We start from the raw sequence: 66,821 nt of genomic DNA, 5'->3' as shown, positions 1-66,821 counted from the left end.
GGACCCGGAGCGCGCACGCGCGCTCTCCTGCGCGTCCGCTCCGCTGTAGCGACGGACGGGTAGGGGAGCTGCCCCCCGGCGGTTTGCTCCGCTCTGTGGAGGAGAGATGGGGAGGCGTTGGGCGGGGGCTGAGGTAGGAAAGAGCCCGCCCCTGGACGCCTCCCTCGACGCTAGTCCCTGAGCCGTGATGCGAACGTGGGTCCTACTCTCCGCGGTGCTCTGGTACCTCACTGGAGGTGAGGGTCCTCCCGCTCGGTCCTCCCGCCACGGCCACCGTCTCGTCCCCCTTCCCAGTCCTGCCCGCTCCGCTTCTCTCCGCCCTAACCCCACTCTGAGCCCCGGCTCCTCTTCTATCTAAGAAGTCAGTGGTTTCTCTCTTCCACAGTTGGAGGTCAGCGTTCTTCCGAACGCACGAGGAAAGGCTTCATTTATGGCAAGCCCGGACACCCAGGTACTGAGGACTTCTTCACCCGCAGAGTCTATCAGAAGAGCGGGGGCGGGGGGAGCAGTGAACCTGCTTAAGGCTCTTCCAGAGAAGGGAAAGGGGGAGAAAGTTCTTTGAACGTTCACCTGGTACTTGGCACTCGCGTCCTTTCATCCTTAGAGGGACCCTGCTACGCCTTAGTGTATCACCTGGCCTAAAGTCGCACAGCTCATAAGGAGCTAGGATTCAATCCAGATCCTTCTCTGATGCCACCTCTCTTCCAGGCGTCTCTACTGCTTTGCAACATGCAAGACCCACTCAGAGTGATTTCCAGGGCTGCAAGCTCCTCTGTTTGGAGCTCCTACACGTCCTTTAAGGCTCAGCTCAGCTGTCTCCTATCTCTGTGATAACACTTTCCCACACTCCCCAAGGAGAAATTGGTCACACAAGCTAACTTTGGAAAAACTTATGGCATTAGGCATGTCTGGAGCTCTCCATGTTTGGAGCCCCTCCCCTTTTCACCACCTGCCAAACCGTGGGACGGTACCTTCTTTGTATGTTCAGGGCCTGGCATTCAATAGACTATTTTTTATTTCTTTTTAAAGTTATTTATTTATTTATTTTGTGAGAGAGCGAGTGCAAGCAGGGGAGGTGCAAAGGGAGGGAGAGAATCCCAAGCAGGCTCTACCTGCCGGGAGCCAGACCTGGATGGAGCTGGATCCCAGAACTCTGGGATCATGACCTAAGTGGAAACTAAGTAAGCATCTGATGCTCAACGACTGAGTCACCCAAGGGACCCCCTTTTCTGATCTTAAAATCGATTCCACTAACCCTCCAAAAAATTGATTCAAGTGAGTCCTGAATCTGTACATTAAAATGAACTAAATGTGTCATGTACATTTTTATAAACAAAACTATATTACAGAAAAAAGAAAATTGACTATCAGCCTAGAGTTTTAAAAGCCTGTAAGAAGCAAGAAAGAATTTATTTTAGTATTCTAAATGTTATAATGATATGCTCATTTTTCAAATAGGGAAATCCAAAAAGAATTAGTGTGTCCTTGAGACAAAATGGTAGGAAATGTATTTCTTAATTTTGCTAATAATATGGCTATATTTTTATTTTGTCACAGTGAAATTATATGTAAAATTACATCACAATAGCCCAATCCTTGCCTGTATGGATTTTAAGCGTGCTAAAAAAGAAATAGTGGACCCTACCTACATATGGATTGGGCCTAATGAAAAGCCATTAACAGGTAATTTATTTGATCTTAGTATCTTCTTTTTAAATGATATAGACTTTTGGGGGAGATCTATTACAGTATTTTCTTTTCATTCTCATCATTTTCCATTAAAATATCTTTTTTTAGTTTATTTTTTAAATTTACATCCAAGTTAGTTAGCATATCGTGCAACAATTATTTCAGGAGTAGATTCCTTAATGCCCTTTACCCGTTTAGCTCATCCCCCCTCCTACAACGCCTCCAGTAACTCTCTGTTCTCGGTAGTGGAGAGTCTTTTATGTTTTTGTCTCCCTCCCTGTTTTTATATTACTTTTGCTTCCATTTCCTTATGTTCATCTGTTTTGTATCTTAAAGTCCTCATATGAGAGAAATCACATATTTGTATTTCTCTGACTGATTAATTTCACTTAGCATAATACCCTCTAGTTCCATCCATGTAGTTGGAAATGGCCAAGCTTTCATTCTTTTTGATTTCCGAATAATACTCCATTGTGTGTGTGTGTGTGTGTGTGTGTGTGTGTGTTGTGTGTGTACCACATCTTCTTTATCCATTCATCCATTGATGGACATATGGGCTCTTTCCATACTTTGGTTATTGTTGATAGTGTAGACTTTTTTTTTTTTTTGAAGAAAAGCTCTGTCACTTACTGCAATGAACAAATTTAAATTTAAATTTTTAATGTTTATTTTATTTTTTTATGTTTATTTATTTTTGAGAGAGAGGCAGAGTATGAGTGGGGGAAGGGCAGAGAGGGGGAGACACAAATCTGAAGCAGGCTCCAGGCTCTGAGCTGTCAGCACAGAGCCCAATGTGGGGCTTGAACTCACGAACTGTGAGATCATGACCTGAGCTGAAGTTGGATGCTTAACTGACTGAGCTACCCAGGCGCCCCTAATGTTTATTTTTGAGACAGAGAGAGAGAGAGAGCACCCAAGCAAGTGCAAGAGGGGGAAGGGTAGAGAGAGCGAGAGAGAGAATTCCAAGCAGGCTCCATGCTGACAACGGAGAGCCTGACTCAGAGCTCATACTCACAAACCATGCGATCATAACTTGAGCCGAAATTAAGAGTCAGTTGCCCAACTAAGTGTGCCACCCAGGCACCCTGAAATTTATTTATTTTTAAAAAATTTTTAAAGTTTTTATTTATTTATTTTGAGAGAATAGAGACAGCTTGATCAGGGGAGGGAGAGAGGGAGAGGGAAAGAGAATCCCTAGCAGCCTTCGCACTGTCAGTGTAGAGCCTGATGCAAGGCTCGAACTCACAAAACTGTGAGATCATGACCTGAGCCAAAACCGTGAGTTGGATGCCTAAGCCATCCAAGCACCTCTGAAACTTAATTTTAACTGCGGTTTCACTTGCTCCATACTTAGACAAATCATGGTATGTATCTTGCTCTGTGCCTTATCTTCTCTGTATGCAAAAACCAGCATACAAAAACTTTTGTATCCTACTTCCCAGAGTGGTATTAGTTCAAAAGTTTTTATAAGACCTAAAAGTTATCTTTGTAGCATCTGTATTGGAGATGAGTATCCAATATGTACTTTTTCATGATGTTAGAAGAGTGTTTGGGAATATTAGCATTATTAATTTCTGTTTTACATTGTGTAGTACTACAGAGTAGTATAATCTCATTTACTAAGTTACCAGAATAAAGCAATTGAAATCAGAGGCCAAGAATTGAGTTAAAGAAAACCAAAATATATTTCAAAAGTGTACTATCTCCTCTGTCTTTCCATAGAGTAATAACAAAATTAAGATTTTTTTTAATTCTTGAAGTTAAATGTTTAAGTAGTGCGTTAATTTTTAAATTTTTGTATTTATTCGTAACCCCAAGCTTACTAGTGTCTGAATTGTTATATGTTAAACAACCAAATAATTTACTATTTTTGTTTAGGAAATAATCGAATAAATATAACTAAAACAGGAAAGCTAATGGTGAAAGATTTTCTGGAGGCTTTGTCTGGACTTTACACATGTACTCTTTCTTCTAAGACTGTCAAAGCAGAAACCCAGGAAGAAACAATAGTAAAGCAGAGATATGATTTTATGATCTTTGGTAAGAATATGGGCACATTTTTTTTTTAAGAATCTTTTTTTTTAATTTTTTTTTTTAATGTTTTATTTATTTCTAGGAGAGAGAGAGAGACAGCGTGAGCAGGGGAGGGTCAGAGAGAGAGGGACTCACAGACTGAAACAGGCTCCAGGCTCTGAGCTGACAGTCAGCACAGAGGCCGACGCGGGGCTCGAACCCACGAACCGCGAGATCATGACCTAAGCGAAAGTCGGACGCTCAACCGACTAAGCCACCCAGGCGCCCCAATATGGGCACATTTTAATATATATTTAGTTTGGATAAGAATTAAGTGTATGATCTCTTCACTTAGTGAGAATGACCACAAAAATTCTTAAATTGACATCTAGATAGTATGTCCTTAACAATCCTCTTTCAGCCTTCCCCACCCTCTAGGTATTGCAAGTATAATTTACCTTATCACAATTTTGCCAGGTAATTTAAAAACTGATGTTTAATTCCATAAAAGCAAATTGATGATCCTTTTCTGTGCTGAAAGCAGTGACACTTTCTGCATTTTAAGATGTTCCTCCATCTTATTTTTTTATACTGTTAACTTATCTATATATCCAGCCATTTCTTCTCCTGTACTGATTAGATAATATATCAGATGAAAACAATTTTTTTTATTAAAGTTATTTTGTTTATTCTTTTTTTATATATATTTTAAAATATAGTTTACTTATTTTTGAGACGGAGAGAGACAGAGCATGAGTGGGGAGTGGGGGAGGGTCAGAGAGAGAGGGAGACACAGAATTGAAAAACAGGATCCAGACTCTGAGCTGTCAGTACAGAGCCTGGTACGGGGCTCAAACCCATGAACCATGAGATTTGACCTGAGCCAAAGTGGGATGCTTAACCAACTGAGCCACCAGGTGCCCCTCATTAAAGTTATTTTATATATTGTTTGAGGACAAACTGATAGAACATTTTATTAATTAAGTTTCTATGCTGATTTGCAAGATTAACAGGATTTAATATTACATGTTTTTTTTTTAATAGTTTATTGTCAAATTAGTTTCCACATAACACTCAGTGCTCATCCCCACAAGTGTCCTCCTCCATGCCCATCCCCCCTCCCCCCACATCCATCAGTCCTCAGTTTTTGTCAGCATTCAAGAGTCTCTCATGGTTTGCTTCTCTCCCTTTCCCCCACCATTTCCGCCCTTCTTCTCCCCCTTGTTCCTCCGTCAAGTTCCTCCTAATCCTCCTATACGTGCAAACATATGATATTTGTCCTTCTCTGCCTGACTTATTTCGCTCAGCATAACACCCTCAAGGTCCATCCATGTTGCTACACATGGCCAGATTTCATTGTTTCTCATTGCCATGTAGTATTCCATGGTATAGATAAACCACATCTTCTTGATCCATTCATCTGGTGATGGACACTTAGGCTCTTTCCATGTTTTAGCTATTGTGGAGAGTGCTGCTATGAACATTGGGGTACATGTGCTCCTATGCATCAGCATTTCTGTATCCCTTGGGTAAATTCCTAGCAGTGCTATTGCTGGGTCATAGGGGAGTTCTATTGTTAGTTTCCTGAGGAACCTCCACACTGTTTTCCAGATGGGCTGTACCAGTTTACATGCCCACCAACAGTGAGGATTTAATATTACATGTTATTTGCACATTCTTTGGTGGAAGAAATTAATGGTAAACACAATTGTTTTTATTCTCATAATTTTTTAAAGCCTATCGGGAACCTGATTATTCATATCAGATGGCTGTACGTTTTACCACAAAGTCTTGTGAAGGAAAATATAATGACCTGCTTTTTCGAGTGCTGAAGAAAATCTTGGATAATTTAATCTCTGATTTGTCATGCCATGTCATAGAACCATCATATAAATGCCATTTTGTTAAAATTCCAAAACATGGCCTCAAACATGAGCTATTTATAGCCTTTCAAGGTAAAAAATTTTTAAATATTTCTTTAATGTGAGATATCTTACAAATAGTAGGTCCTAAATGTTTGCTAAACACTAAAGTATATTGTTGGTCCTACCAACAATATGGTTTAAAAAATCAATATTTTAATTATTTACCTTAAACAATGATATATCGTTGCTTATCTCTTTTTTAATTTTTTTAAAGTAGGCTCTACACCCAACATGGGGCTTGAACTCACAACCCCAAGATCAAGAGTTGCATGCTCTACTGAAGGAGCCATCCAGGCACCCCAGTCTTGTTGCTTATCTTTTAGAAGTCAATATCATTTTATAAACATGGCCTTTAACTATACAGCTAAATTTAATATATAAATTCTTATAAAATGTTAAATTGTATTTTTGAGGAGAACTTAATAAAAGAGAAGAATCAAACCAAATTTATTTTCATTCATTTTAAAGCCTTGTAGTTACTTTGATTAGCCCCCAGATGGAGTGAAATCATAATGTATAAATTATTCAAATTGTGCATTTTACTTTATCACTAAGATTAGATAGATTAAGCACATGCACACATGCATTCTAAATTCAGCATTGGAAGCATTGTTGAAATCTTTGGCACTTTTTAGAATTCTTTTGTGAAGGTATCATTTTTTTTCTCTCCAGTTAATCCTTTTGCACCAGGGTGGAAAGGTGCATGCAATGATTCTACTGACTGTGAAGATATCACTAATCATAATATCCTCCAGGTAAGAATTTCAGTGTAGGGGGAAAGTATCTGAATAGTTAAAAAAAGCTATGTAAAAAATTTTTGTAAATACTTCATTTTATTAATTTAAAAGTTTCTTCAAAAATCTATTTCTCCATGTTGTGAATATTTATCAATAATAGACATTCTAAGCAAGTATATTTAAAATATTCTTTTTAAAAATATAAAGTATTATTGATTTTTGGCTCTGTTAAAAAATTTATTTAATGTTTACTTATTATTTATGAGAGGAGAGTGCACATGAGCAGGGGAGGGGCAGAGAGAGAAGAAGACACAGAATCAAAAGCGTCTCTAGACCCTGAGCTGTCAGCACAGAACCCAGTGTGGGGCTTGAACTTGCAAAGGGTGAGGTCATGACCTGAGTGGAAGTCAGACACTTAACCGACTGAGCCACCTATGTGCCCACCCCTGGTTTCAATTTTTAAAGCAGAAATTGTGAGAGTCTTGGCTATCTCAAGATGTTTTGTTTTGGAATAATACACCTAGAATAATACATGGCTCTCCAGATTAATATTACATATTTTTTCTGTGATAGAAGAATGGATCCCTGGTTTTTGTTTCCCAAATGGTAACTAAGTAGCAGCTTGAAGAACAACCTCACAATCATGTAGTCCTAGGTTAAACCCAATAGTTCTTCCAAAATTGTATTTATATTGGTCATTATAGTTGCTTTACCCTATGCCATTCTCAGAAGCTAAGGACATAGTCTAACAAAATCCCTTTACTCTCCTGGTTTAGTTCCTGAGCCCGCACCCTTAATATTGTGGATGGCTTATGGAAGGCACTCAGTTAATTATTATTAAATTCTGTGATCAAAAAATAAAATAAAATTTACATTATTAGTTTTAATGTTGATTAGAGAACAGTTTTAGTTTCCAGTTTGCTTGGCTCTTTGGAATTAGAAATTAGAACTTTCAGTTGTTTACACATGGAATAGACATGCTGCAAATAATTTAAAACTCAATTTAATTTTTCTTCACCATTGTACATATGAATTGACAATAATTGATAAGGTCAAGGCTAGACTAATTTTAGTATTTACACACAACTTTTTAGCAATTTATCTGTTGTATAAAGCATGACATGCTTGCACTATGTTTCATTGCCTCTGATACAGGAGGATAAATTTGGTTCACAGTTTAATAACTATACTTCTCTCTGGTATTTTAAAATCTTAGGCAAGAGATCGGATAGAAGAATTTTTCCGGAGCCAAGCATATATTTACTACCATGACTTTAATAAAACTATACCAGCTATGCATTTTGTGGACCACAGTTTTCAAGTAGTACGTATGGATAGCTGTCGTCCAGGCTTTGGAAAAAATGAAGGTCTACACAGTAATTGCGCTAGCTGTTGCGGTAATTATAAAATATAAATATCTAAATATTAGATTATATAGTCAGAAGAATAGATGAATAATTCCCTTAGGATAATTGAATATAGTGATTCTTTCACAAAGCTATATTTGTTAAAGGGAAGTAAAATTCCAAGCCCAAATTTCTAAATATAATTATCTTCATGTATATTAATTCTTCCTACTGCACTCTTTTGTATTGTATTGTAATACATCTCTATAGTATTCTGAGTTAAGCTGCTGTGCTATGAAGGAAAACAACAGAATGGTCCTACCTAGAAAACAGAGCATTAGAAATAGGAACTTGTAAACGGGGCACTGCAGAAGATACTATAAAGTGCTGATATTAAAGGGAAAAAATAGGATTCCAACTTTCTTCTACCTTTAAGATGATCAAATTACAATATTTCAAACTCAATCTTTTACAGCTTAATTGGCTGAACATTACTCAGTATAACATGGGTATAGAAACAGTGTGATATGGAGGGCAGATTTATATTACTGGTATAAAATACCTCTACCTGAAATTATAATAATCTACTCTATGTTTTTTCCTCTACAGTGGCTTGTAGTCCTGGGACTTTTAGTCCTGATGTTGATGTTACTTGTCAAAACTGTGTTTCTGTCCGTATTTATGGAGCTAAATCTTGCACATAAACTTCAAACAAAAAACCGTAATATGAAGACTAGAGGTGAAAGTATTATTATTTGCTTGTGGAGGTGGGGAACATAAGATAATTTGTTCACATCCCAGAGCATCATAGATCCATTAAGTAAGATCACTAAGACCAGAACATTGGAAAACATACATTTTAGAAACTTTAAAAAGATAGTTGGCATGGCATTTCTAAGAAGGAATTTAATATCTCCAGTGTACAAAGGAAAGTGTATTAGTGGATGATTTTCAATGAAATATGTTTCACTGTTTACAAACTGAATTTGTTGCTCTGTACTTAAGGCTATATTAAGATCAAAAAGAGTAGCAAAGTATATATAATAAAAACTTTATACTTTCCATATATTAATTTGTTTGAAATCACTCTGATATGATATAAAGGCATATATATTACCTTTGTAATTAGAACCAAAAAAGTTATTTCTTTTGGTCCCTTTGCTTTTAGTTTGTTTTTAAAATAATTGAGACTTTTTAAAAATTCTGTTTTAGATTTATAGAATAATTGAGATATTACATAGAGTTCCATATACCCACTCCAACTTATGCCATCACCCATTCCTAATTTCTTCTATTATTAACCTCCTGTATTAGTGTGATACATTTATTACAATTAATGAGCCAATGTTGATACATTATTAAATATAGTTTATAGTTTACGTTAAGGTTCATTCTATGTATTATACAGTTCTGTGGGTTTTGATGAATGCATAATGCCTTGTGTTTACCATTACTGTTTCATACAGAATAGTTTCACTATCCTTAAAATCCCTTGTGCCTTACCTATTCATCTCTCCCTCTTGCTCCAGAACCCTTGACACCACTGATTTTTTAATTATCTCTATAGTTTTGCCTTTGCCCAAATGTCGTGTACTTGGAGTTATATAGTATGCAGACTTTTCAGGCTTCTTTCACTTGGTAATATGCATTTAAAGTTCCTCCATGTCTTTTTGTGACTTGATAGATAATTTTTTATTGCTGAATAATATCCCATTGTATGGATTTGTGAAGGACATCTTGGTTGCTTCCAGTTTTTAGTGATTATGAATAAAGCTGCTGTAAACATTTGTGTGCAGGTTTTTGTGTGGACATGTTTTCAGCTCAATTGCATAAATACCTAGAAGCATGATTGCTGGGTTGTATGGTAAGAATATGTTTAGTTTTGTAAGAAACTGCCAAATCATCTTCCAAATTGGTTTACCATTTTTGTGTTTTCACCAGCAATGAATGTGTTCTTGTTGCTTCTCATCTTCACCAGCTTTGGGGTATTTTCAGTTTTTTGGATTTTGAACATTCTGGTATATAGTGGTATTTTTTTGTTTTAGTTTGAAATTTTCTAATGACATCTGAGCATCTTTTCATATAATTATTTGTGTCTTCTATGATTAGGTGCATTTTTTTATTGGATCATTTATTCTCTTATTGTTGAGTTCTAAGAGTTCTTTATATATTTAACCTACAAGTTCCTTATCAGATACATGTTTTGAACATATTTTCTCCTAGTCTTTCTCTTCATTCTTCTAGGTGGCTTTCATTAACCAGAAGTTTTTAATTTTAGTAAAGTCCAGCCTGCCAATTTTCTTTCATGGACATGCTTTTAGCATCATACCCTAAAACTCTTCACCAAACCCAAAGTCATCTAGATTTTCTCCTGGTATATTCTAGAAATTATATAGTTTCATGTTTTACATTTAGGTCTAACATTAATGAATTTTTTGTGAAGAGTATAAGTTGTTTGTCTAAATTAATTAATTAATTAATTTGCATATGGATGTCCAGTTCCAGCATCATTTGTTGAAAAGACTATTCTTTCTCCATTAAATTACCTTTGCTCCTTTGCCAATGATCAGTTGACAACATTTGTGTGGGTCTGTGCCTGGGTTCTCTATTCTGCTCCATTTATCAATTTGTCTATCCATTCATCAATACCATGCTTCTTGATTGCTATATAGTACATCTTAAATTTGGTTGGTTTCAGTCCTCTGACTTTGTTGTTCTTTAGTATTGTGTTATTCTGGATCTTTGGCTTTCCATATAAACTTTAGAATGAGTTTGTTGAAAACCACCAAATAACTTGCCGGGAGTTTGGTTGCAATTGCATTGAATCTATAGGCTGACTAGGGGGAAAATGGACATCTTAAAAATAGTGAGTCTTCTTATCCAGGAACATGTGATAACTCTCTATTTATTTAGGTGTTCTTTGATTCATTTAATGAGAGTTTTGTAGTTCTCCTCACATAGATCCTGTACATATTTTCTTAGATTTATGTCTAAATATTTAAAGTTTTTGGTGCAAATATAGATTACAGTATATTTTTTATTTCAAATTCCAGATGTTCACTGCTGGTATTTAGGAAGGCAATTGGCTTTTGTATATTAACTTTATATCCTGTGATCTTACTCACTTATGAATTCCAATTACTTAAGAATTCCAAGAAGTTTCTTGTTGATTCTTTGGGATTTTCTACATAAACATTCATATTATCTGCGAACAAAGACAGTTTTGTTTCTTCATTCCCAATCAGTGTATCTTTCACTTTCTTGTCTTATTGCATTAACTAGAACTTCCAGTATGATATCGAATAGGAATGGTAATAGGGAACATCCTTGCCTTGTTCCAGATCTTAGAGAGAAAGCATCCAGTTTCTCACCAGTAAGTATGATGTTAGCTATATTTTTTTAAATAGATGTTCTTTATGAAGTTGAGGAATTTCTACTCCATTCCTAGTTTGCTGAGAGTTTTTTTTTTTTTATCATGAATGGGTATTAGATTTTACCAAATGCTTTTTCTACATTTACTGATGTGATCATATGATTTTTCTCCTTTAGCCTGTTAATGAGATGGATTACATTAATTGATTTTCAAATTTTGAACCATCGTAGTATATTTAGAATAAACCCCTTTGGGTTATAGTGTATAATTATTTTTATACATTGTTGGATTTGATTTGCTAATATTGTGTTGTGGATTCTTGCTTTTATCTTTATGAGACATATTAGTCTGTAGTTTTCCTTTCTTGTAATATCATTATCTGGTTTTAATAATAGAATTGTTTGGTATCAGTATTAATATTGTAGGTATGTGAGTCAGTCAGGATCCTCTTAGGAGACAGAAAACACAAAGTAATTTGAACAGGAGAAGTTTAATATAAAGAAGTACTAACTGTAACAGAGGATTAGAATAACAAGGAATTGGCTAGTAAGATACAAAGAGAATGCTAAAGAATAGCAGATATAAAGAAATAGCAGATATAAAGAGCAGCTACTGCCACTAGGACTGAGATAGTGTCCAAGAAAGACCTACCATCTCCCAAAGCAGACATCCAGACCTTATTGAAGAGGACACAACCATGGGTCACTGAATGGCAGAAGTCACTGATACTGGAAATTCACTCTCTGTAACTTTCCAGAGATCCACCCTCTAGAGTACCAAGGAAAAGTTGTTCATGGGGAAATTTCTCACTCTACTACAAAATGACACAAGGACGAGAGGTTGTTGGCAAAGCTGCTGGCCACCATGCGCTGTGGCATGTGGACACAGGAAATATTACACCTGCCACAGGAGCCTGACAAGGTAACAATCCAGAACCAGAAAGAAAGTTCCTTTCCTCCTGTAGTGTTACTCCAGCATCATCTTCTGACAAAATTTAACACTGTGCCACCTGGTGAAGGAAAACATTTACAAGGCCCATATCCATTTTCACAAAGCAGACAAAAAGGATATATTTGGAGCTGAGAGGCAATAAATAATAACCGGTGTAATGCAACCCTTTAGCTATTCAGCTTCTATATGCACCTTTGTATACACATTTGAACTCTTGTACATTAACAAAACAATTTATATTTCTACCCAAGAATACACAGCTATCCATCCTACAAGTATTCACATTTCCTGAAAATATAGAGACACATAGTCCCAATAGTCATTGTTTTTATTCCTGGCTATATTAATTATTCCTCAAATTCATTCACAGCTCCATTCTGTTTCCTAAGAACTAAATTGTAAAATTAACTTCCAACAACTTAAATATAAACTAAAAAAAAATCATAAAGAGAGTGAAGATGGGTAGTGAATTAAAACAAATATATGGGGGGGGGGGCACCTGGGTGGCTCAGTCAGTTAGGCGTCCAACTCTTGATTTTGGCTCAGGTCATGATCTCAGGGTCATGGGAACAAGCCCTGCATCGGGCTTCATGCTGGGTGTGGGGCCTGCTTGGGATTCTGTCTCTCTCCCTCTCTCTCTCAAAATAAATAAATAAACTTAAAATTTTTAAAATAAATAAGTAAATAAACATATGGGGGCACCTGGGTGGCTCAGTCAGTTGAACATAAGACTTGATTTCAGCCCAGGTCATGTTCCCAGGTTCATGGAGATGGGCATGGAGCTTGCTTGAGATTCTCTCTTTCCCTCTGTCTCTCCCCACCCATGCACTCAATAAATAAACAAACAAACAAACAAATAAATAAAAAATAAACATATGAATATAACAAAGAGAAAATATACAAAGCTACTTCGTTTCTATAATTGGTCCTATATACCCATGTCTTCCTTCTTCAGCTACTCATTCCATACTTTTCTTGCCCTCAACCAGACAGTTGCTCTGGTTCTTTATCTGGTAGAATGACCAAAACCTTCATCCCAAAGGATAAGGGTCCTCGTATTCTGCCCTTTATTTTTATTATTGTTGTTGTTGCTATGTAGTTTTCCATTAACTTTTATTATTAGGCAAGGATGAACTAGCGGCAACCCAGAAAATCTCCTGGGTTCCAGAAACGCTCCTTCTTGCTGCCGTTTTGTAGCAACTCAGTTATCCTTTGATAATCAGGATCATCGCTCCAGTCAGTAGGTTAATACTCCATGTCCCTTTTTTCTGGCCTGTTGGCTACATAGCATATGGTGCTTAAATGTCCGCGTGGCAGTCTCATCTTCCAGTTCAGACAAAAACCACTGTTGTTTCCTGGTGGAAGCGTCCCACACTTGAGGGCAAAGATCTCCAAACCAGTAGAGCTCTAAAGTTGCCAGTATAAGAAGCAAAAATTCTGCAAGTGGATTATTATGTATAATTTTCCACTCCTGCTTGCACCTCTGATTTCTGGACTATTCTGGCTATGAGGGAGACAGCACTATATATTGGTCTCTGATTCAAAGCATATACCGCATCCTGTGAAATAAGAACCCCTTCATTTCAGGGTATTGTCTCCCAAATGACACTGTAACTGAGATTTTTATAAGCCGTTTCATCTTTCAGTTGCTTCCGGGTGATGGGGGCATGTGGTAAGATCATTTAATTCCATGATATGAGCCCATTGCTTCACTTATTTAGCTTTGAAGTGAGTTCCTTGATCAGACACAATGCTGTGTGGAATGACACGATGGTAGATAAGGCACCCTATGAGTCTACTGGTGCTGGCAGAAGCATTATGCGCACAGAAGGCAAATCCACACCGGGAATTTGTGTCTATCCCAGTAAGGACGAATCTCTGCTGTTTGGACAGCTTTACTCTGTCAGCATTAAGACAGGTTAATGAATATAATCTTGCCCTAAGATAGACTAATACATTATTCTTTTTTATTTACAATAGCATTGTCCCTTTTTAAACAGAATTTTATAAAAGTGAGAAACAATATGAACATGTTAATGATTGAAATGAGAGGAAACTTCAGTCCCCTCAAGAATTAAATGTTACTGGAGNAAAAAAAAAAAAAAAAAAAAAAAAAGAATTATATGTTCCCTTGAAGGTAAAACTACCACCAGGACCGTCCTAGAGAGATAGATGCCTAGGGAATTCAAAGGGAAAAGCTGCATCTGCTCCCAAATGATAGCTGACACATGTATAGCACTATGTGCCAGGTACTATTCTAAATGTCTTTGATGTATTTATTCACTAGTCCTCATGCTCATAATAGTAGGTACATACTCATTATTCACATTTTATAAAGAGCAAACAGATGGGCATAATTATTAAGTAATTTGCCCAAAGTCACACAGCTAGTAAGTGGTAGAGTTGACACTAGAAGTCTCCAGAATCTAGGCTCTTAATTATTAGCTACCCCATTTTTCATAGGAAGTTTTAACTTAACAGGTAACAACTATTCCTAACATTTTATATGAGCTCTTCATATAAAAGTTTAATGAGAAAGTGCTTATTATGCACATAAGATGTAAACAAAATACAAATTTTAACCAACTCCAGTGAGGGAAAACAAACAGTACACGTTAAAGGGAGAATTAGCAATGGTGCTGAGTACATAAGATTGCCCCTTGCTGCTTTCTGATGATGTGAGCTGTGACTTGACTTTCCTTCCCCTGCGCTTTAGATAATCTCACAGAATGTAGGCCCTGCTTTTAAAGTTGTGAATTTTTTCCTAAGCCAGGAAACTATTTTCTCCTTTTACATATTGTTTTTCATCCTCCAGTGTCCTTTAATACTTTATTGTTGACATATTTGCATCTTAACTGTGTTCACCCTTGGCAAGCTTTCCTTACCCCACAACCCATGCATGTGATAAATGTTCCTCAGGGCCCTTCTTGCCTTCCTCCTTCAGTTTCATAAGCTTGTTCAGTCCCTCAGAAAGAAGAATGTCATTCGATAAACTGACAGATTGGTAAGATTACCTTTAGCTCTATGAGTAGAAGTTTTAGTCAAAAACAAAACTTGATCTCAAGAAAAATAATTTTTAAGTTACAATAATGGGTAAAAACACAAGATTGCCAGGTTTGTGCAGGTGTCAGTGACCTAGAGTGGAAATTATTTTCTTACTATAGGAGGCTTATCATTTCACCAGTAACCCATTTCTCAGAATTGAAAATTAAGTTGTCAGGAAAGAACAAATTGTAGCTGTTAGAAAGTAATATAAGTTCAGAGAGCTAAGGCATAATAATGATTTATGTAGATCTGAAAAGTCCTGAGGTTGCAGAAACCTGATTGGTGCCAAAGTATCGTTCCAGAGTGTCAGTGTTTATTATGAAGACTGCTAGAAATTTGAGGCAGTGTTTGGATAAAAGATACTATGCTATCACTTTGGATCATCCCAGGCTAACACCTTGATATCTGGTATCCGAATCCAGAAACAAATAGATAGCAATGAAGGTGTTTGGAAAATAAAAAAGATAAGGAAACAGGAAGCAAAAAAAGAGAAAGAAGTGGTTTAAACCACCAACCATTGATTAGAAAAAGTTGCATAACAACTCAGAGGGTAGAGGAAGTACACTTCAGTCCAAATTTTAGCTTGAAGTCCATTTCTTGCAGACATAGGTCACACCGCTTTTGATTGAAGAGGCTCCTGGGCCCTCCCTCATTTCTGTGGAAGCTTTTTGGAATGTGGCTCATATTGAAGGAAGTCAGCCAAATTTTAAAATCCAGAGGAAAATTAAATTGAGGATAAAGATGTGTGCATGTACCTCTCCTTTTCCTTCTGACCCAGCTCTGTTAGAGCCTAATGTTCAATGGTCTTTAAAGCATCTCCCAAGTTATGTCTGTCCTGATTGACAGAAAACAAGTGAGAAAAATCTACAGTCTACGAGTGGAAAGACCCTGGCTTTCTGACTCTAGTCTTGGCTCCATCATTTTCTAGTATATCTTCGGCAAAGACAATTTTCTCATCTCAACTAATACCAGTTTTACAGTGTAACTTTATGTAGTCATATAATTTATAAGAAAGAACTTTGTAAACCATAAATCAACAACAGTTTCAAGGCTCTGTATTAGATTGTATAATTTGTATACTTCAGTCAATAAGCGTTTATTTGCTACTAGTATTATGCTCAGTAGTCTCAGTCTCTGTCAGCAAGGAGGGCACAGACTAGCGTCTGAGATTAGTACAGAACTGTTTGATTAAGTGCTATTGTAATCTAGATGGCAACTTAGGACCCTCTGTCCCTTGAATATTTCAGTGGTAGACTTTAAGGAAGATTTCAGAAGGCAAATGAGGAAGGGTTTACAGGGCCACAACAGACGCAAAAAGCTTCAAGGAGAACAGTAAACATCACAATTCTTTCTTTTTCCCACCACTTTTATTGTGAATTATAACATGCATACAGAAAAGTATAATACACACAAAAGTATAGCTTAACAAATAATTATCAAATAAATTTGTGATAAATTTGAGCTACCCAACACCTAAGTGGAGAAATAAAATACATGTAACATCTTAGAAACCCACCCTTTTCCCATGGTCTAATGCTACACTAAAATATTAGAGTTTTTATAATCCATCATGATAATCTGGTAGAGCATATTTTTTTCACCTCGTTCTTCAAGAGTATCATAGCTATTTTTGCCCCTTTGCCGTTCTATATAAATTTTATAGAATCAGCTTAAGTTATACACATACACAGAGCTGTTGACATTTTGTTGGGATTGTATTATATCCACAAATTAATTTGGGAAGAATTGACATTTTCACAGTTTTGTGTCTTGTAATCATTCTTCAACATAGTATCTCTTATTTTAGTCTTCTCAGGTCTCTCAATAAGATTTTATAATTTAATGTGTTAGAACTCTTACAGACTTTGTGTTAGATAGATTTCTAAGTATTTCATATTTTGGGTGCTATCACAATCAGTATTTTCCAAATTTCATTTTTGTTGTTGATGTATATAAGATTATGATTGGTTTATATGTACACTGATTTTAACAAATTGCTAAGTTATCTTATTCACTTTAATAATTTATCTGTAGACTCTTCTGGATTTTCTTTTTTTTTTGAGAGAGAGAGAGACAGACAGACAGACTGTGAGTGGGGGAGGGGTAGAGAGAGAGAGGGAGATACAGAATCCAAAGCAGCCTCCAGGCTCTGAGGTGTCAGCACAGGGCCAATGCTGGACTCGAACTCATGAATTGTGAATCGTGACCTGAGCTGAAGTTGGCTGCTTAACCAACTGAGCCACCCGGGTGCCCCTCATTTGGATTTTCTAGAAACACATTTGATCACCTGCAAGTAATGCTGTTTTCTTTTTTTAATCCTTATATAGTTGTTGTTTTGTTTTGTTTTACTTTACTTTCTATGCAGTGTCAGATAGAGAAACATAATTGTAGCAGGCATCCTTGTTTCTCATCGCAGAAAGAATGCTTATTAACATTTCACCATTAAACATGTTTACTGCAGATATTTTGCAATATGATTATCAGACTAAAGAAATTCCCTTTTATTCCTAGTTTTCTAGGAATTTTTATCATAAATGGAAATTGAATTTTATCAAGGGCATTTTCTAGATCTATTAAGATGGTCATCTTAATTTTTTCTTAAACTGTTAATGTCATGAATTACATACATTTATTTTTAAATGTTAAATCAACCTTGAAGTCCTAGATAAACCTAACTTTGTCCTAATGTATTATCTTCTTTTATTGCTGGATTTGGTTTGCTAATTTTTCCTATTTTTGCATGTAAGCTCATGGGTAAAACTGGCCAGCATTTATCTTTCTCTTGTTCTCGTTAGATTTTACTAGCATTACAAATGAGTTAGAAAGTGCTTCCTCTTTTTCTGTTCCCTGGAAGAGGTTGTATAAGATTGGAATTATTTATTCTTGAATGCTTAATTGAATTTACTGGAGAAACCATTGAGCTTGGAATTTTCTTTGTGGGAGGATATTTTACTACTATAATGTCCTTTCTGGTTATAGGAGTTTTCATATTTTCTGTTTCTTCTTGGTCTAGTATTAGCAAATTATACCTTTCTAGGATAGGACCCATTTCATCTAAAATCTCAAATTTATTGGTATAACATTATTCCTAATAGTCTCTCTTTAATGCCTGTAGCATCTATAGGATTGTCCACTTTATATGCTCACTTTTTTCTTTTTTCATTCTTGTCAGAGGTTTGTCTATTTTATTAATCATTTCAAAAATCTGGTATCTGTCTTTATTGAACCTTTTTATTATTTGTTTCCTATTTTATTAACTTGTGCCCCATCCTTATTTTCTTTCCTTTTGTTTGTATTTATTTTGCCAGCTTTTTTTCCTAGCTTCTTGATATACTTACCTCTGAATTTTTTTCTCTTGGTCTTCTTTTCTAACATGATTAAGGTGATACATAGTTGTTCCTCTAAAAAATGGCTTTAGCTTAATCACACAAGTTTGATATATATCTTTTTCTTATTGTTAAACACAGAAAAAATCTAATTTTCATTAGGATATCTCCCTTGACTCATAGGTTATTTATAAATATGTGCCTTACTTTCCTAAAATATGGAGACATTTAGTAATGTTTTCTTATTGATTTCCAGGTTGATTTTATTGGGGTCAGGGAAGATGATATGTATGACTTCAATCTTTTGAAATATGTTTAAACTTATTTTATGGCTCAACATGTGGATGATGTTGATAAATGTTCCAGGCATATATTCTACAGCTGTGTTGAGTACAGCTTTCTAAATATGTCCACTAGGTTAAGTTTGCTGATCATGTTCAAAATGTCTATAATCTTACTGATATTTTTAGCTGCTTATTTTATTAATTACTAAGGGAAGTATATTATTTTCACTATGGTGGTGTATTTGACTATTTTGTCTTCTGATCTGTCAGTATTTGTCTTCTGTATTTTGAAGCTATATTATTATGTGCATAACAATTCAAAATTGTTATATCTTCCTGGTAAATTGAAACTCATTATGAAATGGCATTCTTTGCCACTAATAATGCTTTGTGCCTTAAATTTATTTTGCCTAATGTTAATATAGCCACACCAGTTTCTTTTTGGTTAATATTTACATATCTAATATATTTCTATCCTTTTATTTTCAATATTTTAGTCCTTATGTCTTAGATGTGTCTCATAAGCAGTGAATAGATAAATGTATCTATTCTGACAATATTTGCATTTTTACTGGTTCACTTAGCCCATGTACATGCAATGTAGTTTCTAATACATTTGGATTTCATTCCATATTTTCCTTGGGTTTTTTATTTGTTTCATCTGTTCTAGGTTTCTCTCATTTTTTTGTATTTTTCCCCAGACTGGTTTGTTTCTATTTTGTTAATGATTATCTTAAAAATTAGAGGGGCGCCTGGGTGGCTTAGACGGTTAAGCTTCCGACTTTCGCTTAGGTCATGATCTCGTGGTTCGTCGGTTCGAGCCCCGCGTCAGGCTCTGTGCTGACTGCCAGCTCAGAGCCTGGAGCCTGTTTCAGAGTCTGTGACTCCCTCTCTGACCCTCCTCTGCTCACGCTGTCTCTCTCCCTCTCTCCTAGAAATAAAAACATTAAAAAAAATTTTTTTTTAAATTAGAGCATGCATACTTAATGATCAAAGTCCAAGTGAGGCAATACCTTTTCTTTCTTCCCAGATAAAATATAACCCTTAGAACACTTTAATTCATTATATTATTACATTATTTTATTGTTACTTAACCCCAAAAGATGCTAATATTGTTTTATTATTTTTATATACAATTACTGTTTAGTTAGATTTAACCATATATTTACTAGTTTTTTGTTGTTGTTGTTGTTCTTCATTACTTCTTTTTTTTTTTAATGTGTTTTTTTTTTTTTAATATTTCTAGGAGAGAGAGAGAGAGACAGCGTGAGCAGAGGAGGGTCAGAGAGAGAGGGAGTCACAGACTGAAACAGGCTCCAGGCTCTGAGCTGGCAGTCAGTACAGAGCCCGACGCGGGGCTCGAACCCACGAACCGCGAGATCATGACCTAAGCGAAAGTCGGACGCTTAACCGACTAAGCCAGCCAGGCACCCCTGTTCTTCATTACTTCTTATATCTCAGACTTTTCTTCTTGGGTCTCTTCTCTTGTGCAAGAATTTACTTTAGTGAGACCTTACTGGTGGAAATCTCTCCCAATTTTTGTTTGTCTAAAAATAACTGTATTTACTTTTGTTCTTAAATGATAGTTTTGCTGAGTATAAAATTTTAAGTTGGCAATTATTTCAACACATAGAAGATATAATTTCATCATCAAATTATTTCCCTTAAAGTGAGTTTTAGTTAAACTATAACCCCTTTGAAGATAAACTATCTTTTACTCTGGTTGCTTTTAACATTTTATCTTTGCTGTTGTTCTGCAATTTTACTATGACTTATCTAGATGTGGAGTTCTTTTTATGGATCTTGCTGTTATTCATTGAACTTCTTTTTTTTTTTTTAATGTTTTATTTATTTCTAGGAGAGAGAGAGAGAGAGAGAGACAGCGTGAGCAGGGGAGGGTCAGAGAGAGAGGTAGTCACAGACTGAAACAGGCTCCAGGCTCTGAGCTGGCAGTCAGCACAGAGCCCGATGCAGGGCTCGAACCCACGAACCGCGAGATCATGACCTAAGCGAAAGTCGGACGCCCAACCGACTAAGCCACCCAGGCGCCCCTATTCATTGAACTTCTTGAATCTGTGGCTTGGTATCTTTCATTGCTATCTGCAAAATTCTCAACCATCATCTCTTCAAATATTGTCTTCTTCTTAATCTCATTTTCCCCTTCTTTTGGAACTCTGATTAAGCATATTTAATACCTATCATGCTATCCTCCATGTCTATTGACCTCACTCCATATTTTCGATATTTTGTCTCTCTATATTTTGAGCATTTTTCTCTGATTTTAATTTCACTCACTCCTCAGGTATGTCCAATATATTCTTTTACCTATTCAGTAAGTCTTTACTAAAGGATCAAAATTTTCATTTCTAAAAGTAATATTTGGTCCTTTTACAAATATGATAGGTGACATTTTATAGTTTCTTCTTGCTATTGATTTTTCAAGCTCATTTTAAAATTTCTTTAAATGTAATAAGCATGTTTATAATCTAGTCTAATAATCCCAATAATGATATTACTTCTATGCCTCTTTCTGATTTTGTTTCTGCTTATTCTTGTTTCATTTCCTTGTGGGCTTTCATATTGTTTATTGTGAATAACTCATTGTCCTTAAAAAAATATTTGTGGAAATGAAAATGACTTCTTCCAGAAAGATCTGTATTTAATTCTGACTAGCATCTAGGGACACAACCAATCCTGGACACTCACACACTAAGTTTGGAATTTGAGAGTCTCTGAAACACCCAGATGATGCAAATCCACACTAAATTATCTGAAAACACAACCTTATGCCACATTTCAGAAATTTTTTCCTTTCTTTTTTTCTTTAACCCCTTTACCCAATACCAAGAGTCTTCCCTGCAGGTGAGGCAAGAGTTATGGGTTTCCTGATGATTCAGTCTTACGTCAGTGATATAGCCCTTTGAGACTCCAGTTAATATGGGGAAGATCTCCTTTAATTAGATTCCCCACATTGCATGGGTCCTTGGCCTTGACTTCTAGACTTAACAGTCCACAAGGCTGGCCAAAGCAAAGCCCTAGCTTGCCAGGATTTGCAAATCTCAGTCACCTTCATGTGAGGCAAAATTACATTAGTGTTCTGATACTTCACTTATCTCTCTGGATCTCCTTTTTAATTATTTTGGCTTGAGTTTCTTGTCATTTTCTTGTCAACAATTAGATGCTTTTTATGAATGTTTTAAAATTGTCTTATCCAACATTTTAAATTTTTTTCTGTGGAAGAGCTAAAGCAAATAACCTAACTATTTATCAGAAACACGTTTGGTATCACCATTCTTGAATGTTCTTCACCTGTCTCATATCTAGGTTTTTACTACCTTGCCCAGTTTCAGCCTCTCTCTGTCTTGCCTGTGTTTCTCTTTCCATTATCTCTCCTTTCAGTGCCCCTGTCTAACATCTTAGGAGCAAAATCAATAAATTCCTAATTTTGTTTTCTACAAAGTAGTTTTCCCCATTCCCCAAGACATCCAACTCCATAGGATCATATTTGTACCCAGGTGGCTTAACTACCATTTCTCCAAAAAGGTTTCCTTCCCTAAAAGGGTAAATGCAGTATGTTTGGAAGTCTCTAACTCAACCTGAAGAGATATAGAAACTATCAGAAGGGAGTATTGCTTGAGCTAAGAGTTACGAAGAATGTGTAAGAGTTAGTGGAGTCTCCCACATCTCTCCAAGCTCAAATAATGACTATTGTAACTGCCCCCATTTCAAAGTCATCTCTACCACCAGTTTTAGCTGCTGGAATAGGAAATTCCTTTTACAGACATATGCAGTTGATGTATTGAACTTAACATTAGAATCAGAAATTTGAGGGGAAGGAAATCAACAGATGAAATACGAACCTCAAGCCACTGGGTTAGTTCAGTCTAACCCAGTAGACAAGTACTCCCTTACTGAGTCTCTGAGAGGATAGAAGAAAAATTTCTTGGGGCACCTGGGTGCCTCAGTCAGTTGAATCCAACTTTGGCTCAGGTCATGATCTCGTGGTTCATGGCTTCGAGCCCCACATCAGGCTCTATGCTGACAGCTGAGAGCCTGGAGTCTGCTTAAGATTCTGTGTCTCCACCCACCCTCCGCCCCTCCCCAACTCATGTTCTCCCTCTCTCTCTCTCTCAAAAATAAACAAACGTTTAAAAATAAAGAAAAAAATTAATAGTGACAACTGGTAATTCTGAAGTTGAGCCAGCCTTATAAAATTCTGGATATGTCTCCCAAACTTCCCCCAGTTCAAAGGCACTTCTGAAAAAAAAAATTGTTTGCTGAGCCCTAGCAAAGAAAAGTTAGATTTAAACCCTATTCTCCAGAAACTTTCACATTAGTGAAACAGTGTACTAATAATTTCAGTACAATATGATGAATGCCATAATAGAGATGTATTCAATGTGTTATGGGTCATACAGAAGCATCCAAATTCTCTGGGTAACTGGGATGACTACTAAGGAAGGGATATTTGAACTATAGTGTAAAGAGTGGATAAGGTGCAGAAAGGTAATCATCTAGACAGAGGAAGAGTGAAACCTGTATTTTATAATGTTTATTTAGGGGAGCCTGGGTGGCTCAGTCAGTTAAGCGCCCAACTTCGGCTCAGGTCATGATCTCACAGTTTGTGGGTTCGAGCCTCACATCAGGCTCTGAGCTGACAGCTCAGAGCCTGGAGACTGTCTTCGGATTCCGTGTCTCCCTCTCTCTCTGACACTCCCCTGCTCATGCTGTTTCTATCTCTCTCTCAAAAATAAAAAATAAAACATTAAAAAAATTTTTTTAAAAAGTAAAATGTTTATTTTCAGAGAGAGAGAGAAAAAGGCAGGAGGGGCAGAGGGAGAAAGAGAATCCGAAGCCGGCTCCATAGTCAGTGCAGAGCCTGATTTGGGGCTTGATCTCATGAGGGTGAGATCAAGACCTAAGCCGAAATCAAGAGTTGGATGCTTAACCAACTGAGCCACCCACGCACCCCACCTGTATTTTAAAAAAGCATATCATTGTAGGGGTGCCTGACTGGCTCAGTCAGAAAAACATGTGACTCTTGATCTGGGAGTCATGAGTTTGAGCCCCACATTGGGTATAGGGATTACTCAAATAAATAGAAAACTTTTTTAAAAAATTTTTTATGTCTTTATTTTTTGAGAGAGACAGAGTGTGAGTGGGGGAGGGGCAGAGAGAGAGGCAGACACAGAATCCGAAGAAGGCTCATCAGCATTGTCTGTGAACGTCATACATATTGTTATATATAGCGGTAATTTGTTCTTATTGCATAAATATGACACAGTATATGTATCCATCCTAAAGTTACTGGACATTTGAGTAGTTTTCAGTTTGGGCTCTTATACTAATGTTTTTGTAAATGTGTGTCTTTTGGTGAAGACATGCACTCATTTCTCTTGGGCACATGCCTAGAAAGTGGAGTTGCAAGCCCATAGGCTTGTGTTTAGTAGATATGTCAGTTTTCTAAAGTGGTGACACTCCCAACAGCATCTACAAGAATTCTTGTTGCATATGATAGTTTTACAAATTTAAAAGAAAAAATAACTCTATTACAAAAAATAGAAGACAAATTTGTTATATCATCCTAGTTTCATGTTTAAATTACCATTTTATTTTTTTGAGGTTTATTTATTTATTTTGAGAGAGCATGCCCATGAGTGGGGTAGGGGCAGAGAGGGAGGGAGGGAGAAAGAATGCCTAGCAGGCTCCACGCTGTCAGTGCAGAGCGCAACGCAGGGCTCAACCCACAAACCATGAAATCACGATCTGAACTGAAATCAAGAGTTGGACACTTAACTAAATGAGCCACCCACGAGCTCCTAAATTACCATTTCAAACACTGTTTCATAGGGAGACTATTAACATACCCCAAAATGTTAACAGTGGTTATATTAGAGAAAGAAGGGGAGATCACCTTAACTTTGAGAAATATTTGAAATGCTTTACAACAAGCATGTGTTTCTTTTACTTTTAATTACTTTGTCTTAAAAATATTAAAGAGAAAAGGCTCAAAATGAAAGAAGAGCAGTCTCCTCCCACACTTCCCACACATCTCAGGCCCACACCTCCTGGCTTGAACTCCTTTAATAACCTGCTAGTTTCCAAAGCTGTGTCAGAATCTCTTTATCTGCTGCCTTGTTCTCTTTATCATTGTGGGTTTACACATTGTGGGTTCTATTGTTTTACTTTAATTTAGTAACATGTCAAGAAGGAGAGAAAATTAATATGACCAATCTGCCACTCTTAGAAGTCCAGGCATATAATGCAGGCTGATTTGGGGGCATTATTTGGGATGTATCAAAGAAAAGTCAGCTGTTTGTTATAAAGACATCATTCTAGTGGGTGCGGGTACAGAGGGAAAGGATGGCCTGGGCGGGGAGCCCCAGAATGATTTAAGGGCTAACATATAGTTAGGAAGACACTAAGGTCGGCTTCTCAGCCAACTGTAGCAGGACGGGGACAGCAACATAGAGGGTACGGAGAAGTCTTGCATCAGGGTCACCACCCACATCATGGGGCTGCTCACCCCAGTTCTGCTCCAGGACAGACTCCACCTAGAAGGAAACGCACCAGACTGTAAAAGCTAGGAACAAGGAAACATACCAGAAATGGCAAATATTTGGCCACACTTCTTAATCCTGGGCCATGGCAGATGTAATAATCCACAATGGCACTTTTTCCTGCAGGGCCTGGAAAGCCTCATACTTTCTCAACGCAGTGACAGGCACTGCTAATCAGTGTTGGCACTGCCATCCTGGGACTAACAGTTTTCCATCCCCCTCTCCTGCCCACAGGCTAGCAACACAGCCTATAAAGCCCATCCCGAGTTGTCTTGGAAACCTTGTGTTCCAGGGAATTGCCACAGACCAGCTGAATGGATGCGAGCTGACAGAGAACTACAAAGTAGGAAGGACTATACCCTGGGACATCTGAGTCCCTTGAGAGCACAGGAATTCACTTCTACTATGGCCCTGGCCCTCAGTCAGGGTGTCTTACCTGGTCTTTCAATAGGGACAGGGTCCCCTTTTCCAGGGCCTCAGCTACAAGATGATGCTCCTCAGACATCTCTGGGGGCAAAAAAAAGAGAGTCAAGAGGGTTGCTGGCAGAGAGAAGCACACAGTGGGACAGGGCTTCAGTGTTTTATCAGACCTGGGACGAGCATCAGAAGGAGGTTCTGATCAGAAGGGGCGCCTGGGTGGCTTAGTCGGTTAAACGTCTGACTTTCGCTTAGGTCATGATCTCGCGGTTCGTGGGTTCGAGCCCCGCGTCGGGCTCTGTGCTGACTGCCAGCTCAGAGCCTGGAGCCTATTTCAGAGTCTGTATCTCCCTCTCTCTCTGACCCTCCCCTGCTCATCCTGTCTCTCTCTCTCCTAGAAATAAATAAAAAAATATTAAAAAAAAAAAAAAAGAAGGAGGTTCCAGAGAGTCCCTGGCAGTGATAGAGGAGTTATTCCAAATGGGCTCTTGCAGTGGATCCTGCTTCCCTCTTAGCTTGTGGGAGGTCAGACTTGCGAGGCGGGTAGAGGAGGCACCCCCAATCCCTGGCCTGGGGAAAATGGCTAGTTTCTAAAGTGTGAAGGTCTATCCTTCATGAAATGGAAAAGGCAATGTATGCTGCCTTCTTCCTAGGATTTGAATCCCCACAGACCCCTTCTGTTCTGCAATCCCTCCACACCAGCATACTTCCAGATGCCTCCTCACCAATTAAGGCATCCAGGACATCCAGAACAGATTCTGTACGTGCTTTTACCAAGACCCCAGCAGCATTTAAAAGGCTACTTATGAGGGGACCTGCTAGACCCTCCATGTGACGGTCACCAGAGATCAGGACCTCAGACACCGAGGGCCAGGAGATGGGGGAGATGAGCGCCAGTCCCGTTATAGCAGATTGTCTTCAGTGTGACAACTGCCCTTCCTGCTGGTTCCTCCCTCTCTGCTGCAATTCTTTCCTGGGCCTCTTACTCTTTGTTCTAGATTCTGTTGCTGCCCATTCTCGTTGAGGTGCTTAGGGAGGCAGCTTAGCACATCTTTTTATTCCTCCTCAGTCAGATCCTAGAGGCCTCTCACCATGTCCTGCACCTTCTCCTTCATGTTTCTGAAATCCTCCAAATTCCAGGATTTCCCTTTAGAGGCAGCAATTGAGAACCTGACCTACCCAGCCAACAGGCTCCATTATTATCAAGGCCTCTGTAGACCCCATTCTTCATGAGACCACTTCTGTATCTCTTCCCTTCTAATCTTTTCTGGTTAAAATAAAGCACCCTTCTTCCCAGACATCCACCATCATTGCCTCCTGCTAATCCCACCTTCACCTTCCCAACTCACCCCCAGTCTAGTACCAATCCCAAATTCTTTCCACCTCCAATAAATCCAAACTTATTTAGTCCTTGCCATCCAAAGTGCAGTCTCTGGACCACACTAGTAGTAGTGAGGATTTAGAGAAAATTAGACCAGTGGTTCTCAACTATGTGCATGAGAATTACCTGGGGAGTGATTAAAACTCCTGATGCCCAGGTCACATCCTCAGATCAATTAAATCAGAATTTCTAGAGGTGGGACTCAGACATCACTAGTTTTAAAGTTTCCCCAGATGATGTCTATGTATAATCAATGAGAACCACGATGTTTAAGGAGACAGATGCAACCTCCAGACTAAAGTTGAAGCCTGCTTTGGGCACTGCCCTGCCCTTCTCTCCCCAGCTTCCACATCCCCCACCATACACATATACTAAGCTCTCCCACCTGAGCTGAAGTCCTTGAAGCCAAAGGCTCAAGGGTGCAGCTACACTGAACACAGCTAGCTTCTATCCTTACTTAAGCAAGATGAGCCATCTTCCTCTGGAAAGAAAGGAAGAATAATTTCAAAGAGTCTTCAAGTCACCTCCCGCCCTCTCTGGACATTCTCTTCCCAGTGGTGGGAGTTTTCATTCCTGAACTCTGAGCCCTCACTACCGATGCCAGGGAGACTGTATCCTTATCATTGTATGTAAATGACAAAGCACTATATATACAGACCCCTTCCAACATCCTCAGACACAGACAACCATAGGATTATGCCTAGATAAGTGAAGAAGAAACAGAAGCCCAGACAAGGTACAACAGGTCCTCAGTCACTCAGCAAATTTGGGTCAGAGCAGGGACTGGAACCTATCTCCTGTCTCCTCTATTATGGCACTTTATTTATTTTTTTGTTTAATTATTTGAGACAGAGAAAGAGAGAGCATGCGGGAGAAGTGGGGAGAGGAGCAGAGAGAGGGAGAGAGAGAATCCCAAGCATGCTCCATACCCAGCACAGAGCCCAACACAGAGCTTGATCTCACAAACCGTGAGATCATGCCCTGAGCCAAAATTAAGAATCAGATGTTTAACCAACTGAACCACCCAGGTAGCCCTGTTATGGCACTTTATTATTTTTTTAATGTTTATTTATTTTTGAGAGAAAGAGAGCACACACAGGGGAGGGGAAGAGAGAGGGGGAGACACAAATCCGAAGCAGGCTCCAGGCTCTGAGCCGTCAGCACAGAACCCTATGCAGGGCTCGAACCCATGGGCTATGAGATTATGACCCGAGCCGAAGTTGGACACTTAACCAACTGAGCCACCCAGGCGTAGCACTTTACATGACAGAGATTCGCTCTTGAGCTAGCAAGACCTTGCCAGGGCTGAATCAGCCACTTCTACATCTTCTGGGAGTTTCTGGATTTTCTACTACATCTAGACCTCTTTCTATCCCTCCTTCCCAAGTCCTCTTAGGCAGTAAAACCCTTCTGGGATCCAGGGGAAGACAAATTCCAGAGGAAGCAACGTTCAGAATCACAGGGATCTTCTAGTCTAACCCACTCATGCCAACATCAGGATAAGCACAGCTTAGGAGGCGGCAGAGCCACTAGACCCCGAGACCCTCCTACCCCTAGTTCCAGTCCTCTTTTCACAGCCAATGTTAGCCATGTAAGAACTAGACATGTAATGCAATTATGCTTCCCAGGTCACTAAGCCTTCAGTAAGGGCTGGGACCCCAGGATCCAGCACACCGACCTGCACGAAGCAAGTCAAAGTTGTCAGAGTCTGGAAACCCTAAGGCCAACACACAATCCAACCTGCCTCTCCAACAGGCAGGTATTTTTTCCTGCTCACACCACGGTCCCCACCCCTATTTCATTCTCAATCCTGATAACCCTATAATTCTGGGCCATTTGTTACCTTCTTTTAAAAAATAGTATCCTTGCCCTTCCTAGAATGATGAACAGAAGGCCTAGAAGCCATTCACCTTCTGGAAAGGATTTTGTGTTACCCAAGAAACAAATATCTAAGCCAGTGCCAGAAAGGGAGAGAGAGAACCAGTTATCAGAAAGACAAATTCTTTCTCTGTAAGTTCCTCTTTCATATCTCTCCCCAATTCTCACACCCTCCCCCTCACCAAAACAAAAACAAACAAAAAAACTCAGAAAGAGATAGGAGTTAACACCTCTAGGTAGAGAAGGATTAGCATTATGATGAGGCAAAACCTGGGTGTCTGAGCAAGGAGCCTCAGTCCTTCTTCCCAGCCCTGAACCCTCCCCCTTCTTTGGAACTTCCCCCCACCTTCAAGTTTACCAGGGCTCCTCCAGGCTGACACAGAGTCTAGCTGAACCTACCCCCACCAAGCCTGCCCCCACCAGGCCTTGCTTACTCATTCTCTACATGTTGGGAAAGATGAGCTGCTTTACTCAATAGCCCAGGACCCGCTTTAGGGGGTTGGTTACTGACCTTTGGTGCTAGGAAAAGGATTCACAGTGATTAATCCCTAGGTGCTTTACATAATTAACTTGCTTGATCTCCCAAGCAATCCTCATTTTACAGGTGAGAGAACTGAGGCTCAAAAAGGATCAGTAGGTAGTTCAGCCAGTTTCACAGCTAAACCCCGTAGCAGAGCTGAAATAAGAACCCACGTCTGACCCCGAAACTCACGTTGTTTCCACTGTTGATTCAATAAATGTTTATTGAGGACCTTTTTATTCCAGGCACTGTGACTCCTGCCCTCCTGTATCTTGGAAAGGGAGGCAGACATTAAGTAAGCAAAAAAATCTCCGTGTAATTATGAACCGTGAGAAATGCTGAGAAGCAAATAAAAACAGGGCATCACTAAAGAGTAATGGGAGGGACTTAAGCAGTGCCGCAGGCACTTTCTTAGGGCAAGAAGAGAAGTCACTGAGAAGGCCAGGGAGCAGCTGAGACTGCTCAGGGAGGTCTTGAAGAAAAGCTGAAGAGCCTGGCATCTGGGCTGGTAGCCCCTGACCTCCCGTGGGTGGGCCAAACCTGGTTCTCTCCCAGGCCCTGCCTCCCAGGATCCTAACCTTGCATTCCTCACGCTCCGCAACATACACTGCCATTCAGTTTTCAGGGTTTCCTTCCTTGCTGTCTCCAGAGTGTCTGTCACCAGATCTAGGTCTGCTCTCATTTTCCAGATTGATTGCAACAAAGTAGGTAGTTTTCTCTTCAACTCAATGGAGGGAGTGGAGGGGAGATTAGAGCTCAGGCTTCCAGACATTTCTCCCTCTCCATCAGCTAGTTCCTATTTGAGATTAAGGGTCTCTGGGACCGGAAAACCAAGGGACATAGTACCCCATCGTAGTCACTCTACCCACTATGGGGGCAAGAAGGTGGGAAGAGAACTCTCTAGCATCTTTGGAAGGTTACAATGTGCCAGCACCATGAGATACTTCACACACAATTTCGTTTCACCTCTCACCACAAACTTATGGTATAGGCAGACTTGTACCCATTTTCATGAGGCAACTGAGGCCTAGAGACAGGTTGTGAATGGTCCAAGGTCACAAAGCTAGTACGTGTAGAGCTGAAATCCAAACCCTAGTCGTATGAGTCCAAAGCATGGGCTCTTCCCATGGCACTGAGACAGGCATCTTTCCAGATCACCACACCCACTTCTGGGAGATGGGGTTCCAGCTCCTCATACTGGTCCCTGGTACCTGACCACATAGTCCACAGCCTTGGGCTCCAGAAGGCATTTCTGATTCCATGAGGAAATGCATTTTGTGACTAAAAATAGCCTGCAAACAAATGACCCTCAAGGAAGACCTACATCCTTGCCTCTGCTAACCTCCCTCTACCTATCTAATACCCTCCCCGCCCCCACTCTACATGTACCCACCACTGAGCCTCATCCTATAAACAACAGGCATTCTAGAAAAAACTGAGCTCCCTTTGAAAAACTCCAAAGACGCCTCGCTACCAACACTATGGTAGGAAGGGGTAGTTCAAAGGACCAGTAAAATTTCAGTGGAAGCCTTTCACTTTTTAACTAAAAAGGAAAAACAAAAGGCATCATTTCACTCAAGGAGGGTTAGGCCAGGAGAAAGGTTGGGTCCCCTCTGCTGAGCTGCTCCACACTCTCCAACAATTTCAGCTAGGGGAGAAAACACCCACACCAGCATTAAATGCCTGCTGAGGGGGGAGGCTGGCGATGTCCCTGTAAGTCCCTTGGAAGCACCATGCCCTCAACCATCAGAACCTCTATGGTACTTGGTTAGTGCAGGGAATGTTCTACAGGTGCTCCGATTTCATTGTGCTTCACTTTGGCTCTCTTAGTGAGTACCTACTGTGTGCTGGAGATCAACACAGAGAGGTTGGTAAAACCCGTCTCCATCAGGAGCGATTATTCCCAGGCAACCAAGGGAGAGGGGCATGGCTTGCCACAGGGCAGAGCAAAACAGCACAAAACACAGATCTGGGCAACTCATAGGAGAGCAGAGGAGAGTGGCCTCTTGAAAACAGTAGGTTTGGGTCCAAGCCAGAGGAATCGATCACCCTGGAGGGGAGCAGGGATGCAAGTGAGCTGGGGGTGTTGGAGGGTTTCCTGGAGGCTGATGCAGGAAGAATGAGAGGCTTCCTGAAGGGGGAAGAGGAGGCCAAGCTTGAGGAAGGAACGGGCTCGGGGAGTGCCAGGAGTTGGGCATGAGGGGCTGCACCGGCCAGGGCACCTCTACCTCAGATGCCCTTGGTGCCCAAAATGGGCATCTCCTCCTCTCTCTCCCCACTGCTGCCCTCTCCAACCTCACCTGTTCTCAAGGGAATCTAAATACTGTTGAGGTATCCAGGTCTCCAATGTCTTCATTCTCTGCTTGTGGGACCCATGGAAGGCCCCTGCAATTGTTACTTCTTTGAATATTTCACTGTCAACATTCCCTTTGAGTCTACCACGTCCAGAACTTGGAACTCAGCCTTTTGACCTGGAAAGAAAAGGGTAAAGGTCACACTGAGGCGGACCCAAAAGATCTCTCTGCAGAAAATCCTCCCTGGGAGAAAACCCTCCCATCCTGGGCTCCCCCTCCACAATCCCCTTCCCTTCTGTGGAGGTCCTCCAGCTGTGGTTCCCAGGAGATGCTGTGCTCATCAGGAATTATCACGGGGGTCACATAATCCCAGGTTTGCTCCATTTTTGCCACCTTCTTACCAATTTACCTTCGATAAATCACTTAACCTCTTTGAATCTGTTTCTTCATTCATAGAAGGAGAATATTAATAGTACCTACTTCCTGTGCTTGAGGAAATTAAACAATGCAGTTAAGCACTTAGCAGAATGCTTCGCACACATACTAAACGCTCAATAAATGTGAGCTAGCCCTACTTAACTATCTGAGAGCCTGAAATGAACCAAGGAAAAGTAAAGCTAAAGAATTAGGAGCCCTCGCCAACTGAGAAATAAAAATTAAGCAGAGTTCAGTCTCTGGTGTTTGTATGAACCATGCAGGTGTAAAGTGAAGCAATCCTGGAATGTCGCCTATCCGTGGGGACTCTGCCCAGACTGATCAGGCGCTTTCATAAGGGCCTTGATGCCGAGTCAGCTGCTGGGCCAGGGTTAGCGGAGCATGCGTGGTGATGCTTCCAGCTGACTGCCTTTCTCTCAGCCCTCCCAAATATGAACCTACAGACAAGGAGGAACTTCTACAGCTAAGTTGGGGAGGTCGGGCAGGGCTGGATCTCCAGAGAAAAGTGCATTCTGTAACTGACGGAAATATGACAGAACTGGAAATGGTGCCTTAAATCAGTCCTGTATGAGTTACACTCACATCCCAGCGTCCATTTGTTTCTTGAGCATGTACTTTATCCAGGACAAAAGAAAAATCAACCCTGACACACAAAAACAGTGTAGTATGAGGGGTGGGGGACTAACTTTACAGTAGAGAAACTTGACAAACACCACCTCAGCCAGGTGACCAAGGTCAACATCAACAGTGATAAGCCATGTTGATAGTACATATCCTTGATATGATGCAGTTGAGGATGGCACTTTACTTCAATGGTCTTCCTCTCCAAAACCCATTACTTCAGTTGAACCATGAGAAAAATAGTCAAGCAAATTCCAATAGACAAGCATCCTATAATATGCCTGACCAGTACTCCTCAAAATTGTCAAGATCATCAAAAATAAGCAAAGTCTGAGAAATTGTCAGAGCCAAGAGAAGCCTCAGGAGATAGAATAACTAAAGGTAATGTGGTATCCTGGATAAGATCGTGGAACAGAGAAAGGTAAGAACCAAGATAATCAGAATAAAGTATGTGGACTTTAGATAATGGAAAACAAAACAAAAGAAAAACCTATGCACACATCCACACCATCAGCACCATATAGTTAAAAAATAATCTATTTGAAAAGGAAGGAGGCCAAGTTGCTAAAAATCAATTCAAATTACCCATCCACTTCATTCTTAAGGACTTTTCTTAAAAGTCTGGTTTCACCTCTGCCTCTGAACTTTTTATGCAAACAGACAGACTTTCCCTCAAAGGAAGTTAACTGACTTAGTCGATTTTTTTTTCCTGTACTTAACGCTTTTCCCCCTGTCCCTGGGGAGTAATATCATGGCAAAACACCCTAGTCCTAGTTTAAAGTTTTTTTCTGCTTTCAGTGAACTGGTCATTCTGCAAACTGGTTTTTTGAGATTAGCTTTTTTTTTTTTTGAGATTAGCTTTTAGTAAATTGGCTCTTGGCATTTGCTTTTCAGAGAATTGACTCAGAGTCTTTGAAAAACGGTAGTCTAAGTTTTTCTGAAGCCCCTTGCTTGCTTAATGAAACCACCTGTGGAAAGGCCCTGGTAATCTGGACCCTGCTCTTGGTCACATAATGGCTATGCCTGGCACATGGCAGGTGCTCTAAAACTATACAGTGGTACTGTTTGGATTCTTTTCCATCTCTTAATGAGATCCAGACGGGCTGCAGCAAAGATGTCTGAGCCGTAAAAGTCCTTACCCTGAGGTCTGAGACACTGAAATAAGTCTGCAGATGAGGGTCCAACAACATTTACCCCGGTGCTTCTATAATCCAAAAATCTGAGTTTGGAGGCAGGGGAATGAAAGAGACTCCTCTAGAAATCCCTCAGGCCCTTAGGGAGTTCTGCTCACCCATTCAGTCATGATCTCCAGGGGACATGGGGGATAATAGCTGCCAGCAGAACGATGGTGCTGAACTTCGACTGAATGCCCCTTCTGCACAGCCACTGTCATAAATGACCTAATATATCTCATTTGAGTCTTGTCACATTCTTGTCAAGTTGACAGCTGAGGAAACAGACTTAGAGAGAGAAAAGGCAACTTTTCCAGAGGTCACCCAGCTGGTAAGTGGCAGGGCCAAGCTTAGAAACCAGCTGCCCTCAGCTCTCAGGCCCGAGTCCTTTTTTAGCCACTAAGCAAACTGCCTCTGTTTATTTATCCGTCTAAATGACAAACACATAAACACGTCAGAAGACCTCAGCTAACTTAAAAGTGAATTATTTACAAAAGGAAAACATGGGAAAAGAAGACAATTTAAGAGTAATTTCCAGTAAAAATAAATTTTCACTTACCCTGTTCCTTTCTCCCCATGCAGCTCTTCTGTGCATTTGTTTTTTTAAGTTTTCATTTAAATTCCAGTTAGCTAACATCCTTGGTGCATTTCTTAAGCTGAGGTGTGTGGACACGTGCAAACAAATTCCAGTATATACAAGTTCTTTGTTGACTGGCTGAGGTGATTGATGGCAATGGGGAGTTGACAGTGTGGTAGAGCAGGAATGGGTGAAGTCTCCTGGCTGGCCATCTCTTACCCCCTTGTACTGACCAGGGAGCCCAGAATCCAGCCTATTAAACAGCCCTTCACCCTCCTCTGTCTCTAGTATGTCCTCTAGGGTGAGGTCTGTCCTGCAGTACTGGCATCCCAGAAATTTCTCCTCCCGCTCACCAGAGAGCAGCAGTGAAATCTGTCACCGTCAAGGATGCTTCTGACAGCAATCATCTCCCCTCCAGCATCCATTTCTTGGACCACAGCTCTTGTGATTTCCTCAAATAGGCTGGACATCGTGCCTGATCCAACTGGAGACAAAGAAGCCAGTTTCAGTTTGGGGAAGGGGGATATTGGTTCAAGTTTTTAAATCTCCCTTTGGCAGCCTGGGGTCAATGAAGACCAAAAAGTTCTAGAACAATCAGGACTTGGAATTATTTGGCTTCCCTGTTTCTAGAAGGTGAGGTAGTCACTACACACTAGGAGGGTAAGCATCACAAATGCTAGATTCTCCTCCACCCTTCATAGAACCCTTCTGGAGGAAAGATGGAGAAGTGATTACCCCAAATGGAAAATAAGAGTGAGGCCTGTTTTCTGCATCTCTGACATCAGAGTTGCCCTTTTGTTCAGAAGGGCCTGAAGGGTAGGGAGACAGGCCCACCATCTTTCACCCAGATCCCCACAGTGTTGATGAACAGAGGACCCAGGAAGAGATGAGGGGCATGGCTGCCAGACCCCCATGATTACATTACCAACCCCCATGATTACTTCTTCCCTTGGCTTTGGCTCCTGGGCCTCCCTCCCTTGCTGTGTTCTGCAAGGCAGTTGGATGGGTACTCTTACCAACCATTTCCCAGTGAGATCGTAATAACTCAGCCTCAGAAGGAAACGAAAGAGAAAGGATGGAATGCAAGAGTGTCTTGGGAGTAGGTGCCCTGGATAGCCCTCCACCCCCATGTCCTGTCTCCTTGGTTACTGGTCACCATCTGAAAGGTCCCCTTACTCTTGGAAAAGTAAAATGAATCCCAAAACTCCACCTGGGGCTTCTCCCCTATCCACTTTCCCCTTCACCCTCTCCTGGTCTACAGTTGGCCTCTGTACCCCCCTAGTTCCCCTGCAGGACCCTCCATAGACTCATTACCAAATCCAACCTGATACAGTGGTCCTTCCCTGTTCCTACCGAGCAGCAGCTCTTTGTCCCCGTCACGCTTGACCCTTCTAGCGCTCTTACCTCCAAATCCTTCTCCCTCTCCCCTTCCGTCAATCCCTCTGCAGCTCCTTCCTCCCTTATCTGTTTCCCTTTCTTCAGGCTCCTCTGTTTTCCTCCTGGGGCCAGGACTCCCCTCACAAGCTTTCTGGGCTCCACTTCCCCATCCTACCTCTGGCCACCTTCCCTAAGTCCCTTCTGGCTGGCCTAGGCATCTACTCACCCATGTTCCCTTCTCCTTCCCTGCCCCCATCATGGTGGCCAGCCCTCAGCTCACTCTCAGCCAAGGAATTCTTCCGGCTGTCTGGAAAGGCAGTACCCAGGGCCCACAGGCCCATTTCAGGGCCCACTCACCTCAGCTGCTCACCAGGAATGGAAGTTGTGAGAATCCCCTCTGTAAGAGCTCTGCACAGGTCCCGGCCACCGTGTCTCAGGAAGTCCTAAGAAGGGAACTGACAGAACTGGAAAGCTGGGTAGGGCTAGGTGCCCCACCTCTCAGGCCTTTAGATAAGCCACATTATGGCTGGGCAGATAAGGCTAGAGATAAGATATATATAAAACATATATATACAATTTATAGATATATAGATATATAGATATACTCACCTGGTATGTATTCTAGGTGAATTTTGGACCAAAGAATGGTGAGGCATACTGGACCATGCATTCCAAGTGCCCGCAGGCAACGGCTATGGTTGTGCCAAGGGGTATGAAGAGAGTGACAGAGCTGGAAACAGCTAACAACATGCCATGCTGCGGTGGGCAATGCTGGAGACTGAGAGCCACAGCAGCTAACACCCATGGGGGGCAGGCTGCCCAGCAAGCAGGACTCAGCCTCCCTCCCCGCACATGCTCCCACACAGCCCTCTCAGGGAGATGCCTCCACCTGTCCTCTACACCCACCTCCTTCTCCAGGGAGAGGCCTCTGGCCCCCACCCCTCAGTCCTCAGAGATCACCACTAGAGTGAGCCTGGCCTGTCTCCTGGCCCCCGTCTCCCTCAGTTCCAAAACAACATTTAAAGACATGATGGTGGTAGTAATGACAGTAATGATACTGACGTGGCTCTCGTGTGTTAAGTATTTACTATACAAGGTGTTGTGCTAATCCTCACAACAACACCTATTATCCTTCAACAACAGAGGAAGAAACTGAAGCTCAGAGCAGTAACTTGGCAAGGCCACAAGTCTAGTAAGTGGCAGAGCAGGATTTGAATGCTGATTGTCGTTGACGTGCCCCAGCCCCTGACCCTGACTGCATTCCTGCTGGTCCCTGGAAGCTCCCAGGGCACCCCCACTCCCAGGACTGGGCTCGGGGGTCTATATTGCTCCTCCAAGCACTGTGAGAGCCTCACTCAGCAGACTTGGACAAAGACCCTGCACTCTTCCCAACACCTACTCCAAACACACTGCGAGGCGACGCTGGCCCAGAGCCAGAGAGGAGCCCAGGCTGCCCGAGGCAGCTCCTCCCATCTACCTGGGACTTTGCACCTGTCCCAGGAACAGCACATGACCCTGCACAACATACACTGAAAGGTCCTCAAAGATCAGAGTCCCTCCACTAAAGGACTCCTCCCCTTTCCTGGCCCCAGGAGCCCAAATAAGTCCTGGGGGCCTACCTCTTCCTCTCCCACTCATGCTTAGGGCAGAGCGGAGGAAGCAGGAAGATTGTTCCAAAGTCAGGGAGGCTGGGAGGAAATGCAGCTTTCCCAGGGAAGGAGCATGGTTGGGGGGCGGGGGGGGGGGAGAGAAGCGAGAGCTGGGAAAGGCGGTCTGAGGAAAGGGCTAGGCACTCCTGGGGACTCCGGCTTCACTTATGAAGTCACTGCCAGACTGACCCCCTCCCAGGCCACGCACGAGCCATCACTCAGCCAGCCCACGGAGGCCAGAGGTAGGAGCTCTGACGGAGGAACAGCCAGCCCAGGTCACAGAGCAGGATTCCGCTGCTGCCTCTGCCGGTCCCAGCCGGTCCCCTGAGCCGGTCCCCTGCCAGCCCCTCAGGCTGTCTCCGCTGAGAGCGGCAGGAAGACCAGCAGCCCCGGAGCCCCTCACACTACCCTCAGCAGGAACCACTGCCCAAACCCCTGCCCCCTCCCCCGGGGCCCTCCAGGAAGCAGAGGCCAGACTCAGGGGAAACAGGAACACATTGTCCTTTATTTGCGTTTCTCAGAATACTGTACAAAGGGAGTAAAAATCCTATTCACACGTTGCTTAGAAAGATTTTGAGGTGAAAGTTCCCTATGATACATGGGGTGGGGGGCAGGGGGACCAGGAGGCAGGAAACGGGACCAATGACCTCCCCTCCTCCCTCAGGGCCCTGGAAGGGGGCACGGGCACCCACAACTCTAAAAGTAACACAGACCCTGGTCAGATGGCGGAGGGGAAAGAGGCGGCTCCTCTCCGGCCCACACGCAGGCTCCTGCCCATCTCCTGTCATCTCAGGCTGAGGAGACCACGCCCGCAGGTCACTCCTGGCTCCTTCCACTACCTTGCTGGGGCAGGGACCGTTCTGTGCCCCACCCCCCACCCCATTTGGGGGTGGCCCTGTAGCCCCACATGTACACACAAGAGGCTCTGAGCCAGTTCCAGTCTGCATGAGGAGGCTACGAGGTGAAGGCTGCAGAAGGGCCCCACCGTTCATCATTTGTCCCAGTTTCTCCACACCCCTCACCCCGCTGCACGGGGCAGCGTCGAAGCGGGAAGCGGATGTGCTAATGTGCTAACCATGACTCTTCCACCCCCTCCACTCTTCACACAAACCCAGGAGCTCTAACCCCCACCCCCGACCCCCGCAGCCTCCCTTCGGATTATCACCACCAGCCTGGGGAAAGCAACTCTCTGAGCGCGACCGCTTCCCAAAGGATAAGGCTGGGTCTGGCTTCTATCCCCACGCTCCTCCCTTATACCGATCTCTGCAACTACACGGCCCCTTCTTCCAAATTTCATTTCACCNAGAGCGGCCTGGGCCCCCTCACCTCTGGGACCAGGCCATCCACACCCAGCCCCTCTCCTTACCCTCCCCACTCCCATCCAGTACCCAGGCTGGGCTGGAGGGGAGCTGCCAAAAGCATGAGACTTACAGTAGGCAGTTCTCTACCCAGAGGGATGAGGCATCACCGTGTGCCTGCTTTTACACATACGAGCACACACTGAGTGTCATCCTAAAGACTTAAGAATTAAAGTGAACCAATCTAGAAGCTGTACCGTCCCCCTGCTCCCGTTGCAGGGGTTAAAGTGCTTTAGCAGTCTGAGGATGAGCAAGTGAGCAGGGGGTTTCTCCTGTCCCAACCTCACAGGTCGGGAGCCCAGCCCGTCCCATGACTGCCCCCACGGAGTCTCTATCCAAAAGGCAAAAGGAAAAGATCAAAAACATCAGAAAGGGTCAGAGACGTGGGGGGCCCCACCCAAACCCCACTACAAGCTACGTCAAGTCGGCTACCGGGGGAATTGAAGGGGAAACTAGGGCCCAGAGGCTCCACCCCCATCTCTAGCAGGATCCAGAGGCTCCTTCTGTCTTCAGCATCACAGCACAGGCCTCCAGCCCTCCCCTGCCATCCGAGGCAGCGGAAGGGGCTGCACCCTCAGTACTTATTGATTCCAAAAATTCGGACTCCATGCAGCTGGGGCAGTTTGGGGATGAGCACACTCATCAAGGACACAGTGTTGAGGATGAAATGGATCTGGTCGTACTTGGTATAGAAGCTGGTGAGGAAGTACCTGGGTGGGAATTTTGGGAAGAAGCGTAAGCCTCTGTTTGGAGGACCCCTTCTTCCCTCACTCCTGGGTGGGGAGTTATGGAAAAGACCCCCAAAACAGAAGTAGGGTGACAAGAGGTCCCTCCCGACCCAGTCCCCTTGCTTTATCCCAGGTCTGTGGGCTCACATCACTGGCGGGAACGAAGGCCCATTTGGCAAAACACAGGGCTAGGGAGGTGCAAGGTCTGAGCCCAGCACTGGACCCAGGGATGCTTCAACCTCCCTGCCTCTGCTCATTCCCATGCCAAAAGCCAGAGCTGGGGATGGGTTTAAGCCTGGCAGGGCTCGGAGTTCCCCAGGCCTTGGCCTGCCTGCTGGCGTCCTCCCCGACCCAAGGCACTCACAGCACGATGGGCGTGATGGTTAAGAATTTCCGAGATGCTGTGAACTGGACCCCATAGTCCATCTGCTCCCAGTGGGTTAGCAACCTCGCCTTGCCCTGGTCCGGAGTCTCGAAGGGTGTCCCCTTCACCGTGTGCAGGAAGATGTACATGCCCTGGAGGAAAGAGCCTTCATTAGAGGACACAAAAGGCAAAAAGCCCTCCAGCTCAGCTCCACCACCCCGGAGTCAAAGAAGTGGGCTCTAGGCTACGTGAAGCCTCCCTCTCAGGGCCAGAGAGATGTGGGCTGGAGGTCAGGATGGGGCAGCCGGGAGCCTGGCAGAAGAAGGGGACCCACTGGGTGAGAGGAGAGGCCTGGCACGAGGATAAGTCATGGGGAGAACTCAGCTGCAGAAATGCCGAGCCGCCCAGCAATAGCTCCCCTGAGCCGGCGGGGCAGGGACGAGCCCATGGCCCCTGCTTGCCTACCAAAGAGTACAAGCCAGCAGGCGGGGGCTGAGGGAGCAGAGGGGCCAGACTGGAAGACAGCGGGGAATCCAGACTCAGGAAAGGGGGATTTCTGTGCCAGGCTGGGGACCTGGGTCCTGGGGACTCTCTAGAGCCCTTAGTTCAGCTCCCAGTGGCCCTCCCTCCAGGCCCACATCCTGAAGATGTGGACAAATCTGCAGATTTTAGTCCCCTTATCAGAGTGCACATGGCTGGAACCCAAAGCAGGAGGGGGATGTGAGACAGAGATAAGAGCTGGGCCTGGTCTCAGGTGACAATTGTTGTCAGCATGTCACCCTGACATCTGGCCCATGTTTGGGGGGCTCCTCCTACTCCTCCAGTCCACCAAAGAGTAGCCCACATGGCCGGGGCAGGCAGCAGGCAGCCCCTCACCATATTGTGGATGAGGTTGGTGAGGGTCCAGACAACAGGGACGCTCACAAAGGGGATGCTGAGCAGCACGACATGGAGAAGCCCGATGGCCAGCACGTAGGACAGCCAGATGCCGCGGCTGTTCATCACGCGCGTGTTGGGGTTCACCTCACTGTGCGCCGTGCCCACATTCATCCTGCTGCCCCTCTCCTGCCGCTGCTCTGCAAACAAGCAGCACAGGTGAGACAGGTCACACCACTTTCCTGCCCCCCTCCCCCTGCACCGTCCAAACCCCACAGGGAGGGAGCGCACTGCTTTCCCCAAAAACTCCAAGCAGTTCTGCTGCTCTGATTCTCAAGCAAAGAGGCCAAAGAAAGTCCGTGTGGACTTAACCCCGTTCGTTCCCCACTGCCGGGCTGGGATAAACACCAGGCTGCCCCACACACAACGTCCAATCGGGACAGAGCTTCTCCAGGCACTGGGACTGCCTGGGTGAATAGGTCATCAAGGGGCATCCAGCCCAGAGCAAAGAAACCACTGCCTGCTCCCCAATCTCATCCTCCAGAGCATTCTGATGAGGGCCCTCTTTCCACCAAGCTCAGGGGAGGGGAGAAGAGGCCTGTCCCCTCAGAATCACTCAACATAACCCCTGCTGGACTGTCTTGCTGAGGGCCTGATAAGGGGCATCTCCTACCCCTGTGTTCCCACCACCATTAAAATTAACAGAAGGGGGTGGGGTGAGAACAGGCAGCAGTGAGTGAATATCTGGGGGTCACTGCTTCTACCCATCTCCCCCAATTGTCCAATCCTGGGCCTTTCCCAACCCTGATCCAAGAAGACTGATCAAGTGGAAAGGGCGGGGGGCAGGGGGGAAGGGAGGGAAGGAAAGAGAAAACAACAGACTAGGGGCAACCTCTGCCCAGACTTGGAGGCCTCCATCTTGGTGACACAAAACAACCCATGCAAGATGTTTTATCCATTTGGCAGCCACTCGGGCTAACCCTTGTGATGCCACCCACTCTGCTGCCAAACCACCAGGGCCCTTTTCCCCAACATAGGAGAGGTGGGGACAGAGAACATGGCCAACATCTACTGCTCCCACGGGCAGCTGAAACCCACATCAACACACCCGGCCCAAGGAAACACAACTACACCTGGGGCCGCTCTCCTGCCCCTTTCCTCTCTGCCTCACCCATCCTCACCTCTGCCTCCTTTCCAAGCCCCTGTTTCCAGGTGTAAGTTAGCACCATGCTTTCCCTTGCCCAGTTTCAATGGCAGAAGGCCTGCAGCAGGAGGAACCAGGAGGGCTGCCCTTGATGCCCAAGAAACAATGCCAGCCATTCCTGGATGCATGTAAAGAGGGGAATGAGCAGCCCCTTGTTGAGAGAGCTCGGTTGTTCCCAAATCCCTAAGGGCCCTGTAACCAGCAGGACGTGGGACCAGACTGTGCTTTCTACTGGCTCACCTCCCCCCCTGAGGGGAGGTCCTGCCCCGTAAAGACCTTAAGGTCATCCCCATGGCAACAACCCCATCTTCACTGGAGGTGCAGAAAGGGCTCCCAGATGGGGGTATCCTGGAAGTGCCCAGAAGGCCACCTCCTTCACCCTGCTGCCTCAAATCCCCTCAGACTCGGTTGCAATCAATCTATCTCTGGCAAGGATCACAGCCAAGCCTGTGTGGGAGCCAGGATTCTCAAGGATCGGTTCCTTACTTCCAGAATAATGAGAACAAGTTTCCTCTTTTCAGAGAGCTCCAAGCTAAGAGACCAAGGGGGAAATATGACCCACAACACACTCTCCCAACATGCAAACATGCGTGAGATGGCCCAGGGTGCATCCTAGTTGTAATGCTCCTGGGGCCCCACAGCTCAGCCTATTAGGCTGGATAATTGGGCCTAACAGAAACCGAAGGAAATAGAAAACTGAGACTCGCTCAGTTGTTTACCTTCCCGGGGCCTTGGAGCTTCGGTTACCCTAACATGGCTCCTGGGACACCTACTACGATGCAAAAGCCTGGGGCAGTGGGGAGCTAGCTAGGAAGGGAGGCCTCTGAAGGATTTATTAGTAAGGAGAGACGTAGAGTTCCCCAAGTTGGACCAGAAACTGCTTGTCCCTCCCCTTCTCCCTAACCTAGACCCACAAAGGTGTGGTCGTAAAGAGACCTGAAGCCATCCCCTGTATTTTATCCAGCAGTACCAAGGGCCTTGCTGAATTCCAGATCATCCTACACTCCCTTCTGGTTGAACCAGGGCATCCAATGAAGTTTGATGAGTCTAGGAGGGGCCGAGACCTAGGACCTAACTGATACCCTTGGAAGTGTTTTCCTGAAGACTAAATGCTAGTTGCCCTGATAGCAGAAATCCCAGAAGGACTGACTCCTCAAAAGACAGAAGAAATCAAGAAATTAAGAAAAAGACTAGCAGCCAGGAAGCACTCTTAAGAGTACATACCGCTAAGGGTACATATCACTTCTGTTAGTAAAAAAAGAAGAAAAAAAAAAAAGGCAAAAACCAAACAAACAAAAAAACAATTGCCCCGCACCCAGAGGGAAGAAACAGGGAGAAGAACCCAGTAGAGCAAGCCTGCAGCAGCTGAGGCTGAAAAGTTCTGGCTGCCCTAGCTGGCAGGTGGCTGCATGGCAGTGCCTGATGTGGTTTCATAACCTGTCTCAAACCAAAGCCTGCAGCAACTCTGTTCTGTTAACTACTCTCTTGCTGGTAGCTGTTTTCTACTCCTTCCCTCCCCCGCCGCCACCCCGACTCCACACACAAATATCCCTGTCCAGCCTGTCAGTCTGGCACCTAAGCCCAAGCCACGGTGCGCCCCAGGACAGCTGCCAGGTACGCGCTTCCCACTCTTTGCCCCAAGTATGGGCAGCCCTTTAAGCAGCAAGTCTTTTGCCTTCTAGATGAAGAGCACAAAACATCCAGGCCCACAACCCGGACCCCGACAATGGGGACCCCGGCACCACTCCACCATGCCACTTTCATTCTGCCCACCGCCCCACCCGCAGGGTCACAGTCGCTCACCTCTCAGCTCTGGCCCAGCCTACCGGGCTGGGGAGGGCGGTGGGAATGGAAAGACGGCAAGTACTGGGGCGAACCCCCTAGCTGGGGAAGAGGGTGAAAAGAGGAGGTGGAGTCTTCGCTATTGTTGGGATTATCCGAGATGGACTCAAGCCGAAGAGGGGCCTCCAGCTCCGCTTCCCAGCCTGGGACCTCGCACTCCGAGCCCGGCCCGGTCCGGAGCCCCACCCCCACCTCCACGCGTTCACCCAGCCCTGGAGGCGGCCAATTTATCCCCAAAGCCCAGCCTCTCCCCGCCCTCCTCCGCCAGCCGGAGCACTCCTCCCCCACGCCCCAGACCCGGTCTTCTGCTTTGACTTTCCCCTGTGGGCATCCCTTCGATTAATGCACCCCTTCGGCTGATGCACCCCCTCCACCTCCGGTCACCCTGCCCGGGTCCCCTTCAGCCCGGGGCGCCTCCCCAGCAGCCCCCACTTTCTTTCCCACCCTGCCTCTAGCCCCAAGAGGAGGCCTCTGGTTCGGCCACCGCGAAATCACTCGCCCAGACTCACCACTCAGGGCCGACGGTCGAGGGCCCAGGAGGGGTGCCCGGGGGCGGGGGCCGCTGCTGCTCCAGCAGCTGTAACAACCCGCGGCGGCAGCCACTCCGCTGGCAGCTCGGGCCGAATCAGCGCCCCGCGCCGGCCCCCGCGACGTCACCGCCCAGCGCCGTCCCACCTGGTGCTTCCTGGGAGTTGTAGTTCCTCCGCCTGCCCGCGTGGTGGGGCTTGGAGGACCGGTGCCTCCTGGGAGTTGTAGTTGTCTGCCGCTGCTGCAGTCTTGGCCTCGCTGGGGCAGCAGGGCCAGACGTTTCAATAGCACGTGAAACTAACGTCGGATGGTGGTGGTATCGCTTTGGGATGTAGCAATTCCTGCTTGTGTGTCAGCGCGCTCCAAGTGCGGTTTACCCTTGCTTGGTTTTGAGATCAGGAAATTCAGAGTTTTAAATAAATTGCCATAGGTACCTGCTGGGTCCCAGCATAGACCAGAACCCAGATATTCTGACCCCACATCAGAATTTTTCCATTTACACCTAACTGGCTCAGCTCTAGCCCCTGACTGGCTGCAAGAGAGACAGATTACCAGGCCCGTTGCCCTGCCAGGCCTTCCTGGAAGCTGACTTCTCACTATGTTGGTTAAGATCAGAGTCCAGAGGGCAGATAATGTAGCCAGTGGCGTGGCCAGCATTCTTCCAGAGACTGGCTACTCTTCAGTTAACTTGAGCCAGGCTGGCCTGGGCCAGGCCACATCCTCGGCCTCCCCATGTGAGGCCTCAGAAGAGGCCACGTGTCTTGGGAAGACTCCTTGATGAATAGTTAGGAGTCTGAATTCCAGTCCCAGGTCGGCTTGTGTGGCTTTGGGTGGTAGGCTCCACCTCTCTGGGCTGCAGTTTTTACAACTGCATGCCCCAAAGGCAAGGGCACAGATTTTATTGCCAGGCCAGCATAACATAGGCACTCCTTTACCTGCAGTGTAACCCCAAGCAAATAACTTGTCTTCATCTCCAATTCTACACCTCTGAAACCCTACCTCCAAGGTTGTGCAAATTCAGAAGAATATATGTAAAGCACCTGTTGCATGGTAGGAAGCTATTCTGTAGAAGGTTGAACTAAATGGTTTCCCAGGTCTGCTGGGTCAGCCGCACTGTTCTTGTCACCAAAAGGGGCTGGTTTGAGTGGTTTTCATTGCCCCCACCCAGCTTCTAAGTCCACTCTGCACGGCAGGGCTGGAATAGCAGGATCAGAAGACGTCATGCCATGCCAACCTGACATGCTGTAAACACACCCTGAAATAAATGTGAGGGGACAGAAAGGAGAATGCTGGCCCAGGGAGAAGGGAGAGCACTCCTCTCAGACCTCACCTACCCTTCCCCAGGAGACTGCCAGGAAACAGCCGTCACAAGTTGGAGGGGGGCCCAAGAGGCACCTCATGGGCAGGAAGCAAGTGGATATCTGAACCACTTGGAGCAGAAGAACAGGAAGCTTCTCAAATATTTCCAGGGCCAATGACCAATGAGCACTCATCACAAGACCTAAATAATCACTCCGGAGTCTGAAAAAGTTCTACCTTATACAGAAGTGTCTCCTGCTTCACCCCTTTCGTATAATCACCCTTCCGAAGACAACTGAGTGCTGGCCTTTCTAGCAAAACCTCCCAGCACTGAGGCAAAAAAAGATGTCTTTGTTTTTTCCAAAGCGAGCCTGCCTGACTCCTTTGACTTTTCTCTGGAATTCTTCCATCATTCCTCAAGTTGATCAAGCCCTCTGGATCTTTGCCAGTTTCCTCACACCTTGTGAAGTTTCAGTGACCCAGACTGGACCCATGTCTCAAATAAGGGCCTGACTAATGTGCAGTCTAACGGAAAGATTACCCGACATGCCATGCCCTATTAATAACTCCTGTTATCAAGTTTTTTTCACAATGGGAATGAACAGAGTTCTGACTCACTCTAGGTCTGCGGTAAATTGTAGATCACTCTCTGCTTAATTTAGCCTGAGTCCCTGTCATCATCTTTCTCCTTCTCTAGCTCTCTGCCCTCATAATTACCCTGTCTTTACCAAACATCCTTGAGCCCTGAATAGCCCTAAGTACTGTTCAGAATGAATGACAGCACTTTTATGCGGTGCTGGGGAAGGCACAACCCCTTGGACAAACCATTGGTAATATGTGCCAAGAGGCTGAAAAATCATTCAGGCCTTGGAGCCATGATTACATTTCTGGTAGCATATTCTAAGGAAGTACATCCCATGTACTATGTGGGAGGATGTTCATTCCAGCATTTTTCATAACAGCGGAAAATGGAAAGCAACCTAAATGCCCGAGAAAAATATTATGGTATATCCACTGGATGGCATACTATAGGGCTATATAGTTAATGGTTGTGAAAACCATGGGGCAGTATAGGAGAATGTTTGCTAGGTTATATGAAATTATCAGGGGGGAAAAATAGCATGAGTATTCCCCAGGATGCAATCAGCAAAATCTAGAAAAAGAGAAACTAGAACAAACATCCAATTCCCTTAACAAATTAATTGGAAGGGGAAAAGGAGAGGGAAAGACTTAAAGATTAAAACAAATTTTGGCTGCCTGGTTGGCTCAGTCGGTTAAGCCTCCAACTCTTGATTTNGGCTCTGTACTGAGCATAGAGTCTGCTTGAGATTCTCTCTCTTTCCCTCTGCCCCTCTACCACACTTGTGCTTTCTTTCTCTCTCTAAAAATAAATTTTTTAAAAATAAATTTATTTTATTTTCTTAAATTTTTGTTTTTGAGAGAGAGCTAGAGCACAAGCAGGGGAGGGGCAGAGAGAGAGGGAGACACAGAATCTANATTAAAGAAAACCCACTAAAAAAAAAAAAAGTTTTATTAGGAAAATTTGGATACTGACTCTTCAAATTGATGATCTTAAGGAATAATTTTGTTAATGTTTATTTATTTTGAGAGCAAGAAAGCACACACACACAGGAGAGGGGCAGATAGAGGGAGAGAGAGAATCCCAAGCAGGCTCCTCACTGTCAGCACAGAGCCCCACTCGGAGATTGGGGCTTGATCTTGGGGGCCATGAGGTCACAACCTGAGCTGAAATCAAGAGTCAGACGCTTAACCGACTGTGCCACCCAGGTGCCCTTAAGATTTAATTTTATTATTTGCATATATTTTTAAGTTTATTTATTTTGAGAGAGAGAGAGAGCACAAGCAAGAGAGGGGCAGAGAGAGAGGGAGAGAGAGAATCCCAAGCAGGCTCCACACCATCAGCACAGAGCCCAACTCAAGGCCAGTCCCATGACCTGTGAGATCATGACCTGAGCCGAGATCAAGAGCCGGACACTTAACAGATGGAGCCACCCAGGCATTCCTAAGGAATAATAATTCTTAAGGCATGCTAAGGCATTGTAATTTTTTAAAAATAAAAAGTCCTTCTTATCTTTTGGAGATATATACCAAAATATAGGGTGGATGAAATGTTATGATGACTGAATTTGCTTCAAAATAATCTGGACTAGGGACTTGGAGGGATTTGGGGGCATAAAAGAAGCAAGTTGGGCCATGAAGTGATAATTGTTGAAACTGGGAAATGGGGACATGGGATTCCTTATTTTTATACTTTTTTATATTCGAAATTGTCTGTAATAAAACCTTTTATAAACCTGCATATGCACTAATGATGATGATAAGAAAAAAGAGAGCAACACCAGTAAGAACTTGGCACCACACTGCCAGGGTTCAACACCCAGCTCCTGTACTTACCAGCTGTGTGACCTTGGGCAAGTCATTGAACCTCTCTGTGTTTCAGTTTCCCCATTTCTTGTTTTTTTTTTAACTTTTTAAAAATGTTTAATTATTTTTGAGAGAGAGACAGAGTGCAAGTGGGGAAGAGGCAGAGAGAGAGGGAGATACAGAACCTGAAGCAGGCTCCAAGCTCTGGTTTGTCAGCACAAAGCCTGTCGCGGGGCTCAAACTCACGAACCATGAGATCATGACCTGAGCTGAAATCAGACACCCAACCGACTGAGCCCCCCAGGTACCTCATCAGTTACCTCGTTTCTAACCAGAGCTGGTGGTGATCATGATAGTGCCCACCTCATGTTGTTGTGAAGATTAAATGGCTCAATAAATTCGTAGCACTTAACACCTGCTGGCACATAGTAAGTGCTCTGTGTTACGGATGAGGGAGCAAAAGGCAAGCTGAGGGCAAAGCAGAGGCTAACATCCAGCAACTCAACCCCCCCCCCCGACCTCCCCCCCTCCTCCATGGAATATGTGTGACCTTCCTCAGGCACTCTTGGCTGCCCAAGAACAAAGGAAAGAGAAAAACAAGTGGTTAACTGATAGAGATCACAGGCAGACAGGACATGAGTCTCCATCAGTTTACAACTATCTTAATGATTTACAAGGAAAAAAGCAATTTTATCAATAGCCAAACTTACAGAAACCTATAGATTCAATTTCCTGGAATTCTGACCTCACCCTCCCCTCCATAAGATAGAAAATCTTATGTAATCAGTCACTCCTCACGCCCCAAGTACAGCTCTTTCTGCCCACGGGTCCTGTCCCCGTGCTTTTAATAAAAGCACCTTTTTAACCAAAGATGTCTCAAGAATTCTTTCTTGGCCATCGGCTCCAAACCCCACCTTTTCTGCATCATTACTTCTTATTAATCCATTCTACACGTCCATGATACCTGAGCATCTGCTTTACTGGGCTGTGCAAATTTGACAAAATAGAAACAGATCTTGTGTTAGGATGGAGGGGTTGGGGGCAATCTTTTTCACTCTCTCGTTTCAAACTTTGTGTAATGTGAAATTATTAGTTTTAAATTTTTAATGAAATGTGTTTGTGTTTTTAAAACCCAGTGAGTCACTCTCGCAGGCTCTCCTGCCCTCTGGGAGCGCCCTAGTCTGCTGAGATAGACACATTCCCCAGCCTTGGTGTTTCCATCTGGTGGGGTGGCGTGGCCTCTGCTTGCCACAGATACAACCATGTGGGCCGAGATAGCAAACATGGGTGGGGTAATAAACTGGGAGCACATTCCCCAGACGGTGGCTGTGGTGAGAAGTGAGGAGGTGGGGTGTCAAGAAACAGAGCCCCTTTCCCTGACCCCTGGGGGAAAGTGTGGCACCCCTCCATTCTTACCCCCCCTCACTCCCCTCCAATTCATTCCTTTCCCCCACTGCTCCCCCCGACCTCATCTCCCTCCTTCCTGAAGGGGAGGTGTAGAGGTCCCACCCAGATCAAGTGCAAAGAAAAAAAAAAGAGCTGTTTATTTCATTGGCAGTTGAGTTTGGGTTTGGGTGGGGGGCACCCCAGGCATGGGATAGCAGAGGTGGGGAGGGGGGCGGTGATGCTAAGCAGACAAAGAAGCACTGAGTGAGAGCTATGAGCTGGTGAGAAAGCATTGCCAGGCCCTCACTCTCCACCCCTCACCCAGCCCTGTGGTTGGCTATTTGGATGCCCAGGGAAAGGGCCAAGCAGGCTGGCGCCCAGAGCCAAGGCCTGGGAACCGGAACCTCTGTCTGGGAACCAAGAACAGGGCTGTTCTTTAGGCACGCCTGAATCTGCATACTTTGACGTGAACAAATGACATTTTCTCCCCTGGAATAAAGGAGGCTAGAAAACTGCAACTATTACAGATCAGCAGTGGCTTAAGAAAAGGACCCCTAGGGGCGCCTAGGTGGCTCAGTCAGCTAAGCATCCAACTTCGGCTCAGGTCATGATCTCATGGTTCGTGGGTTCAAGCCCCACGTTCAGCTCTGTGCTGACAGCTCAGAGCCTGGAGCCTGTCTTCGGATTCTGTGTCTCCCTCCCTCTCTGACCCTCCCCTGCTCATACTCTCTCTCTCTCTCTCTCTCTCTCAGAAACAAATAAAACATAAATTTTTTTTTAAAAGAAGAAAAGAAAAAGCCCCCTAGCTCCCGTCCAGAGGCATTACTACCCCTAGTAGGCCCCACCTCTCTAGAAATCCAAGGTGGCAGCTGTGCTAGATCACCTTCCTCCCCTGTCTAATGCCTGCTCCTCCACCGGTAACAACAGCTAACGTTATTCAGCGCTGGCTGTGTTCCAGTATTGGGCAAAGGGCTTCACATGTATAAATACATAAACACATGTATTAATATATATATATATATATTTAACTTTAAAGAAAGAGAGAGAGTGTGTGAGTGGAGGAGAGGGGCAGAGGGAGAGAGAGAATCTCAAGCTGAGCGTGGAGCCGGATCCCATGACCCTGGGATCATGACCTGAGCCGAAATCAAGGCTCAGACGGTCAACCGACAGAGCCACCCAGGCGCCCCTAAACCCTTCATCTTTAAAACGGCCTCACTTTACAAATGGAAAATTGCAGCACAGAGAGTTTAAATATTCCAGGGTCACCTGGATAGCTTAGTCAGGGAAGCGTCCGACTTCAGTTCAGGTCATGATCTCACAGTTCGTGGGTTCAAGCCCTGAGGTAGACTCTGTGCTGACAGCTCAGAGCCTGGAGCCTGCTTGGGATTCTGTGTCTCCCTGTCTCTCGGCCCCTCCCTTACTCTCACTCTGTCTTGCTCTCTCTCTCAAAAATAAATGTTGAAATAAAAACAAACAAACAAACAAATAAATAAATACTCTGCCTGAGGTCACATAGCTAAGGAAGTGACATTTCTCCCCAGATCCACTCCTGGCCACACCCCCTGTCCAGTGTGCTCCTCAAGTTCCCATAGGTGCCTTGTAAAAGCCTTCTACTGGCAGTGGGGGCGCTATATTTAAGTTATCTGCTACACACTCACTTCCCCTGGTAGGCTACTTGTTCTGTGTCTTAGTCATATGCGTTTCCTCCACACAGGAGGTTCTCAGTGAATGTTAGCTGAAGGATATAACTGACCCACACATCCCAGATACAGCCACTCTGAGCTCCTGACCGTTGTCAAAATACCTTGCTCTTTCTTGCTCTTATTTCAGTCTATAACGCTTTTTTCCCCCTATCCTTTTCCATTTGGTAGCCTCCTATTCATCCCTCAAGGCCTTCACTCACCTGTCACCTTCTCTGTGAAGCCTTCCCCAACTGTCCAGGCAGAGTATCCTGCTTTGACTTCTGGGTTCCTCTGACCTCTGCAAACACCTCAGCTAGAGCCCACCCCTACGCTATCAGGGGGCCATTTTTGTGCACATGCCCGTCTTCCTCCATTGTCTGGGGGACATTTTACCTCTCTCTGCATCCCCTGATGACTAAAAGACCCAGCAGGTGTGCACTGAACAAGTGAGAGATGGATGGGAGCATAAAGTGCACACCCCCTTTGCCATTTTCCACATGGAACTTTCCAGCCAAAGAAAGTTTGCTGTTCCTCCTGCCTAAACTACCCAGTAAACTGGCATTAGAGGAGTCCCTTGCTGACATGATAGGTAAAGTAGCTAGATAGGCCCTCCTCCTTTCCTTTCGATTATCCCCCTCTATCCAGGCTGTATGTGGGCACTTCCCACATCAGGGAGACAGGGACCAGGAGGCCTACTTTCTTTCCTCCAAGGTCACATCTTAGGGAAATGAAATTACTGCCCTTGGAGGGAGGAGACCTGACACAGCCCACCCAGGGTAGGGCCCTGGGGGCCTACTCTCCCTGGCCCTGAACTTGGGAGCCAGGCCCTGCCATGCCTCAACCTCTTCCCTGCCCCACCATCATAGATACTCTGAACGTCAGGCTGGAAGGGATCTCAGAGAACATGAGATCCAGAGAACCAAAGGCACAAGGGGATAGGGGAGGGATGCACCCAGTGGCGCAAATGGTCTTGGGCCTGGCCCAAGGGTTTCCCCATGCACCCCAGAAGCCACAGCAAAGAAGGAAACATTCTTTAGTCCTGTGTCATTGCTTCCACTCAGGCCGTTAGCATGTTCCACATGGACTGTCACAGTAACTGATCTTTCTTCCCCACCAATACATCCTCCACACAACCAGAAAGTGATCCAAATACTAAAGCTAATTTTATTTTTTTATTTATTTTTAAAGTTTATTTATTTATTTTGAGAGAAAGAGAGAGTATGCATGCATGCATATACAAGTCAGGGAGGTGAGGAGAGAGAGAATCTCAAGCAGGCTCCAGGTTCTGTGAGGAGTCCTATGCGGGGCTCGATCTCACGGACCATGAGACCTGAGCCGACATCAAGAGTTGGACATTTAACCAACTGAGCCACCCAGGCACCCCTCAAAGCTAATTTTAAAGCCCTTCATCTACCAGCCACTAAATGAAGTCTCAATTCTTACATGGTACACAAGACTAAAAGGCTCTGGTCCCTTTCCCCTTTCCACTTTAACCATGGCCTTTGCCACTACTCCTCCATTCTATAGTCTAGGAGAAGCCAAAGCTTCTCATGCACCCTTGCTCTTGTACATACTCTGCTTCTCCACCTGATGAACCCGGCCTTGAAGACCCAGCACAGATGTAGTCACTTCTTGGTAAAGCCTTCCCTGATATCCTGCAAAAGTTAGTGTGTCAGGTAAGAATGCTCCCAGCTGAAAGCAACAGGGAACCCAAGCAAAGGAAAGCTTCTGACCCTTAGTTGCTAGTAGAGTCTCCTAAGGAGATTTAAAAAGTCACCTGAGTGGCTCAGTCGGTTAAGCGTCCGACTTCGGCTCAGGCCATGATCTCACGGTTCGTGGGTTCGAGCCCCGCGTCGGGCTCTGTGCTAACAGCTAGCTCAGAGCCTGGAGCCTGCCTCAGATTCTGTGTCTCCCTCTCTCTCTGACCCTCCCCTGATCACGCTGTCTCTCTCTCTCATAAATAAATAAAAACACTTAAAAAAAAAGTCTGCATCCACTGGACACATGCCAGACCAATTAAATCAGAATCTCTGTGGGGGGCACAGGCACCAGTAGGTTTTGGAACCTCTCATAGTCTAATGTGAAGCGAAGCTGAAAAGCACTGAAGCAGGGGTTTATTATTCTCACACAATGAAAGTAGCTGGTGGTTGCTAGTATTGGTTGAGTGGCTCGGTGATATTCAGGCCTATTTCTCAGTGATACTCTTGAACTTCCCTTTCTGCCTTGTTGCCTCAGGGTCACAGGATAGCTATGGTTGATTCTCCCCGTTCAAAGCAGGGAGAAAACTGCAGGGAGAAGGAGAGGGCTTAGCCCATCCTCTTTTATAAACAAATCAAAGACTGTCCCAGAAACCCCTTTAGCCGACTTGCCCCTAGATGTCACTGATCAGAACTGCACCACCCCCGGCCACAAAGGAGGCTGAGAAAATGGGCAACAGGATTTCCGATAGACTGAAAGGACCAACCAGGCTCTATCAGGAGGAACTACTCCCAAATCAGCGGGCGTTATCAAGGAAGGAAATAAGGCTTGGATATTGAAGGATGGCAGAATCCTGCCACCCCAAAATATGCCACTTTGACATTAGGATTCTTTTGAGCTCACGTCACATAAAAAACAACAGATGCAGGAAGAACATTTTAATCCCCCCCCCCCACCTTCTTTCCTGAGAACAGGAGACAAAACTCCCATGTGAAAAATGCCCTCCTTGTATAGGGAGAAAAGGAACATTCAATGGGAAGTCAAAGCTGAGGCAGTTCTGTACACACACAGAACTTGTTAAAAAATAATTTTGATCTTTCTCTAGCCGCCCCATATATTTTAGTTACTTTTCCAGAAGAAATTCCAGAAGATTTTCTGCCCCAACCTTGTCAACCCCCGGCCTGCACTCCGCACCATTCTGCCTGCTTACCCCTCCCTCTCAGTTCCTTCTCTGCTGAGCACTGCACTTAACCACCCTCCACTAACCACGTGAATGCTCCAGCTGGACTCTCCTATCTACACACACCCGCCCACTTCTCCCGCAGCTGCCATGCTGGGCACCCCAGGCCTACTCTTCCTTGCTAGCTTCTCTAGTCTGAGAAGGAGCTCACTCCATCAACAGCTATGCTCAACACATGTGCCTTATGTAGCTAAACTCCTGGCCAGTGTGAGAGAAGAACAGTGTGAGGAGTAGGATTCCAAATGTCTGCGATTCCACATTCAGCCACAAGCCCAAAACGGACACCCAAGCATTCGGTGGCGGGGTGCCTAACAAGCAACTAGCAAGCAACCCACAGACAAAATTTTTGCTTCTCCTGCCCAAGTGTAGGAAATGTGTCTTATCTGATTTCTTGGACAAGTGTGAGTCTGAGAAATGGCCCTGTTGATGTCACAAGAATGAGTCAGTGGTGACTGTCTCCAGAGATGATATCAGCCGATATCGGATTCTGGCCCCCATCACACTTCTGAAACTGCTTGTTTAAAGGTCACCTCCAGGGCCAGCTTCACGGGCATGTGGCCTGTGCAGTCCCACGGGGCCCCATGCCCAGTACTCAGAAGGGCCCTGCGCTTGGTTTTACAATCTGCTGTTGCCATCTTGAAGTTCTTAACAGTTTTGGAACAAGGGGCCCTATGTTTTCATTTGGCACTGGGCCCTGAAATTATGTGTCCAGCTCTGGTCAGTCATACAGTCTCTTACAAAATCCAGCGAGGTTTTCCTTCTAGATGGGTCTCCACAGTATATGGGCTCGGCCTCCTTTGTGCAAGTCTATGTGACACGCTGCTCTCCAGTGCTCTTTTCCTGCATTACGAGAAGGTGCTATGATGGGATGGCACGGGCTGCAAAGGGTGGTTGGGATCAAGAGACCCTGGGGAACGAGCCCTCCCTGGCTCCCGGACATGAGGGAGACTCAACAGGACCAACTTGGGGGCCCAGGGCTCCAGCAAACAGAGACAACTGGAGTCAGCTCCAACCCGAAACAACCAGCAGGAAAACTTGTAGGCGACCGTCTGACTTCAGACGCCTTGAAGAGCCCCTTCCAACTCTGGAGGGGGCCATCTACCAACCGTGCAGAGAACAAACTAAACCAGGGAGGCCTGCCAAGCAGCCAAGAACATTGGACACCCTGGGAGGAGCCAGGAGATGAGGTCCCCCGGAGAGAGACAAGTTTTCCAAAGAAAAGGCTGAGGGAAGTTTGTTCACTGTGGAAGAAGGTGGCACAGGGCACAGTAGGACAGAAAAGGAGAGCAGGGGAGGGGCCGAACTGGGGGAGACGACTGCTGGAGGCAACGGGTGTGAGATGGGGCCCACCCCAATTCTGACCCCTGGGCCTGCCAAGCAGGGATCCTTCTGCTGGCTCAGGCTCGGCGAGCGGCAGAGGATCTGGGAGGCAGAGTCTCAGCCCCGGCTGGGAGAAGAGGGACAGAAGACGGCAATGTCAAGGCCTTGGGAAGGGAGCCTGAGACAGAGAAAGGAATTGGGGCCTGGTCTCCCCATGGCAGAGTTCATCAGGGTCCAGGATCTGCCCTGTCTTGGCATCACCTGGCCAGGCCATGGCTCAGCTATCTGACACCTGGGGCCCGGAGTCACATGCCAGGAAACTCAACACTCTTGGGGCCCGGCCCCCAACTTCCAGCAGCTACAAACAAACAGGGCTTCTAGAGGAGGAAGCGGTTCTCCAGAGCCAGGCAGCAGGGAGACTACTTCCGGGGAGAGGACACACAGGAGAAGACTCTCCCACAAACAGGGGTGAGAGGTTGAGAGGAGAAGGGAGGGGAAAAGGGAGGAAGAGCCGGGTGGAGAGGACAAAGCTGGGGCAGACAGGGGGTCGGGCGCTCCAGGAAAAGGGGGAGATGGGCACAGTAAGCAGGCCTTAGTCACCTAGCCTAGCTGAACGCCCTGACGTCGATCGCTGATCTGTCTTCCTTGTCTCCTTCACCCTAGTGCCAACCTGGCCCTCCGCTGCCTAGAGGGCCCACCTGGCAGCCACCCAGGTAGGTTGGCAGAAAAAGACATTATTCCTATAAGGGAGATTAGTACATGGGCAGAAGTAGAGCCTTAGAAGCCCCCAGACCCAGAGTGATCAAGGAGACCATAGATTAGCCCTCCAGCATCAAAGAGACGCTAGAAAAATCTCAGGCCCAGGGAATCTTTTACCCCGAGGGCCTGAAAAAGGAGCCTTAAACCCCAAAGAAAAAGCTGAAGTCACCCAGGCCTGAGAGAACCCTGAAAGGAAGGCCCCGGCCCACAGAGATCCCCACGGAGGACCTCCGGAAGAGAGAGCTGGCAGTGGGGAATGGAATTTTTTTTGACTCATTCTTCCTTGTGGGGGCTTTTCTTCCCCAGATCCTACTGCACTCCAGGACTATGCCCATCTTTGGCCATGCTCCTACCAGCCGGTCACCTCCTGTCTCTCCTGCTGGTGCTAGGCACAGGTGGCACTGTGCCTAGCCCCTGGGTACCTCCTCAGGGCTGCTACGTGGCAGAAGAAGCTGGTCAGAGGACATTCCGCTGCAGCCAGGCAGGCCTGAGTGCTGTGCCCGCCGGCATCCCCAACGACACCCGCAAGCTCTACCTGGATGCCAACCGGCTGGCATCAGTGCCAGCTGGAGCCTTCCGGCACCTGCCTGTCCTGGAGGAGCTGGATCTGTCCCATAATGTCCTTGCCCACCTCTCAGGGGCTGCTTTCCAGGGCCTGGCAGGCACTCTGCGCCACCTCGACCTTTCTGCCAACCAGCTGGCCTCGGTGCCTGTGGAGGCCTTCGTGGGCCTGCAGGTCCAAGTGAATCTGTCCGCCAACCCATGGCGCTGTGACTGTGCCCTCCAGGAGGTGCTCAGGCAGGTGAGGCTGGCTCCGGACACTGGAACAGGCATCGTGTGTGGCCCAGGGGCCCGACCAGACTTCGTGGGGCAGCAGTTCCTGACTCTGGCAGGGGAGGAAGAGCTGTGTGGGACGGGGCGGAGCGGGGCCCAGCGGAGCACTGATGTGGCCCTGCTGGTTACCATGGGGGGCTGGCTGGTGCTCGTGGTGGCTTACCTGGCCCACTACATGTGGCAGAACCGGGATGAGACCCGACGTCCCCTCAAGCAGGCCCCCGTGGTGCCCGTGCGCTCTGAGGACTCCTCTACCCTCAGCACAGTGGTCTGAGGACCAGGGCCGCGCCTCCAGCCCCATGCCCCACTCCTACTGCTGTGCCCTCTCTTTTCCTCTAACACTGCCTTCTCTGCAGCCCCATCGCATCCCCCAAATTCCTCCCCCCTTCCTCCTCTGTCTCCCCTAAACACCTGATCTCTCTCCCTCTCAACAAACACCACCTTTGAGGCCTGGAGGTTTTGGTGCCTACTATGCCTGAATTGTGCTAGACTCAGAGACTCTAAGCTCCTGAGTCCACGGGGGGTGGGGGTGGGGGTTGGCAACAGAACAGAGAATGATGGTAGGTGGTACGCGCACCAACTCAGAGGTGGGTGCAGGCGGCTGTGGGAACATGGAGGAAGAAGCCTCTGCCTGGCTGAGGTGATCTCAGACCTCACTGTGTGGATGTCTGAACTGACATTTTAAGAATGAGGGGCGCCTGGGTGGCTCAGTCGGTTGAGCATCTGACTTCAGCTCAGGTCATGATCTCACGGTTAGTGGGTTCAAGCCCCGCGTCGGCCTCTGTGCTGACAGCTGGCTCAGAGCCTGGAGCCTCCTTCGGATTCTGTATCTCCCTCTCTCTCTGACCCTCCCCTGATCACACTGTCTCTATCTCTCAGAAATTTAAAAAAAAAAACTAAAAAAAAAAAAAAAAGAGAATGAGAAGGGCTTTGGGCAGAAGAGGGAGGACCCTAGCGAAAAAGCAGTAGACAGAGTCAAAGACGCAAACAACTTGGTAAGTATGGGCACCAATAAGACCTACCTGGGGGTTGGAAAAGAGGGTGCAAAGAGGGGCAAGGAGATGGTGGGCCAAGCTGGAGGGGAAATCAGAAACTGGGGTGCAGATAGATTGAGAAGGACTGTGTGAGCTCCTGCTCTCTTCAATCTACGGAGAGGCTCCCCCCTTACTTCTTGCCTCTCTCTGGGCCCCAGGCTCCTCTCCCTGTGCCTTCTACTGGGTGCCTCCTGGCTGAGAGGCCTCTGCTTCCTTTTCCAGAGACTCTCTCTCTTCCTGCTCTCTTCTTTATACACTGATGGGCTTTCTGAACCCTTTCCCTCAGGGGGAAGAGTAGTCTCCTCTATGTCTGAGCTGAAGATGGGTCATGAAGAGTTGGAGGGAGATAGGGATGAGGAGGTCTCCCACCTCCAGAATACCACTGGACAAGTCAATAAAGTCACTTTTACTAATGCTTCTGATCTCTTCCTTATTGTTCATTTCATTGGGTGCATGTGGCCGGACAAAGAGGAGTGGGAGAGTGCTGAGCCCTTTACCACGGCCTCTGCCACCACTTTGGGGGTGAGTGCTCCTGCTGGGTTGGATGCCAACTCCTCTCTCTCCTCCTACCTCCCAGTTCCTGACACCGGAGTCTATCTGCTAGGGATGCCAGGGCCTATGAATTAATGATAATGGAACCAGAATGGAGGATGGGAGGAGGCCAGGGGGAAGGTGAACAGGGAGGAGGGAAGGAGGGCAAGGTCCAGGCACCAGTGATCGACCGGGGCATAGGAAGCAAAGGGAAAGGGAGCTGTTACCCTCTTGGCAATCTCTCGTTTCTCTCATTGGGAATCTGAGCAGGGGGTACAGAGAACCTGGATGTGCTCAAAGTTAATGGAAGAACTCCTGGGGCGGAGGAGTTGCCTGAAGAAGGGGAGTCATATGAGATATCCTTATCACCAAATGTTCTTCTCAAGGGACCAGAGGGGTCAACGCACCCCCTCCCTTGCCCCCATGCGGGATGATCTACCCATGCAACCTTCAAGGAGTAAACTGCTGCTTTGGGGAATCTCATGGAAACTCCAACAGAAGCTGAAGATAAGAACTACTGAGCCAGGGTTCCACCCAGCTTGGGGCAGAGTCTGGGGCAGATGGAGAAGCCGCTCAAGAAAAGACAAAGAGGAACCCACTACCTCCCCAGCCCCTCTGGCCCACCCTGACTTCCCTGCCTCCTTTCCAGCATCCCCACCCCTTCTCTTGCCATCTCTGAGGCTCCTTCCACCACTTCAGGGCTGAGCTCCGTCATATCACCCAGGAAGCCTCAACTTGACTCATCTCCGAAAAACCTGAGACTCCCCCCCACCATCCGCTTTTCTCAGGAGACCTGGGCCTCCCCACTTCCAGGGATGCTCAGGGATAGGGAAAGAACTAGGGTGTGGGGAGTTTCAGGCTGCAGTTTGACCTCCACCCCAGCCACACCCTGACCGGGCCCTTGGAATCTTGGCCCAAACCCTATCATACCCTCCATCAGTTTCTCCCCTGCCACTGTCTGCTCGCCCACCCACTCCTGGAATCAGGCTGGGACGCATCTCACTGGATCCTGGGAAACAGACTATGTAGGCCTATGGGGGGTAGGAGCCTGGGTGACAGGTGGGGCCCCAAGTCTCTATTATCTGTGTCCATCCCTGGAGCCTCAATTGACTTCCTGTCATCCTAAGCAGCAGAAACGGCATCTTAAAGATCCGCAGAGAGTCGGTTCCCCTGCCCAGACACCTAACCCCGATTCCCAGAGTTGAGCTCAGATGGGAAAGGATCCAGGGAGGGAAACTGCCTGGAACCCAGTCAGGAGGGGTCCTAGAGCCCTGGATTGTAAGTGTCATCTAGTAGTTATCCCCATGGCCCCTTCTAGCTCAAATTCCTTTTCCTCTTGGGTTCTAGGGCANGGAGGGCAAGTAGGGCAGAAGAGGTGGCAGAGGAGACGCTTCAGTGGCTCCTCTCCCTAGGGAGAAACCCCTTCACCCCGGTTAGTTGGGGTCCCTGAGTTGGAAATTGGTGGGAGGGGGGCATCAGAAGCTATAGCTTCAGCTCAGCGCATTACAGGACACTGGACAGAGCGGGGCCTCCGCAGACTCAGAGATGCTCCCTCCTGGAGCAACAGTCGCTCAACTCCTAAGCCCTGCACTCTGCACCCTGGCCTCTGGGTTGTGCTTGTCCCCTGGGCAGGCAGGAAGGGGTAAGATAACTGGTTTCTCTCCCATCCTTATCTCCACCAGGGACCAAGGATCATAGGACCCATGTTCTGAGACACCAAGCAGGCAGCTGGCCGGTTTCATTTTTGCTGTCTGGTTCTCACACTTCCGGCTGGTACAGACGCACTCCATCAAGATCAAACTCTCCTACTAGGGTGTGCAGGAGCCAGAAACAAAACTGCCAGGTGCCAAGAGAGCCCAGCCACACACCTGGTCCAGAAGAACCCTGTCTGGGACAGGCCCCAGCTTGGCATCCACATGCAGCAGCCTGGAGCCAGCAGGCTGTATGTAGGGTGGGAGAAGAGAAGTCCTCTACCACCAATTTCTCCCTGCCGTGTGGAGCAGAAGCCTGGTGCCACCCTGAGGAAGCTCTCAGTCTGAGGGGGTGAGACAGGAACCTAACTCTCGGGGAACTCCCAGACTTATGGAAGATATACGGTCCTTTCTCTCCGGGGAGCTCTGAAGCTGGGGAGACCAAGACCTACCCCAGACACAGAGATCTGAGCATCTACAAAGCCTCGTTATCTACAAAAGGAAGTGAACAGGGAGCAGACCGAGTACTCAGGAGCTGAGGGAGGCAGTTAAGGAGCAATGGGTGGGGTGCAGCCCCCACCCTTCCTGTCTTGGGCTCACGTGCAGACATTTCAAGTCTGAGCTTTTGTACAGAGGGGAGGGCATATCAGCATCAAAACCAGAAGCAACCTGACAGCTTATTCCAAGTGGAGGGCTGTGCCTCCCCCATTAGACTAGGAGGAGTTCCAACTACAAACAGCTTTACCTCATCTTGCTAGGTCTTTGTCACCAGCAATCTCGCTGCCTAGGAGGAACGGTTCCCCCAAACCAGAAAAGCAGAAAACAAAGCAGAGCATGGCCTTGAGCTCCCAAAACAGATGCCAACACAAGCCCACTCATGCATTCGACAAACGTTTATTGAGTGACTACTACATGCCAGGCACTGCCGATACAAAGATAAGAAGCCATGGTATCCACCCTCGGGGACCTGACAGGTTAGTGATGGCAGCCTAGGTGACAGCAGCAGACACAGGGATCATGTGAACCCAGAGGGGCATTGAAAACAAACACCAAGGTTTAAGCCCATTTCTCTTGGACACAGCAGCCCTTTGGATGAATGAAGATGGATGAAGGAAGTCTCCAGTACTTCGAGTTAGCACATCATGGTACTTCTCAGTTCTTGTCTCTCTGTCCTCATCTCGTGTCTACTGCTACCACACACCCACACACCTCCAAGTCCCTGGAGTCTAACTTGTCTACTCCCAGTCATAATACTCATTTCTGCACTTAGGGCCATCGCTGTCTTCCTCTTCTAGAATGCTAAAACAAAAAACAAAAAACTTGAGACCCCATACTCAACTGAATGTCTGAAGTCAGCCCTCAATTCTCCTTCGCTTTTGGGGTCGGGGACAATTTATCATGCAGAGTCAGACCATTAAGGAAGTTTCCTGCAAGGGATGTGTAGGAACAAACACAAGAGCATGTCTGTCCCCTAGAACCAAGAAAACACTGTGAAGTGATGTAAGGAAGCAGGCTGAGGTGAGGGGAGGTGGCACCGAGGGGTGTGTCCCCACCAGACCAGCACCAGCTGTCAGGGCTGGCAGTGATCTTCAGAGAGGGGTGGTGACTTGCCCAAGGTCATACAAGGAGTCAAGGAAGAACTTACAGGACTAGAATCTCAGGACCCCTGTCCCTCTGGGATGGACCCCCCCCACACACACACACCCTTCTAAGGAGAAGGGACAAGGGAGGGAGGGAAAAACAAGGTGGATCCAGGGGTGCAAGTGAGGGAGCTGGGCGCGGCTAGGAAGAAGGCCCCACCCACTCAGGGCCAGCCCCACTCCACTCACCACAAGATCTAAAGAAACTTTGGGAGCATGAAGAGAACCTGTATGTTCACGATGGCCGAGGCTGGGGAGAAGCTGGAGGAAGCCACCCTAAAGAAAGCAGGCAAGGCTGGAGGGAGCATTCCATCCCCCTCCGCACGGCTGTGGGGGGTTCAAAGCTGTCAATCTCCAAGATGCTTCCTCTGCCCCACCCCCATCCAGCACACACTTGCCCCTCTTCTCCCCTCCCACAGCCCTGGACTCTCCCCTGCATCCCTGCCCACTGTTGGGGTAACCTACCCTCTGTCCTCCATACCTGCCTCTCACCCAGTTCCCCTAATAACAGCATCCTCATCGTTTACAATCCCCCTCCTCTCTTTTCTAAGGACGTTTCCATCTATTGTCTCACTGGAATCCTGAAAGGCAGTCTGCATTGCGTTTGCAATCCCCACCTCAGAGTGTTTGGGAAACTACCTCAGAAAAGTCCAGTGACGCACTCAGGCTTCCCGGTCGCAGCTGGGCTTTCCCTCCCTGCGCCACCCTCTGGTTCCCCTGTCTTCAGCTGTCCCCCAACCCTCCGTGGAACTGCTCTATCGCAGCCACTCGTAGTGACGGGGTGTGTCCCTTTGCCCTCTGGAGGATCCTAGTGCCTACTGGAAGCTGGTGTAAGGAGCTGAGCTCCCGGGCACCCCACATCAGACAAGCCCTGATCATCTTCCCCTGGGGAGGGGTACCTGAGCAAGGGGGGGGGTCTCTGTGCCTAGGGGACTGGGGACCCACTGAGTGAAGTCACATCGAGGCTGGGTCCTGGTCACCACCATGTTCCTGGCCTGAGCCGGGAGCACACGGAGTATCAGGGGCTGAGAGCTGAGGTGGAGGAGGAGCGGCTGGGGTTGAAACCCGTAGGGGGACCCGGCGGGAGCCGGGCCGGGGATGGGGTCGGGGCGGGGCCTGGGCGGGGCGATCACTGTTTAGGAGGCCGGGGTCGGGGTGACAAGGAAGATCCGGAGGGGGCTGGACTGGTGAAGCTAGACTGTGAGCCCCGGGGGCGAGGCACTTGTGGGCCTCGTAGATGGGGGGCGGGGCGGGGCTTAAGGTCGTAGGGGCGTGGCTTGGTCGCCGGGGCAGGGCTAAAGGGAGGCTGGGGCCCGTGAGGGCTGGATGGGGTGGACCGCCTGCTTCTCCAGGGAGATCTCAGCGCACGTGAAGCGAGGCTTCTTTAAGCTGAGGAAGAGACTGGGACCCTGCCCTGAGAGTCTTTTCTCTGAGCGGGGAGAACTGTCTCCCTCCTTGGGGACTTCTCGGTCTTTCCAACTGTAGGAGTATCTAGCTGGTCACTTCCCATGCTCTCTGCCATATGGATGGGGCCCTGGATCTTAGTGACCCTGAGATTCTGGGAGTCCGAGGGGCAGGGCCGGGGTCGCAATCCTCTGAATGACTGCAGGAGACTGCTTGTCAACTCAACACCATACTGGCATACATACATCCTCTACCTGCTAGGAGCTCCGCTGAAAGGCGGGAGTGGGGTTGGGGTCCCTCCGTCATGTGACTGACAGGCCTCCTGGCTTAGACCCAGTGGTACCAAGCCAGACCTGCAACATAATTTACAGGTCTCAGTGCAGAATGAAAACTAGAGGAGTTCTTGCTTAAAATTATTAAGAATTATTATTCAAAGGGTGCCTGGGTGTCTCAGTTGGCTAAGCCTCCGATTCTTGATTTTGGCACAGGTCATGATCTCCTGGTTGGTCAGTTTGAGCCCCGCGTCAGGCTTGTCCTGACAGCTCGGGGCCTGCTTGGGATTCTCTCTCTCCCTCTCTCTCTCTGCTCCTCCCCCACTTGTGCTCTCTCTCAAAATAAATAAATAAGCTTTAATAATTAAAAAAAAAAGAATTATTCTTCAAGATGACAAGAGGAGAGCATTAAACCAGGCTGGGGTCGTGTATGACTTGATAGGTTGCATGCCCATGAAATTGACTCTGGCACCAAGCTATACACAGATGAATCAGGGTCCAACCTCTGTCATTCCCTTCTCCCAAGGAAAAGGCAAAAGGCGCAAGCCCACCTACCCTCCACTCATTTTTCCCCAAATAAAGGGAGAAAGTGGAATAAAAAACTCTTATAGGGATCTTCTCTCATCCTCTCCTGAAAGGGAAAAAGTGAATCTGCTGCACCAGCCAACACACACACACACACACACACACACACACACACACACACAGTTACCTCCCAGCTCCCAGAGCTGCCTTACAATCTCCTGCCCACCATGAGAGGGAGAGAGAACATCATCTCCTCTCACACCATCTCCACTCCTTTACCCTCTGCAGGGCTGAGCAAGGAACACCAGCAGCTGCTGCCTATGTCTGTGCAGAAAGAATTCCTTTCCTACAGACAGAGCTGGTGAGGGGCCTGGGGATTGCAGGACAGGTGTGAAGGGTAACAACTAGGGTAAAATGGAGTTTGAGCACTAGAAGAGATCCAGAAGCTCATGCAGCTCCGCCCCCTCAGTCAGCAATAACCTCCCTTGCCCAGAGAGAGGAAGGTACTTCTCTGGGGCCACACAGCAGGCTCCTAGCAGAGCTCTCTGTGGAACTCAGTCTCCAGAGTCTTAATCTGTGCCCATTTTTGCTCAACTCTAGCGCTAATGGGCAGAGGGGGTCAAAGGTGGGGTCAGGGGCTGGAATTTAAAATTTTACTGCAGACCACCTCTGACGCTGGTGGTTCCCAAAATCTAAATCATCCCGTGACATTTATTCTCTATTGTGCAGACGGAGGCCACCCTGGACTAGAATTTTTTCTAGGGAGTGGTAGGGCTCTTCTGCCCTCACTTCAAACTGCTCAGGGATTTCCTGGTCGAAGCTGAAGATGATCCAGGCCCTGGTGGGACTCTGCAGCCTTGACATACCAGGGGATGGACCTTTCTGTACCAGAGACCACAATGCCTTGTCACCAATGCCTTGTGCTCTCCATGCCTCTGTCTTTCAAGTGCTGGCCAATAACATCTGGCTTTCCCCTAGCCCTGGTCGGGGAGTGTAGGGCTTTGCATAGACCCAGGGGAGCTGGTGAAATGGAGAGGCATTTCAGCTCCAAGTTCTCTTGGAGGCAGACCTTCAAAGGCTCCATCTGGCACCCAGTATCTTTTACAAGGATCTGGGGGCCTCTGTTCTATCAGGAGGAGCCTAGCAATCACAGCCAAGGAGAGCTTCTCTTTCGTCAGCCCCAAAGTGAACAGGAGCTCCAACACCTGCTCCAGCTGCAGCTTCAGGGCTCATGAAGAGCTGGGGCGCTGGGGGGATCAGCTGACAGAGGAGGCATCCCTGGATTAGGCTGGGAGGCTGGCAGTGGCCTCCTTGCCCAAACCAACCTCATAGAGGGATTGGCAACAGAGGGCTGCGGACAGTGAGGGCTGACACTGTCAAGCCTGAAATACGTTTTTAGTTCTCCAGCACAACTTTGGGTTGAGGAAGTGTCACAAAACCCTGAACAGTGTCTACTCAGCCAAGAGTCTGGAGGTGTCTTGGGCTTCAAAGCCAATTTGGGGGGCACCTGGGTGTCTCAGTTGGTTAAGCGTCTGACTTCAGTTCAGGTCATGATCTCACGGTTCATGGGTTCGAGCCCCACCTCAGGCTCTGTGATGACAGCCAGCTCAGATCCTGGAGCCTGCTTCAGAGTCTGTGTCTCACTCTCTCTCTCTGATCCTCCCCTGCTCACGCTGTCTCTCTCTCTCTCTCTCAGAAATAAATTTTAAAAAATTTTTTTAAAAAGCCAATTTGGGAATTTGGGGAAAAAAACCTCAAAGTATTTTAGAGGATACGAAAGGATTATGGGGGTTTTACTTTGTTCAGAAAGGAGAATTTATGGAAGTATAGCTCCCAATCTGCAATCTACACTCCAAAACTTCCAGCCTCCCATAGGAAATATANCAGGTCATGATCTCACGGTTCATGGGTTCGAACCCCACCTCAGGCTCTGTGATGACAGCCAGCTCAGAGCCTGGAGCCTGCTTCAGAGTCTGTGTCTCACTCTCTCTCTCTGATCCTCCCCTGCTCACGCTGTCTCTCTCTCTCTCTCTCAGAAATAAAATTTAAAAAATTTTTTAAAAAAGCCAATTTGGGAATTTGGGGGAAAAAACCTCAAAGTATTTTAGAGGATACGAAAGGATTATGGGGGTTTTACTTTGTTCAGAAAGGAGAATTTATGGAAGTATAGCTCCCAATCTGCAATCTACACTCCAAAACTTCCAGCCTCCCATAGGAAATATAAAATGCAATGCCCTTAAGGCATGTTCTTCCTGCCCCTCTACCAGAGTTACGCCTCCATTCCAGCCTATCTTCCTCCCTAGCCCTTTCACCTCTTTCTACTCAGAGGTCTGTGCCAGCTTCTTCCCATTTTTGCCATAATCAGTACCTTCCACCCTTCTGAACTCCACTAGCCTACACATCTCTGTCCTCTTTGGCCCCTTCTTGAGGAGAAAAGCAACAATAATAAAAAGGAAATGGGTAAGGAAATAACAATGTGTCCCAATGTCTGTGTCTGCAATGCACTCTATGGGCCAAAGAGACATTCAGGGGTCTATGGGTCCCAGAGAACAGATGACTTCCTCCCCTAGGCCAGTTCCCTTCCCTGATCCCCATCTCCTAACAACTACACTGAAATCAGAAGCTTGGCGCCCACATGGGGGGGGGGGGGG

The 66,821-nt window shown here is 46.0% G+C and overlaps 4 protein-coding genes across 6 annotated transcripts; 2 read left to right on the top strand and 2 right to left on the bottom strand.

Annotated features, from left to right (window-relative positions):
- Positions 1 to 15: 15 nt before the first annotated feature.
- ZPBP2 (zona pellucida binding protein 2) lies at positions 16 to 8,435 on the top strand. The gene is made up of 8 exons (XM_077779247.1): positions 16 to 236; positions 386 to 451; positions 1,558 to 1,683; positions 3,568 to 3,729; positions 5,439 to 5,657; positions 6,300 to 6,382; positions 7,581 to 7,761; positions 8,320 to 8,435. The coding sequence occupies exons 1-8, from the start codon at positions 188 to 190 to the stop codon at positions 8,412 to 8,414; spliced, it is 981 nt and encodes a 326-aa protein (XP_077635373.1). The 5' UTR covers positions 16 to 187; the 3' UTR covers positions 8,415 to 8,435.
- A 16,208-nt stretch (positions 8,436 to 24,643) lies between these two features.
- GSDMB (gasdermin B) lies at positions 24,644 to 35,014 on the bottom strand. The gene is given in 11 exon segments (XM_077779144.1): positions 24,644 to 25,243; positions 25,686 to 25,756; positions 26,392 to 26,531; positions 26,654 to 26,813; positions 28,958 to 29,102; positions 30,038 to 30,169; positions 31,495 to 31,576; positions 31,746 to 31,851; positions 31,854 to 31,916; positions 34,778 to 34,882; positions 34,885 to 35,014. Coding segments are annotated over 11 exon segments (1,278 nt in total). The 3' UTR covers positions 24,644 to 25,099.
- A 3,866-nt stretch (positions 35,015 to 38,880) lies between these two features.
- ORMDL3 (ORMDL sphingolipid biosynthesis regulator 3) lies at positions 38,881 to 44,566 on the bottom strand. Of its 3 annotated transcripts, XM_077779318.1 has the most exons (5): positions 44,452 to 44,543; positions 43,904 to 43,984; positions 40,897 to 41,096; positions 40,021 to 40,172; positions 38,881 to 39,638 (listed from the first exon to the last, which is right to left on the bottom strand). In XM_077779318.1, exons 3-5 carry the CDS (start codon positions 41,068 to 41,070, stop codon positions 39,503 to 39,505), a joined length of 462 nt encoding a protein of 153 aa, XP_077635444.1. In that variant the 5' UTR covers positions 41,071 to 41,096; positions 43,904 to 43,984; positions 44,452 to 44,543; the 3' UTR covers positions 38,881 to 39,502. The 3 variants fall into 3 exon arrangements, with proteins under 3 accessions (XP_077635444.1, XP_077635447.1, XP_077635446.1); XM_077779321.1 differs by lacking the exon at positions 43,904 to 43,984 and having other exon boundaries at positions 44,452 to 44,566; XM_077779320.1 differs by lacking the exon at positions 43,904 to 43,984 and having other exon boundaries at positions 40,897 to 41,091; positions 44,452 to 44,535.
- Positions 44,567 to 56,052: 11,486 nt separating this feature from the next.
- On the top strand, positions 56,053 to 57,347 carry LRRC3C (leucine rich repeat containing 3C). The gene is made up of 3 exons (XM_077779143.1): positions 56,053 to 56,061; positions 56,144 to 56,193; positions 56,546 to 57,347. Exons 1-3 carry the CDS (start codon positions 56,053 to 56,055, stop codon positions 57,345 to 57,347), a joined length of 861 nt encoding a protein of 286 aa, XP_077635269.1.
- The last annotated feature ends 9,474 nt before the right edge of the window (positions 57,348 to 66,821 follow it).

The sequence above is a fragment of the Crocuta crocuta genome, unplaced genomic scaffold (assembly GCF_008692635.1).
Source record: "Crocuta crocuta isolate KB4526 unplaced genomic scaffold, BGI_CrCroc_1.0 scaffold68, whole genome shotgun sequence".
In the NCBI taxonomy this organism is placed as follows: Eukaryota; Metazoa; Chordata; class Mammalia; order Carnivora; family Hyaenidae; genus Crocuta; species Crocuta crocuta.
Note: the sequence above shows the minus strand (reverse complement) of the source record. Positions and strands in the feature narration are given on the sequence as shown.

Bases quoted from the DNA above. Each gene is read 5' to 3' on its own strand.
- ZPBP2 (XM_077779247.1), top strand. From the start codon at position 188: ATGCGAACGTGGGTCCTACTCTCCGCGGTGCTCTGGTACCTCACTGGA. The intron at 1,684-3,567 runs GTAATTTATTTG...ATTTTTGTTTAG, and splicing joins TAATGAAAAGCCATTAACAG to GAAATAATCGAATAAATATA. The intron at 6,383-7,580 runs GTAAGAATTTCA...TTAAAATCTTAG, and splicing joins CTAATCATAATATCCTCCAG to GCAAGAGATCGGATAGAAGA.
- ORMDL3 (XM_077779321.1), bottom strand. From the start codon at position 41,070: ATGAATGTGGGCACGGCGCACAGTGAGGTGAACCCCAACACGCGCGTG. The intron at 40,173-40,896 runs GTGAGGGGCTGC...TCTTTCCTCCAG, and splicing joins CCAACCTCATCCACAATATG to GGCATGTACATCTTCCTGCA. The intron at 39,639-40,020 runs GTGAGTGCCTTG...ATTCCCACCCAG, and splicing joins ACCATCACGCCCATCGTGCT to GTACTTCCTCACCAGCTTCT.
- LRRC3C (XM_077779143.1), top strand. The intron at 56,194-56,545 runs GTAGGTTGGCAG...TTTCTTCCCCAG, and splicing joins CCCACCTGGCAGCCACCCAG to ATCCTACTGCACTCCAGGAC.